This window comes from Mytilus californianus, unplaced genomic scaffold (genome assembly GCF_021869535.1).
Source record: "Mytilus californianus isolate M0D057914Y unplaced genomic scaffold, xbMytCali1.0.p SCAF_7, whole genome shotgun sequence".
In the NCBI taxonomy this organism is placed as follows: Eukaryota; Metazoa; Mollusca; class Bivalvia; order Mytilida; family Mytilidae; genus Mytilus; species Mytilus californianus.
Window position 1 is genome coordinate 61,308,555 of NW_026262723.1, and position 72,089 is coordinate 61,380,643.

General features: G+C 32.3%; 3 protein-coding genes across 3 annotated transcripts; all 3 read left to right on the top strand.

Annotated features, from left to right (window-relative positions):
* Nucleotides 1-236: 236 nt before the first annotated feature.
* On the top strand, nt 237-17,401 carry LOC127707600 (chitotriosidase-1-like). Its single transcript, XM_052212194.1, has 12 exons — nt 237-264; nt 6,620-6,674; nt 9,271-9,454; nt 10,449-10,701; nt 11,435-11,559; nt 11,906-12,029; nt 13,302-13,487; nt 14,700-14,819; nt 15,363-15,511; nt 15,822-16,099; nt 16,354-16,692; nt 17,119-17,401. The coding sequence occupies exons 2-12, from the start codon at nt 6,620-6,622 to the stop codon at nt 17,313-17,315; spliced, it is 2,010 nt and encodes a 669-aa protein (XP_052068154.1). The 5' UTR covers nt 237-264; the 3' UTR covers nt 17,316-17,401.
* A 3,838-nt stretch (nt 17,402-21,239) lies between these two features.
* Nucleotides 21,240-31,394, top strand: LOC127708528 (acidic mammalian chitinase-like). The gene is made up of 11 exons (XM_052213425.1): nt 21,240-21,294; nt 22,619-22,802; nt 23,493-23,745; nt 24,403-24,527; nt 25,882-26,005; nt 27,542-27,727; nt 28,752-28,871; nt 29,425-29,576; nt 30,128-30,282; nt 30,546-30,926; nt 31,169-31,394. The coding sequence occupies exons 1-11, from the start codon at nt 21,240-21,242 to the stop codon at nt 31,363-31,365; spliced, it is 1,932 nt and encodes a 643-aa protein (XP_052069385.1). The 3' UTR covers nt 31,366-31,394.
* A 14,841-nt stretch (nt 31,395-46,235) lies between these two features.
* On the top strand, nt 46,236-71,278 carry LOC127707599 (chitotriosidase-1-like). Its single transcript, XM_052212193.1, has 12 exons — nt 46,236-46,405; nt 48,285-48,333; nt 54,971-55,166; nt 56,144-56,396; nt 56,705-56,829; nt 57,050-57,173; nt 62,372-62,557; nt 64,918-65,037; nt 67,125-67,264; nt 68,431-68,774; nt 69,376-69,861; nt 70,675-71,278. Exons 2-12 carry the CDS (start codon nt 48,285-48,287, stop codon nt 70,869-70,871), a joined length of 2,220 nt encoding a protein of 739 aa, XP_052068153.1. The 5' UTR covers nt 46,236-46,405; the 3' UTR covers nt 70,872-71,278.
* The last annotated feature ends 811 nt before the right edge of the window (nt 71,279-72,089 follow it).

Sequence of the window (72,089 nt, forward strand, 5' to 3'; positions counted from 1 at the left end):
ATACCTACCTCAGCAATAAAATTCCACAGCTATATTAGCGTTATTATAGATATTGATAATTTAAATCAAATATTCATAACACACAAATCCCTGCATTAACATTCTGACTGACAACATAAGTATTGAAAACGAGACAAAAATGAAATAATCCCTGACTTAGCTGAAGAGATAAGGCAGCGAATAAGTAGATAGATAAACTTTGAGGTCACCATCAGATCTCCATTCCCAAACCGACAAGTAAGGTCAACGCATGGGATAGCAAAGGTACTATACAGTAATTTTAGATGTTCTTCATTAGAGATATTTGTGCATAATGTAGCTTTTATAACATGGCATATTTTTTCTTCTGCAGAATGCTTTTATTTTAGAAAGCATGCATTTTGTTTCGTACTGCGCTCTTTTTCTCACTTTTACAGAGTCAAGCAAAATGTTTTATGTATCTTATTTATATAACACAATTCATATATTAAAAAAATGAGATGTGAAGTATATGTCAGTGAGCCAGCAACCAACCACATACATGTATGTAACTTCATGTCATCTAGAAGTTAGAATTTATATAAGCGCAACAAAAGACAGGTTTGTTTCTATGCACTATGCCAAGTTCTAAATTGCTCCGAGTCTAAAATTATTATGAACGAATAACTCAGCGAAACTATAAAATATCTGCCACCAGCCTCAAATTTTCCAAACTGCTATTAGTTTCCAAAAACTACATTAAATTCCATAAACCCAATTTAATTAACATATAATTCTCCGATTTCGTTATCCTCACGCGAGTTAATATTGCCTTTATTAGGTCTGAATGTTTATCAGATTGCAATACACCAGGATCGTGGTACCTTTGTTTATATATTATTAACATTTAATATGCAAAACGGCAAACTTTTTATATTTCAAAAAACTCGGAGGATTTATATAAAAAAAAAATTGTAAGGGTTCCGCGGAACCCAGTGTCTCGCCTACTTTTGCTGTTAATCGCAGGCTCAACAAAAATGACGAAAAAAATAATAACAATATTCCTTTCGATACTATCTTTTGATTGAAAGAAGCTTCTGTCCAAGTTTGGTAAAAATCCAGGATAGTTTATGAATCTAATAAATGTTTTAAATCTTTAACTGCAGACTGTATGTAATGTTAACTGGAAGAAAAACTAAGTCCATTTATAAGTAAAATACGGATAAACAGGTACAAAATTTTAACAAAATTTCCTTCTAGATACTAGCTTTTGATCATAAACAAGCTTCTGACCAAGTTTTTTAGAAATCCAGGATAGTTTAAGAAAATTATTAAAATTTTAAAAACTTTAACCACAGAGTGAATGTAATGTTTCCTGGCAGAAAAACTAAGTCCATTTATAAGTTAAATACGGAAAAAATGGAATTTTGTTTTTTACAAATTTACTTCTGGATACTATCTTATGATCATAAACAAGCTTCTGTCCAAGATTGGTAGAAATCCAGGATAGTTTAAGAAAGTTATTAAAATTTTAAAAACTTTAACCACAGAGTGAATATTTGTGGACGCCGCCGACGACGACAACGACGACGACGACGGAATGTAGGATCGCTATGTCTCGCTTTTTCGACAAAAGTCGAAGGCTCGACAATGATAAATGAAGGACATCACAAAGCTAACCCTAATTTTGTTGAAGGAAAGCAAATTGATAAAGTAACTCGTTTTCCTACTTCTTACATAGTCTGTAACTAGCGATGAATCATTCCACTGACCTTGCTCAGATCTTTAGTTATTTGCTGACTTGTTTCGGTTCCGATCCTGTGTCAGCTTTTGCTCTATAGTTATATTTCATCTCGGTGTTTATCCACTGTCTAGTCGGCTCTCGAATGTTTTGTAAAGTAGATGCCCTTCAGAGCAAAATTTTAGACACAAATTCACAATTTGAAATTTTCTATCAAAATTGTTTTCACAAAATGGATAAGCCTGAATAACATTAAAATGTTATGCTTAAAATTTGTAAAAAATGTTGAATTATCCCGACATCATTCCACTCTTAAAAATTGAGATATATTTCCGTACTTGATTGACATGTAACATGGAGTATGCTTTATCACCCAGACTGTTAAAATTGTTAATAGTTTTCCTTGTTAAATGTTAGTTCATTGGGGAAACATTTTGTATAAACTACATGTGCATCACTAATTGTTGGTAAACATCGCCCTCAAAAAATTTTGTATTACATAAGCTTGCGTGTATATGAATATTCTACGAGGTATATAATGATTATGCACCTTTCTTAAATTTTAACGGGATTTTTTTTTAACATGCAATTTCAAAATCATAAATACTTCCTTATGACCTCGTTGTTTTAAAAGTAGTACTTGTTGTGCATTACGCGCAGTTTGACAGTACGGGGACTAAAGGGAATATACACAAAATAAGCAAGTATACTTTTTGTGTGTTAAAGAACCGTATTTGTTTTGCTAATGTCAACCATTGATTCAGACATATGTCATGGGTTATTCGTTTTTCGAAAGTTTTCCTTGTCTTTGTTCTTGTATGAGGACGTGCCCTTTCTTGTACTTGAAAATAAGGTCAAATAATATGCCATATTTATACCTTGACATACATACTGGCATGAACGTTTAGACCTTTGGATGACTTTCCTTATCTCAAGTATGTACAAGTTCTCACCTGTTCTACTGTCATTCAACATTTTAAGTATTGGAAATAAAGTTATGCTGATTTGATGATGACATGAGTTGTTCGTTTTAACTAATGTAAATCAAGTAATAATGGAATGTTAAAACAATCGGAATCATGATCCGTTGCACTATCGAATATTTAATTTGGGATTGTTTATTCTATAAAAATATGGACAAAAACTGCGATAAAAACTCCTATTTCAAATTGTTGATATACCGTATAGAATTTTAAGGGGTATTCTACGCCCTCCTGTATAGTTTTATTATTCATTTCAAATATGAGAATCAAGGTGCTTACGTACTATGTCCGTTGGCAACACAGCGTTACTAAGTTCAGTAATAGCATGATCATTAATTTAAAAGGTCTTAAAACGCATCTTTACTTAGATTTCTAAAGAGCGTTGTTATCAATTATTATAATTCGTTAAATAATAAGTTCGAATTGTCCATCTAGTTAAGATTGCTTATTTCGATATCAAATCAGCGTACTGTATTTCCATACAGATACATTTCAAAAATTTCGCAAGAGAATTATTACTTGACATACTAGTATATGAGCAATGCAAAAAGTCTACTAACATATAGAAGTCATCATTGTGTCTATAGTATATGTTATGTTCTAATGACCCTTATATATTGAAAATTTATTTAAAAAAAGTATCAAATATAGTTATCAATACCAAATACTCAAAACAAAAAACAACCAAATTTTAGAGCTAATTTCCAAACGCATGTAGAGCAAGACATCCAAAGTTTTACTCTACAAGCATTAGGAAATTAGCTCTAAGACAAGAAATAAGGAAACTACTGACGAGATTCCTGATTTTTTTTTTTAAATGTTAACCCTTCTTTTTTTAGTTTTGATCAGTGAACAGTGGGTCAGCACGCCTCATAACATTCAATAAAAATCAATACAGGACAAGCTTCTACTTTATTGTTATAGCACAATTTCAACGCATTAATAAACCGGAACTAAAGCTTAGTGGTGTATATACCAAAATTATCAGACGTAACAGTACAATACAACCATTTTCAATAAGTCTTAAGAGCCAAAAAGATTTTAAAGGACAATTCCTAACCTTGTTAGCTTTATGAATTACATTGCCGATGCGAATCATAATTACTCCATAAATGTCTATATTTGTGATTAGCTGAAGTAAAGTATTAATAAATTTATGATATCTATATTCTTGTTGTAAAAACTATTTTAGCTTAGAAATATGACGTTCATTTAAATCGCAACTTGACGTCACTTTAAACTGAGTTAAGACACCCATAGTGGAAGGATTTTAAAAAAACGTCCGATCTTTTAGAGATAGCGCGAAAATACTAAACAAACAAACGGAATCTCTGGGCAATTGTATATTTCATATTTGAAGATAGATTATCATGTGTCAACAAGAGGAAATAGATGCTCGAAAAATATAATCCCTGGTTTATCCTGGATTTATTTACGAGGTGTTGCCTTTTACAAGCCAGAGACCACATACTTTGTAGAATATTTTTGAGGAATTATTAAAAAAAAGATTTAAAGAAAATATAATCTTGGGGAATCAGATCTTGTGTAGGCGAAGTGTGTTACTAGTAGGTCAAATCTATAAGTATGTCAATTGGTGTAAGAAAGTTTAAAGATCTCCGGAGAAAACCAATGGAAAATGTGTATCAATTGGTATTTTGAAAGAACTTAGGAAATTTTTGAGAATTTGACTACATCAATCGACAGCTAAAGAAGAGTATTGGTTCGGAAAACTCTTATCCCTAAGAAACTGAATAAAAACACAAATTGTTTCAAAACAAACAATTTCTATGTAGACAATAGCTGTTTGCCTATGTGTTGCAACAGGTCTTTCAGTGCAATATTTCAGTTTAGGAAACTTTGTTTAATTATTAGGACTTTCAACTAGTCTAAATCGGTTCTTTGTGTCTTTTTTTTTCTTTTGTAAGTTGTGTTTGTGCATTATGTCAATTTAATAAGACAACCCCTTTCCAACTACTTTTTACATTTTTGTTGAAACATTGTGCTGTCACAACACTGTCACTGGTTAGGGGAGCGTTGAGCGTCCACAAACATGTTATATTCTTTAAATGCCTGACCCTAATCAAAATGCCTGTATATGTCTATATCAAACACACTGCATTAGATATTTAAAAATAATATTATAGATTCTTTATCTACGTATTCTTTAAGAACTTAAATAGTTCTCATTAATCTTTTTTTTTTTATCTCATTGTTTGTATTGTATTATGAAAATTATTGATGTTGTAATGTTTATGCTCTTTGGGGCCCATAATTGGAAATAAAATATCTTCTTCTTCTTCTTCTTCTGTATGTCAGTGTTTGTTATTTTTTTAAATTCGGCTTTTATATTTCTCTGTCGTATATGTAAAAATGACCGATTTGTGCATTTTTTTTTACCGTATGCTTACTAATACTCAACGATTTTATTAAGGCGAATGACACGAAAGTGCAAAATGTCAATCTACTAAAATCAAAAATTGAAAATAATATCAGATCACTTTCATTCACAGATTACGAATTTCAGACCCGAGTGCTTAAATACTTTGATGCATTCGTGAGGATTAAACCAATGCACATGTTGCTGGCGAATTCACGCGATTCCATCAGTTTGTTTGTAACAATTGATTTGCCTCAGCTTAAACGATTTACGGGATTTAAAAATCGGTAAACTACAGTTGCCTTATTTACAAAGAGTGCTGAGCAGAAGACAATGAACGTTTTTTTTTTTGTATTCTATCCATTGTGAAATGTTGTTATAATGTACAGAAGTTTATGTCTTGAACAGTATAAGAATTTTCCTAACATCAACGAATAATTAAACGTAGTGGATTTTTTTTTTTACGAACCACAATGTAAGTAAATAACACACTCGACGAATATTCGCGAGTATTCGATTATTCTATATCGAACAGGAAAGACGAATAACCAATTGTTTGTTAAATAGATGACAAAGAAACGACAATTTTTTGTCATAAAAGATTCACATTTATTTTACCTTATAGCATGAACTCATACTTATAAATCATATGTAGTTCCTTTACAAATGTTTTTTTTCTTCAAATATTTATAAAACAATGGGTTTTTTTAAGTTTTACAAAACAATTTTAAAGTTGATGTAACTCAAAGGATTATGTAGACGTACCCTTTTGTTGTTTCAATGCTAAACATATAGAAATTTTAAGGAAAATGCATAACCTTTCCCTTGTACTCATATATTTAAGATTTGGGTACTTAATCAATAGGGATTTACTGAATGAAGTACTAGGAAAGATTTCCTTTTTTAAAAAGGTTTTTAAATAAAAATATAAGTGAAAACAAGAACAAATATAGACCTATTCAAGAACAAATTCTAGGTTGCGTTCGTCTTCATGGACTCAGCACGAGTTTTTTTTTCAAATTTGTTATTGTGAAGGTTGTTTGGAAATTTTTATGAATACAAAATGCTAACACAGCATGGACACACAAGTGCGTGATCTATGTTTAAAATGCTATGACGAAAATCTCTGTTATAAAGTCTGTGGATTTTCTGTAAAGATATTGGTTTGATTCGCCTTGAAATCCCCATTTTCTATTAAAAGCAACGAAACAATAGATATATTTGCTATCAGCGACGCTTTTCTTTGAATGAAATGTCACGTCTCTTGTTTTTATTATTTTTGCTGTTTTGATATTATTGCACCTTGAAAATTGCGTAATACACAGGCCTACAGAAGGGATCACAGAACTTAAGACTACTCCAATCGGCGATAATCTAATTTTGCACAAGGAAACTAAAGATTTTATTGACTTTAATCATATAACCCCCGAACTTTCTTATCACCTTTACTTCTATAAATGCCACCAACTTTGCATTTGTTATCAAACAATTTTATGTCATACGCATATAACTTAAATTAATGTGAACAATTGAACGAATTGAACGAATTATAAATTTCAGATGTTTTTCCTACGAGTAACTTTGGTGATTCTTGCAGCAGTTAGCGTAGCTTCGGGTAAGTTACAACAATGTTTATGTTTATTTTGGCGGGAAAGATAAATAGATAGTAAAAGAGATAATTGAATACCTTCCCCAAATTAGTAATATAACATACATCCACTCCTTCAAATTTTGCAGAGTTCTAACTCTGCAAAAGTCTCACTATAGGATATTGTGTGTGTTTTGTATAGTTTTGTAGTTTTGTTGTTGTTGTTGTTTTCTTATTACTACTTTTTTGTGGGGGCGGGTAGGTGGTAGTGCATACATTTTGTTTTTTCTTGTTATGGGTATAAGCAAGCATTTGACAAAAAGTAAGCATGACCCTGTAGTTTGTTTTTGTTTCGCCTGTGACGAAAGCCGCGGAAAGCGAGACATAGGGATTGCTTTTCCGGCGACCGCATGGCTCTGGCGACGACGGCGTCAGCAAAAGTTAAATTTTCTGACAAGTTAGTTTGATAGGAACTATTAGGGATAGAACATTGATATTTGATTAAAAGTTGCATTACTATCAGTACATATAAGATTGACGACTATTTCGAGGCCCTGTCTCCTAGGTCATGGTCCACGGACTTTGAATTAATTAGCAATTTTCAATGTCAATTTGTTTTGCTTAAGGTTTGTTTAAAAGGAACCACTTGTGATAGATCATTGATATTTAATATAAAGTTTCATTAATATCGATGCTTACCAGTTTGAGGTCTTTCTTCGAGGCCCTGCCCCGAGGTCATGGTCCAGTGGATTTGAATATGTATCAATTTTCAATGCAGTAAAGTTTTCTGCTTTAGTAAGTTCGATAGGAGCTACTTGTGATATATTAATGATATTTTGTATGAAGTCGCAAATACTATCTGTACATATCAGTTTAACGACTATTTTGATGCCCTACCTCTTAGAACATTGTCCAGCGACTTTGAATTTTAAATTAATTATCAATTTTCTTTGTTAAGTTTTCTGCTTAAGTCAGTTTGATAATTAAGAACTACTTGTGATAGATCAATGATATTGTGCATAAAGTTGCAAATACTAACTGTACATCTATCAGTCTGACGATTATTTTGAGGCCTTGGACAATAGATAATGGTACAGCATATGAATTAATTATAAATAAAATTGAGAATGGAAATGGGGAATATGTCAAAGAGACAACAACCCGACCAAAGAGCAGATAACATCCGAAGGCCACCAATGGGTCTTCAACGCCGCGAGAAAAACCAATTTTTGTCCAGCAGATTGTCTATTTCTGAATGTTATGCAGACATATCTCTGTGTCAACAGTTTAAGTTATATAGATTCTACCACTGCATCGAGTGTGATACGATATTTATCCACTCGAGACAGTTAAATTTTCAAATTTAAAACGCAAGGCTCGCCGAGCGTTTTGAATATTTAAAATTCAACTGTCGAGAGTGGATAAATATCGTATTACACGAGATTTGGTGGTGGAATCTGTTTCTCTAATGATTTTCAAACAATACGCAGGCAAATTTATTAATTCTTTTCGAATGATCTGCAAAAAGATGTGTTCTTTCTATGTGACGTCATCAGGCATGGTCGCCTTTTTTCATGCCGTCACAATAGGAAATTCAGAGGAAAGCAAGAAAATTCGACGTCATAATTGGATTTTAACCAATGAAGAACTGAGATCAAAGGAACCACACGTTGATTAAATTTTTTGTATACAATGGGTGCAGAAAGGGATAAATTGACGAAGAATTAGAGAAATACAGATTCTACCACTGCATCTAGTGTGATACGATATTTATCCACTCGAGACAGTTAAATTTTCAAATTTAAAACGCGAGGCTCGCCGTGCGTTTTAAATATTTAAAATGTAACTGTCGAGAGTGGATAAATATCGTATTACACGAGATTTGGTGGTCGAATCTGTTTCTCTAATGATTTTCAAACAATACGCAGGCAAATTTATTCCTTCTTTTCGAATGATCTGCAAAAAGATGTGTTTCTATGTGACGTCATCAGGCATGGTCGCCTTTTTTCATGCCGTCACAATAGGAAATTCAGAGGAAAGCAAGAAAATTCGAAGTCATAATCGGATTTTAACCAATGTAGAACTGAGATCAAAGGAACCACACGTTGATTAAATTTTTTTTATACAATGGGTGCAGAAAGGGATAAATTGACGAAGAATTAGAGAAATATATATACATGTTAGTGTTGCCTACTTTATCGGCGTATTTACAATGTTCAATACCAAATAGTGTTAAAGCTCTGAGATCAAGGGCAACTACAGTTACGTAGAAATTATACAATAGAAAGAAATGTTAAATTAAATGATTTATGACTCAGTTTGATTTAATTTTGTTAATTTCAAAATGGGTATTTGTAACAACTGCAATCTCATGATAAATTTTGAATATTTGGCGTGCCACATTTCTGCATATAACCATCAACACAGAAACCTCTTTTTCAATCGTAACCAAAAAACTGTTTCAACCATGTGGAATTATTTAGACATATTCGGATAATTTGTATTGTGGTGGAACATTTTGCATATACACCGAATATACAGAATATAGAACTTAATAATATTTATCTCGTAATAATATCAAATGATATTCATTCATATGACAGTCTCCGTTTGAACTTTATAGCTTACCGAAGAGTGTGCTACTACACTAACTGGGCACAATACAGAAACAGTGCAGGGAAGTTCTTTCCTGAGAATGTAGACCCTACACTTTGCACAAATATCATTTACTCATTCGCCAAAATGGTTGGAAATAAATTAACCGCTTATGAATGGAATGACGAAAGTACTCCTTGGATGAAGGGGATGTAAGTTTTGTTGAACATGTTTAATTGTTTAAAAATCAGTGGAAGATTCAGGGGACGTAGAGGGCGTTTACCCCCTAGAATTAGAAAATATATCCATTTTTTAGAATGGAATCGTCCAAAAATTGTGTTTGTCTCACTCTGCTCGGCTGAATATATTCCATTCATATGACAGTCTCCGTTTGAACTTTATAGCTTACCGAAGAGTGTGCTACTACACTAACTGGGCACAATACAGAAACAGTGCAGGGAAGTTCTTTCCTGAGAATGTAGACCCTATACTTTGCACAAATATCATTTACTCATTCGCCAAAATGGTTGGAAATAATTGTGTTTGTCTCACTCTGCTCGGCTGAATATATTCCAATGTAGGGATTATCTTTACTTTTAGGATTACGGGCCCCGCCCCTCCTTTCAAAATATCTGAATCCGCCCCAAAAAATAAAGCAGAAGCAGGTATATGTCAAAATACTACAATTGATATGACAATTTAATTATTATATTGATAAACACATAATTTGTCTATAATTGAGGACGATATCGTCGAATTTTCTTTTTAGTCTCATATATATATATGTTGATATATATACAGAATTAGTAGATTTTTTTCAAATTATAGTCACAAAGGATGAATAGGGCCTATATATATATATATATATATATATATTCAGCTGAACTTCTCTCGTCCGTCAACAACACACATGTCTGTTTGGCTGTGCTGGGTGTATAAATATGCAGCCACGGTACATGTGTTCAGAATGATGCACTTTTTTAAGGAGCCAATAGATGGCTTGTTGTCAGGCATTGTTTTTCCCTATACATAATATCCTCTTTTTCCAATGACACTGACCTTCATCCCATTTGACCTTATTTTGCAGACATTTTGATTTATTGTTCTTTTTATTTAAATTTGAATGCAGGAATACTTGTCACCGAGTATTTAGCCCTAACAACCCAATTTATGAATGACTGTCTGCATAATTATACTATTTGAAAGGTACGAAAGATTTACTGACTTAAAGAAAGTTAACCCAAGCTTGAAACTATCACTTGCTGTTGGTGGATGGAACATGGGATCCGCACCCTTCACCAAAATGGTTGCCACTGCTGCAAGTCGTCAAGAATTTGCCACATCTACTGTGAAATTCTTAAGGGATCACGGATTTGATGGCCTTGATCTCGATTGGGAGTACCCGGGAAACCGAGGAAGTCCTGCAGGAGATAAGCAAAAATTCGTCGAATTGTTAAAGGTTAGTCATATCCATTTTCACGTTTACAGTTAACTCAATGTGGCGAATGAGGTTAAATGTGTGTATATCTATAGAGAATTTTTTATAACACAGGAGGAATGTTTTTGAAAATTTGAAAATTCGTCCCTTCTGATCCCATTTCTTTGAAAACTTATTAAAATGTACATTCTATTTTGAATAATCAAACAGTGTCATAATGTATGATGTGCCAATGTATACTTTGTCTTGCGTGCAGCAATTTGTACCAACATCATAACTTAGTGGCATTCTTTAAAAAATGGACACTATGTACAAACATTTGTACTGTTTTTAAAGGATTCTACTGAAAAGGATTCTATAATGATGTGTAGGATCCCCAAATTAGTCGAAATCTTTGAAAAATTAAGGATATCAATTCACATTTTAGACTTTTTTTAGAAAGAGTCTTTTTTAAGAATCATATAACTGGGTATCTACTTTCCTGTGTTCTTGCATGATGAAAACAATGAATGAGAGAACCATTGTTAAATTCGATACATGCAGGTTGCAAAATTGTTCTTTTGTTTACCATTGTGGTAAATTAATATAAAATGGTCAAGAGTGACAAATACATAATATTCTATAATGTATGAAAATTAATTATTTATCTCTGTGAATATTATTGTCCATGTCATGGATATTTAATATCATCTTCCATTAAGAGTAGGTTTATTGTAACAAAGTCTTTCAGATAACCTTTCAACTACCTTTTCAGACTTTAAGAAGGGAATTTGACGCTGAATCCAAAACCAGTGGCAAACCAGCACTTCTTTTATCAGCTGCTACACCTGCAGGCAAGGAAAACATAGATTCCGGATACAACTTTCCAGAAATAGTCAAGTATGTCAGATTTGAAAAAAAGATTATCTTCTTTAACCGAAAGAGATCCATATATACTCGTATTTGTAATAAAATAAAAACTCATCAATTTTACCGCAATTTCTCTGTATTTGTACTTCTATTTCTTTGCATATGTACAAAAGGTTATATTCATATTATATGTCGGTCCTCTGTCTTATCTTCATTAACACGACATCTACAAATGTTTCTTATAACTGTAGATGAATACATCTTACAATGCAACTCCTAGAAATAGGTATATTTTTTTTCAGAATTTTAAATCTAGATTTCGCGTTTAAACAAATTTCCACTATCATATTACCGAAATACTTTAAAAAATTTACAGGTACTTGGATATGATTAATTTGATGACATATGACTTGCATGGAAGCTGGGAAGATAAAACTGGACATAACTCCCCACTTTACAGTCACCCATCTGAATCAGGAAATAAAACGTACCTTAATATTGTAAGTACATAGTACCTTAATATAGTTAATATATAGTACCTTAATATTGTAAGTACATAGTACCTAAATATAGTTAGTATATAGTACAATACTATAGTGAGTACAATGTATATAGTACATTTATATAGTTAGTATATAGTACAATACTATAGTGAGTATATAGTACATTTATATAGTTAGTATATAGTACAATACTAAAGTGAGTATATAGTACATTTATATAGTTAGCATAGTACCTTAATATAGTAAGTATACTTTTAGTACCTTAATATACTTGGTACATTTTTACCTTAATATATTCAATAGATTAAGAACCTTAAAACGTTAGAATATACTGCCATGATATAGTTAATTCCTATAGTGCCTTAATAAAGTGTGTGCATAGTACCTTAATAAAGTAAGTACTTACACTGCCTAAATATAGTTAGTGCATCGTACTCTTATATAGTTAGTACATAGTACAATAATATAGTTAGTATATAGTACATTTATATAGTTAGTAAACAGTACAATAATATATATAGTTAGTGCGCAGTACCTTAATATAGTTGATACATTGCTTTAAACCACTACAAGGCAAAACCTTTTTAATAACACAGCAAGTGTTTTGTTTACAAGGTCGAGTTATTTTATTTTACTATTTCGAACAGACATAACAGATAACAAACTTTGACACCTTGATCTGTTTCTTATGCGTTAAACCTCCTAAATCAATACGGTTTATGTTTGGATATAAGAAGGTCACTCTGCATGGTATTATTTTGTTCGTCATATAATCTTACCGGCATGTTTAAGCTATATGAGAAAAACAGACCAATGTTTGCCTGTATTAAAAAAATCTTTCTCCTCACACACACACACAACTTGTCTGTTTGAAATATAAAGGAAAAATACGAAGGCACGTATATATCTGATCATTGTTATTTCAAAATATGATATTATGATAATACTGAAAATTTGACAAATCATTTCTTCTCCAAATCTAAAATCAAAATTATTAATGGGATTTCATAATTCAAATAAACTCATTATAGAAATCCTTTAAATTTGTTCACGCATACGTCTACAAAAGACTCATCAGTGACTGGAATCAATAAATTAAAAACGAAAAATAAAAAGTTGAAGAGCAATTTAGTTGACTTCAAATACACACATAAGTTTATTGAATTAGTATTGTTTAAGTTTGATTCGTCATATTTGTAAAAGAAATAGAAGAGTCCTGTTTTTTACCAATTGATGATTTAAACGTTAATGTCAAGTATTTCTTTGTAGGACTGGGTCACTAAGTATTATGTAAGTAAAGGAGTACCTCCTTCAATGATGAATGTCGGACTAGGATTGTATGGTAGGAGTTTTACACTGGCAAGTTCTAGCAATACAGGTCTTGGCGCCCCTGCTAGAGGAGCCGGACCTGCTGGTCTGTTAACTCGGGAGAAAGGGTTCAAATCTTATTATGAGGTACATATAAACCGTTTAGCTTGATATATTGTATATAGACAAATATTTGCCAAAAATGTTTAAAATAATTTTTTATATACATTTATGACATCACTGTGATGGCATACGCTTATTTAAATTAACTCGATTCAACAAAAACTTGCCATATTACACCTTTTTTTTTATAAAATTAAAATTAAAATAAAAAAAAAATCTTCACATTTATGCGACAGTCCCAAGTCAGGAGCCGCTAGCCTTTGTTCGTCTTGTATGTTTTCTTTAGTTTTAGTTCAATTATATTTTTCGGAGTTTAGTGTGATGTGCATTTGTGTTTAGGGGCCAGCTGAAGCCCGCCTTCAGGTGCGGGAGTTTCTCGCTGTGTTGAAGACGGGTTGGTGGACTTAAGCTGTTTTCTGCTCTTTGGTCGGGTTGTTGTCTATTTGACACATTCCTCATTTCCATTCTCAATTTTCCAAAAAGTTTTTTTACTTGCATCAATTTCATTTTATGAAACATTTTTGGCTATATATTAAGTTTGACTTAAAACATATTTTACCCAAACACAACACCATTGTAGAAGACGTCTTATTGCAATTTTTTTTATGTTATTCAGTAACTTATATTCAAATATAAATTACAAAACCTCAAAACAGATCTATTTTGGTAGTTTTTTGCATGTGTTTCCTTAAATGCAAGAGGTTTGAGGAACAAAAAAATGTCGCCTATATTGGGACAGACTATTGTTTTGTGAAGTTAAAGCTATCCAATTTAAAACACTTATTGATCATTGAATTCACGTCACTTTGACCAAACCACAGTGGAAATATTATAGTGTTTTTTCTTTTACTGATTGATTGTAATTCTAAAAAATTTTGAATACCTATATGATAGAAACAGAAATAAGAAGACTATTTACATATTATCTTTTACATTTGTTTTATTTTCGAAAAGGTAAAATATTTGGTGTAAATTATAGAATGGTAATAAAAACAGAAAAGGCGTTGAATTTATTAAAATATCATGCACAAATCTAGATGAATAACAAACCTTTTTCTAATATATTTATTATGCAGCTTGGTCTCCTTACAGGCGTTATTAAATCATTTCAACCAACTTAATTTTGTTCTATTATCATATGAATAGCATGTGTTGTTTAGTGTTAGCATTTTATTTGTCGGTTGGGATAGCTGCATTTAAAATTATTTCTAATGCTGTTTTCATCCGCATTGTTAGGTTTGTACAATGTTAAAGTCTGGTGGTGTTAAGCATTACATTCCTGAGCAGAAAAGCCCATACGCAGTAAAAGGAACAGAATGGGTTGGATACGACGATGTTGATAGCTTAAAAGAAAAAGTAAGCATTGTTTTATAGCAAAAAAAGTTTCAAATACTTACGAAAGAGGCATCACAGTAATAGCTGATATCTCGGATTGAAAGGCATTTATAAACTTTTAAAATCACTGGTTGTATGGCGTCATAAGAATTTTGAGAAAATCCAAATTTAAACATTTTTCAACATTATTTTGTTCCAATATTATATTTGGACATGTGTGATTTGATAGACAAAATAAATGTTACAAAGTGGTAATAAGTACAATAATTAAAGTAACGGGTCTAAGGTAGTGGAAACCAATAAAATCTAAAAAGTAAAACACGACAAAAGCTATACAAAACAAAAAACGACGAATACAGAGGCAGAAAATGTGGAAAAAAAGAATTTTCCTAAAGTCTTATCAAGTTGTTGATCTTCTTCTGGCATCACACATCCTTAAACTGGCACCCAGTTTTTCACAAATCACGACATTCAATTGTAATGTTTAATAATTGTGGATAAATATCGTTACAATATATATTTAAAATCGACCTTTAGAAATTGTGACATATGTATATATTTTAGGTGAAGTACATCAAGGATCATCATTTTGGTGGTACTATGGTATGGGCATTAGATCTTGACGATTTCAGTGGTTCATGTGGACAGGGGAAGTATCCTTTACTTCATGCCATCAATGACGAATTAAATGCTGCAGGTGGAAATGTACAACCGTAAGTAATAATGAGAAATTGTAATATTTTAAGCTTATAAAAAATACTGACATTTTATTACATTACATTTCATTCGTTTTATTTTATTTTATTTTTGTAACGTTTATCAAAAGAAATTAAGTGATAAGAATAAAAATCAATTTTGTCGCGGACACTATATTACGACATAGATCGCTCATTATGTTCGTCCGGTTAGTCCATACATTCAACGGCATATGAACAAAATGGTCGGACTTATCGGACAACCGAAATTTATTTGAGGATCCAGTTATTTAAAATGTCGACTAGCTATGTTTTTCCTTTATTTCAGGATTACAAATGCTCCCCAATCGACAACTCAAGCTCCACAACCTACCGGGAACCCACCTCAACCAACAACACAACCACCACGACAAACAACAAAGGCACCACAGCCAACATGGACACCATGGCCAACATGGACACCAGGACCAACATGGACACCAGGGCCAACATGGACACCAGGGCCAACTTGGACACCAGGGCCAACATGGACACCACAGCCAACATGGACACCACAGCCAACATGGACACCAAAGCCAACACAAGCCCAACAAGTGACCACAAAAGGTATTCTAATTTGCATATCCATTATTTGTGAAATTTTGTAACTAATTTACTTTAGATATAGTCCTACATAAAAAAAATATCTAGATGACATTATACAAAGAAAATATGAAACAAACAACACAACAACGAATTGGATGTTGCCAAACAATGTATTTTTGCAAATAAACGCACAAATCTTTGATCTACAAGTGCGGTATTGTTCTTGTATTCAGAACATGATGCAAAAGTAAACAATTTACTTTCATAATTTTCAGATCCACGTCCAACGCACCAGGCACACCACATTGGCCTTACTACCAACTTTAACTGTAATGGCAGACCTAGTGGATTTTATGCAAGCCCTTCTTCTTGTGACGGTTACTTTATTTGTGCTGCCACACTAGCTTTCGAAGTTAAATGTGCCAGCGGATTACTCTTCAATTCTGCAACTAAGTACTGTGATTGGCCATATAATGTAAAATGTTCAACCAATCAAAACCAACAACCAACAACTAAAGCACCTCTCACTCAAGGCCCTGTCGTGACAACGAGGAAACCTTGGGCTACTCAGGCACCTGTTACACAAGCCCCTGTCACTCAGGCTCCTTCAAACGGTAAGTTTAAAATAATTCCATGCAGTTTCGTGGTAATAAGCACGATAAAAGAGGGGAAAAAATACCAGAGGGACAGTCAAACTCTTAGATCGAAAATAAACTGACAACGCCATGGCTAAAAAAAAAAAGACAAACAGACAAATAATAGTACTCAAGACACAATATAGAAAACTAAACACAAAGCAACACGAACCCCATAAAAACTGGGGGTGATCTCAGGTGCACCGGAAGGGTAAGTAGATAAATGATAACAAAATAAAGACAAAAAGCAAACTAAAAGAATGTTTTGTATTCAATAAATTTCTTTAAAAGTTATATTTACGGGAAAAAAATTCAAAGAGGAAAAATTCCAACGCCTATTTTAGTTCTTTTGTGAATAAAAGATGTTAATTTTCTAATAACTGACATGCATATACTTTTATACAGGAAATAATAAACAAGAGTTCTGTAAAAACAAGCCTGATGGTCACTACAGAGACCCAACTGACTGTGGAAATTTCTACCAATGTTCTTTTGGTCTCACTTTCCATGAATTCTGTGCTCCAGGTACCGTATTTAATGAACAACTGGTAGGCTGTGATTATCCAATACATGTTCCGGGCTGTACGAACTACGGTGGATAAAGAAAATGGAGAAACTAAGACCGAACAGTTTATTTTGTGTTTTAATTAAATGTTATTTTATAAATAAAATTAATTTCACAATCGAATCTGAAATATTTAACTATATAAATAGCCGCCATATCTTACACGTAAGGGTTATAAGTTTTGCTGGTTTTCTACCAATAGCATTATAAAAAAAAACATATCCTGATTTGATCTTAGTTGAAAAGTCACAACCACTGACACGTCAAACATATTGATTGTCTGAAATAGCGTACGTTCATTTAGTAATTATGAAAAAGGAAAACATATGAATGTTTATTCGAAAGTTCAAAAGCTGAAGAATATATACGATACCATGGTCAAAAGACAAACGTAACTCGAATTGAGCTCCAGAGTTCCAGTGGAAAATTCGGAAAATCACGAGGCACATCAGTATCGTATGATATTCCGTATAAAATACAGCAGCTGTGACTGCACGTGCTATCCGTGACAATTTAAACAATGCATAGAAAAGCAAACGAAAAGTTTGATATGACTACTAGTATTCATTTTATGGATGGTGCATAAAAATGTAATTATAAAGAGTTGAATACCTCTTTTTATAATTTCATAGTGTAGTTAAAGCCTTTGATCGTTGGCATGAGGCGCATGCAAAATGTGCTTTGGATAACGCATTAACACCACAAAAGAATTGTAAAAAGAAGTCTTATAATTATGTTTTATGCTTAATTCAGAAGGACGTATTTTTAAATATCCGTCTACATTCCAGAACAATTAAATTAGCTTCTTTCCGTTCCTCTTGATATATGCTACTTTATGAAAATTGCCTGACTCCAATAAAGGATAATATAACGTAATATAACAGCTTGTACCATTGAAATGTCGAAGATCTGTCGAAAAACAAATCCACCAAGAATGCTAATGTGTTGTAGAAAAAAATAAGCATCTTGATGGTGTCACTGTCATAAACTTTTGTTAGAATCGAACTGTTTTTACGATCTTAAAAGTAAAATAACAAAAATACCGACCTCCAAGGAAAATTCAAAAACGGACAGTCCCTCGTCAAATGGCAAAATTACAAGATCAAACCCATCAAACGAATTGAAAACAACTGTCAAATTCCTCTCTTTGTACAGGCATTTCTTATATAGAAAATGGTTAATTAAACCTGGTTTTAACTTGTATGTCAGACGAAAACATTCCATTATATTACCAACAACACCGTGTGAACATAACAAACAGACATTATGTTAACTAAGAAAAATAAAATGACATGAAGATGAGCAAATAAGCAAAAACGAAAGACAATAATACAAAAAATGATCACATCACAACAACACATTAACGGAATGAAATAATGTTCCTCCTCTTTTGTAGACGAAACGTGTGTCTGGCGCAAAAACAAAATTTCAAACAGGTATCTATGATGAGTTTATTCATTGCAGATTATTAAAAAATCTGAATGAGTATGAATAAACACAAAGCCAAGTCGAGCTCTTAAACGCACAGAATCTAGAAAGAAGTCAATACATTTAACAGGTACTCCGTCGTAGAAGAACTGTTGATAAAGGAAATTGGCTTTTAAAAATATTTCAATTTTATAGCAAGTTTGAAATATTACGATTGGGATGTTTTTCTGCCAGTGTATGCCATCACACAATTATGTTGAAAATCTCAGACACAACTCTAAATATTAATGAATTCAAAGTACTAGTATACGTTGTTATGATAAGGTCTGCTTTATTAGTGGGTTTGATCAGATTCCCAAAGCATCAATTGATTCAATTGAATGTTTAAGTATCAAAACCATCAATATCGCAGCCTTCAAAACTTCTACACTTTACAAAATATCGTCCCAAATTTTCATTAAGTTATTGTTTTTGTTTGTTTGTTTTATATTTTATTGTCCATTGCTATCTGTTTAATTCATTATAAAGGTTTTAAATCAAAGAAGTATTTACTTTTAAATTTGAAGAAGTCAGGATCACTAGATTTCCTGACGTCTGTATATATTTGCACAGTATTTTCACAAATAGAAAGTGAAAATGGCTTTAAAAAACTTACCAATCGATTCAATGAACTACTTAAAACATGTGGAATTAGTGGGGAAAGTGTCAACTAATATAGTGTCTGGGACTCTCATAATAAATTTTTTTGTTCAGCCAGTGTATTAATTTGTGTATTCTTGTCTTTAATTTTTGCTGATATACTTGGGCTATATGCCATTTTGTGCTTCCTTGTTACATATTTGTTTGTTTTTTTGTGATTAAGATTATAACACAATGTTGACTGCTGCACCCCTATTTTTTAACATGTTTACCTAATATGTCTGTTTGTTTTGTTCACGCATCGTTGTCAATATAATGGAATTTGATGCGACTGTCATACAATTGAGAGGTTTAGCTAGCTATAAAACCAAGGTTCAATCCACCATTTTTCATAAAAAACTGCCTGTACCAAGTCAGGAATATAACAGTTGTTATCCATTCGTTTGATGTGTTTTATCTTTTGATTTTGCCATTTGATTAAGGACTTTCCGTTTTGAATTTCTCGAACAGTATTAGAATTTTCCTCATATCACTGAATAATTAAAAGTAGTGGAATTTTTTTTTTTTAACAATCACAAGTCTAGAATGTAAGTAAATAACACATTCGATGAGGATTTGCGAGTATTTGGTTATATTATTTTTTATCGAACAGAAAAGATGAATAACCAATTGTTTGCTATAGATGACATAGATACGATCATTTTTGACATAGAAGATTCACGTTTATTTTACCTCAGCATGAACTCATAATTAAAAATCATCTGTAGTTCCTTTACAAATGGATTTTTAAAATATTTATAATAAGACTTATCCCCGGGTTTGTACTTGCATGAGCAACACGATGGGTGCCACATTTGGAGCAGGATCTGCTCACCCTTCCGGAGCACCTGATATCATCCCCAGATTTTGGTAGGGTTCGTGTTGCTCAGTCTTTTATTTTTCTATGTTGTGTTTTGTATACTGTTGTTTGTCTGATTGTCTGTTGGTCTTTTTCTTTTTTAGCCATGGCGTTTTCATTTTATTTTCGACTTATGAGTTTGAATGTCCCTTTGGTCCCTTTGGTATCTTTCGCCTCTCTTTTATAAAACAATATTTTTAAAAATTTGTAAAACAATTTTAAAGTTTAGTTAAGGAGTATGTGCCCTTTTGTTGTTTCAATGCTAATGGAAATTTTAAAGAAAATTCACAACTTTTCCCTTGTACTCATGCATATATTTAATATTCGGGTACTTGATATATAGGTAATCACTGCATGGAGTGTTAGCAATGATTTCCCTTCAAATAAAATATTAGTTAAAACAAGTACAAATATCGACCTATTCAAGAACACATTTGAGGGTGCGCTCGTCCTTAGGGACTCAGCACGAGGTTTTTTGGATTGCAAATAAATATAAAAATACAAAATGCTAGCACAGAATGGACAAACAAATGAGTAGTCTATGTTTAAAAAGCTATAACGAAAATCTCTGTAATAAAGTCTATGAATTTTCTGTAAAAATCTTGGCTTGACTTGACACAAAATCCCCATCTTCTATTAAATGCAATGAAAAAATAAACATTTTTTCTGTCAATGACGTTTCCATTTAGTAAATGAAAGAAATGGCACGTCTCTTGTATTTATTATTTTGCTATTACTGCACCTTGAACATTTCGTAATACACATGCCTACAGAAGGGGTCACAAACCTTAAGACTACTCCAATCGATAGTCTCACTTTGCTTAAGGAAATTAAAGATTATAGAGACTATAATCAAATAACCCCCGAACTATCTTATCACCTTTACTTCTATAAATGCCACCATCTTTGCACTTATTATCATACAATTTTATGGCATACGCATATAACTTAGTTAAATGTGAACAATTGAACGATTGAACGAATTATAAATTTCAGATGTTTTTCCTCCGGGTAACTCTGGTGCTTCTTGCAGCAGTTAGCGTAGCTTCGGGTAAGTTACAATGTTTATGTTAGCCAGGTTTATTTTGGCGGAAAAGATAGTTGCAAACCTTCCTCAAATTGTTATTCTAATTAAAGTTCTTCTTTCGCTTTGGAAACAAAGCCATGCTCTAATTACAATAAAATATGGGCTGCACGTGATTGACGTCACAATTGAAATTGCAACGTCAGTTGTATATTGAACAACGCCGGAGATCGAAATGGCCTTTTTTGTTGGTGTTGCTCGCTAGGAAATTAAATAAAATCATTCTAAAAGTAAGTTTACATATATATGTTAATTTTTTATCGTGGAACTGTTGATTTTCTATAACTTTTTCGGTTCATCAAATCAAAATGGCTGCCTTTCGGACGTGTATTATAGGTCCGCTTCGAAGTACAAAAGTTATAATTTTTCCTATCAGAATCGAAATAATTCTATCATACCATGCTTAATGCTAATTTTAACATGGGTAGGCATTATATTTGTCAATATTTTACACCTCGCTAACGCTCGGTATAAAGATATTGACAAATATAATGCCTACCTATGTTAAAATGAGCATACATGGTTTACTTTTATAAATTGTTACTTGGATGAGTTGTCTCATTGGCACTTATACCACATCTTCCTATATCTATATAAAGTATGGCATGACAGAATTATTTCTTAAATATAACATACATCCACTCCTTCAAATTCTGCAGAGTTCTTACTCCGCAAAATTCTCACTGGGATATTGTGTGTGTTTTGTTGTTGTTTTTGTTTGTTTTTGTTGTTGTTTTTGTTGTTATTTTGTTATCTGTTGTTTTTTTTTTTTTTTGGGGGGGGGGGGGTTCTAGTGCATCAGTTTTATTTTTTCCTGTCATGGATATTAGTAAGCATTTGACAAAATTAAAGCATTACCCTGTAATTTCTGTAATATTTATTTTACTGTTGTCCTGCTAGTCGGCGTATTCAGAATCTTCAATACCCAATAGTGTAAAAGCTCTGAGACAATGGGAAACTACAATTACGTAGAAATTACACAACAGAAAAAATTGTGAAATTAAATGATTTTTGATTCAGTTTAATTTTATTGTCGAAGTAGGGATATTTGTAATGATTACAGTTTTATGGTGAATTTTAGATATTTGGCGTGCCTCATTTCTGCATAAGCATGGACACAGAAACCTCTTTTTCAGCCGTAACCTAAAAGCTGTTTGATCGTATGTGAAATTATTTAGATAAATTCGACAAATTTGTATTGTGGTGGAACTTTTTGCGTATATAACAATATTAATCTCCCAAAAGTATCCAATGACATTCATGCATATGAGTCTCCTTTTGAACTTTATAGCTTACCGAAGAGTATGCTACTACACTAACTGGGCACAATACAGAAACAGTGCAGGAAAGTTCTTTCCTGAGAATGTAGACCCTACACTTTGCACACATATCATCTACTCATTCGCCAAAATGGTTGGAAATAAATTACATCCATATGAATGGAATGACGAAAGTACTCCTTGGATGAAGGGGATGTAAGTTTAGCTGTTAGTGTTTAATTGTTAAAAAATGGAGCATAACATTCTGTGACAGTTCACTCTATACTAAACACCAAATTCGTTAACACTGATCCCTAAAACATTCGCATCACACTATAACTTGAACTGTTCCCCTGCAGTGATATGTCAAAACTACTACAATTCATATTACAATTTATTGTATTGATAAACATATAGTTTGTACGATATCGTCGAATTTCTGTTTAGTCTCTGTAATATTCGTGATTATTCAGAATAAGTAGAGTTTAATTCCACATTCCAGTAACAAATGATGACTGGGGCATATATACTGGACTCCTCTCGTCAATCAACAATACAAATGCTTGAAGGAAGTTCTCGTTTGGCTGTGCTGGATGTATCAATATGCACCACGGCCTGTCGGAATGAGGATTTAAAACCCGGTACATATATTCAAAATGATGCACTCTCTTTATATTAAAGAACCCTTGCAATAACTGTTTAAGGAACCCATAGTTGGCTTGCTGTAAGGCAAAACTTCTTTTCCTATCTAAATTTTCTGCCCTTCATCCCAGTTGAATTATTTTGCAGAGCCTTCTATTTTGATTTTTATTCATTTTTCAAATGTGTATGGTGGAATACTTAACACTGAGTGTAGCAAAAACCAATCCAATTTATAAATGATCATCTGAATATAATATTTGAAAGGTACGCGAGATTTACAGACTTAAAGAAAAGTAATCCAAGCTTGAAACTAGAACTTGCTGTTGGTGGATGGAACATGGCATCCGCACCTTTTACCAGAATGGTTGCCTCTGCTTCAAGTCGTCAAGAATTTGCCACATCTACTGTCAAATTCTTAAGGGACCACGGCTTTGATGGCCTTGATCTTGATTGGGAATACCCAGCAAACCGAGGCAGTCCTCCAGGAGATAAGCAAAAATTCATCGAATTGTTGAAGGTTTGTCATATTCATTTTCACTTTTACAGTTATGAAAATTTTAAGATAAATCCCTTCTGACCCTATCATTTTGAATACCTACTTTCGTATGATAAAAAAAGTGCATTTTATTTTTAAATAATCAAACAATGTCATAATGTGCGATGTGCATTTGTATATTTTATCCTACCTGCAGCAGATATAAAGGCGTAGACTACAACCTTCATTTTGTGAATGGGATGGTTTAGAACATAGAAACAATGTACAAACACTGTGTTCTGTTTCTAAAGGCCTTCTATAATGATGTTGAGATTCTGAAAATAGGGGAGATTTTGAAAAATTTAGAAAATGAAATTAACATTTGAGGCAAACTTCGAACGCTTACGAATGATATAAATGGGTTCCTGCTTTTCTGTTTTCCTGCAAGATGAATATAATTAATGCAAGAACCATTGTCAAAATCGATACATGCAGGCTGTTCTCTTGTTACCTCTTGTTAACTCTTGTTGTAAATGAACATAATATGGTCGAGTGACAAATATATATTATATATATTAATGCATGATTAATCTCTGTGAATATTGTTATGCATGTCATAGATATCTAATATTATTATCCATTAAGAGCAGATTTCTTGTAACAAAGACTTTCAGATAACATCTCAACTACCTTTTTCAGACTTTACGAAGGGAATTTGACGCTGAAGCCCAAACAAGTGGCAAACCAGCTCTGCTTTTATCAGCTGCTACACCTGCAGGCAAGGAAAACATAGATTCCGGTTACAACTTCCCAGAAATGGTCAAGTATGTCAGATATTGAAAAAAAAACCTATGTCTTTTTTATGTAAGATAACATAATTTGAAATTTTGTTCTACTTATAGAACCGTAGATAATAGCATGATTACCTTCTATAACCGAAAGATATGATAGACAACGTATTCGTATTTGTAGTATAAAAATCAATTGTATTGCAATTGCAATGTCCTTGTACTTCTTTTTCTGTGCATACGGACTAAAATTAAACAATGAGGCTATCTATCACATGTCACTGTTCGGTTTTATCTGTAACAATTTCAAATTTTAACCTAAAAATTCTCATTGATAAGAGACCATTCATGTAGTAAAAACTACTATATTTCTTTTCTCAAGAATTCAGTCATAAACATGAATATAGTATAGTAAAAACGCTATATATTTGTTTTTCCAAGACTTCGATCAAATACATGATAAGCAGAAACAGCGATTTACATTGGGTTTTCCAAGAGTTCGATTAGATACATTATAAGTATAGTAATAGCGCTATATATATATTGTTTTTTCTTCAATAATTCGACCATGTGTACATGAAACTTAGTAATAGCGCTACATAATGTTTTTTCGAAGATTTCTATCAAATACAAGATAAATAGTAAAAGCGATATGAATTTTTTTTTATTCAAAACATCCGACCAAATACAGGAATGCCCTTCATAAGTGTTTCTCGTTTCTCGTTTATTTATATAGATTAGACCGTTGGTTTTCCTGTTTGAATTGTTTTACACTAGTCATTTTGGGGCCCTTTATAGCTTGCTATTCGGGGTGAGCCAAGGCTCCGTGTTGAAGGCCGTACTTTGACCTATAATTGTTGACTTTTTACACATTGTGACTTGGATGGAGAGTTGTCTCATTGGCACTCATACCACACCTTCTTATTTATATTGATCTTCTATTGATGTGAGCTATAATGAAAATGCATTAATGGAAGGACTAAAACATCCAGTGGTTTATCTTTTAGATATACTCAAAATAAGATCCGACAATGAACTCAGTTTTGTACTATACATATATGCTGAGATAGATTTCAAACATATTAGCTCACCAGTTCCTTGTCTTTCTCACATCAAAAGGAGGAATCACAGATCTTTTAATTTTGTGTAATCATCGCTACTACTACCGTTCACTGCTAATGAATGGAAAGTTTATATTCATATTGTAATTTCTGTCTTATGTCTATCTTCATTAAAAGTACAATACAGGTTTTCTTATCAAAATATCATTACAGATAAATCAACCTTATAATGCAACTCCTAGGAAATATTTTGTTCATATTTTTTAAACTTAATTGTGTGTTTAAAAATTTCTACCATCTTAGTACTAAAATAAATAAAATTTTAACAGGTACTTGGATATGTTTAATTTGATGACCTATGACTTACATGGAAGCTGGGAAGATAAAACTGGACACCACTCACCACTCTACAGTCATCCATCAGAATCAGGAAATAAAACGTACCTTAATATAGTAAGTACATAGTACATTTATATAGTTAGCATAGTACCTTAATATAGTAAGTACGCTTAGTACCTTAATATAATAAGAACATAGAACACTTATATAGTTTGTATATAAATAACACATAGCTGAGAGGGTGATAGAGCAGATTTTTACCCCGAAAAACATTGTCAACTGAGGCGAAGCCAAGGTTGACAATGTTTTTTCTAGGGGTGCCAATCTGCTCTATCAGCCTCTCTGATATGTGTTATTTAATTTATTATACTGAATGTCCTATCATTATTGTCTTTTACTGTTGAATTTTAAATTTAAAGTATTTTACTATGACGTCACGTACATTACAACGTTACAGATATTAGAAAAATCAACAGAAGTGAAGCAAGATGGTTTTTATTTTTATTTTGACAGTCTATGAAAAAGTTCTGAGCCAAAACGTAGAACTTGAGCATTGTCTTTTATTATTTGATGTAAATTCAATTTATTGTCCTTTAAATTATCTATTTTTGATTGGTCTGCACGAGAGGGTGACATTCAAACAAATTTCTCCCGCTCAGCCATGGGCTAGAGTAAATTGTCTCCCTCGTATTAGCCAATCAAAATCTGGCATTTTAACGTGAAGTATAATAATACATATTACCTTAATATAGTTAGTACATTTAGTACCTTAATATAGTTAGTACATTTAGTACCTTAATACAGTTAGAACATATACTACCTTAAAAACGTTTGTACATAGTACCTTAATATAGTTAGTACATAGTACCTTAATAAAGTTAGTACATCGTACCAAATATAGTTAGTACATAGTACATATATATAGTTCGTACATAGTACCTTAATATAGTTGGTAACTCACTTTAAACCAGTACGAGGCACAGCCTTTTTCATACCAAATCAAGTGTTTTGTTTACAAGTTATTTTATTTTACTATTTCGAACACAGATAAGAGATAACAAACTTTTGTAAGCTTTTTGTCTTAAAGACCTTGATCTGTTTCTTTTGCATTAGATCTAAATCAATACGGTTTATGTTTGGATATAAGAGGGTCACTCTGCATGATATCAGGTATAATAGTTTTGATGTCAATTGCACTGGGTTTTTTTTTGGTATTTAATTTTGTTGGTTTTATAATTCTAACGGTATGCTCAAGCTGTATTTGAAGATAGACCAATGGTTTGGTCTTTATTGAAAACAACTAACTTACTTAACACACACACACACACACACACACACACATGGTGGTCTGTTTTGTGATATAAAAGAAGAACGAACGCACGGCTTTATTTGATTATCGTTATTTCAGAACACGATATTACTATAATACTGAAAATTTGCCAAATCATTTTTTTTTATCCATATTAAAATAATAAATGGGTTTTCATAATTCAATTTAGTGTACTGAATTCAATAACTTCAAATACACATATAATTTTATTCATTTAGCATTTTTTTTAAGTTTGACTCGTCGTATATGAAAAAGAAATAGAAGAGTCCTGCTCTTCCCAATTGATGATATAAACATTAATGTCAAGTATTTTTTTGTAGGACTGGGTTACCAAATATTATGTAAAGAATGGAGTACCCCCTTCAATGATTAATGTCGGATTAGGATTGTATGGAAGGAGTTTTACACTGGCAAGCGCTAGCAATACAGGTCTTGGCGCCCCTGCTAGAGGAGCCGGGCCCGCTGGTCAGTTCACTCGGGAGAAAGGATTCCTCGCCTATTATGAGGTACATTTGAACCGTAAAGCTTGATATATTGTATAGACACATATTTACAAAATTAGTTTGAATTAATTTTGAAGATAAATGAAAGGAAAGATAACATCTAATCACTTTAGTACATACTGATGTCATTTATGACAACACTGTGATGTTATACGCATATTAAAATTGACATGATTCAATAAAACTGGCCATTTTACACATATTTTTTTTATAAATTCAAAATTGAGTAACATTCTTACTAAAAAAATTATTTCACTTACATCAACTTCATTTAATGAAACATTTTTAGTAATATATCTTTTTGTGTACAACATGTTTTACTGACCACAACATCATTATTGAAGACATCTTATTGCAAATAATCTTTTTTATGTGATGCTGATGCTAATATTCAAATATAAATAACAACATTTCAAAACAGGTCTATTTTGGTAGTTTTTTGCATGTGTTTCCTTAAATGGAAGAGGTTTGAAGAACAAAATCAAAATAATGGTACTGATACTGGACAGACTAATGTTTTGTGAACGGCTGAAGAATGTTAAATCTATCAGATTTATAAAACTTTTTGATTATTGAATTCACGCCACTTTGACCAAACCACAGTGGAAATATTGTAGTGTTTTTCTTATACTAATTAAATTTATTTCTACATTTTTTTTAATACCTTTGATAGAAAAAAAATAGAATTACTATTTACATATTATCTTATGCGTTTGTTTTATTTTCTAAAAGGTAAAATTTTTGGTGTAAATTGTAGAATGTTAATGAGTTTAACGGAAAACGCTGAACGTATTAAAATATCATGCAAAAATCTATATGAATAACAAACCTTTTCTTAGATACTTATTATACAGCTTGGTCCCCTACAGACGTAATAAAATCATCTCAACAAATCAACTGGATTTTGTTCTATAGTCATAACAGAAATGACATGCAATGTTAAGGTTAGCATTTTATTTTTGTTTTTGTCGAAAGGGGTAGCTGCATTGAAAAATATTTATAATGCTGTTTTCATTCGCATTACCAGGTTTGTGCAATGTTAAAGTCTGGTGGTTCTAAACATTACATTCCTGAGCAGAAAAGCCCATACGCAGTAAAAGGAACAGAATGGGTTGGATACGACGATGTTGATAGCTTAAAAGAAAAAGTAAGCATTGGTTTTAGCAAAATAATTTTCAAATATTTACGAAAGAGACATCACAGCAATAGCACACTCGGACTGAACTTTTCAAATTACTTGCTGTTATAACATATTTGAGAAAATCCAAAAAATACTCTTCATCATAATCCTTTTTCAGGTATTTTGTTTCATAATTATATTTTAGACAGATATAATGTATGTGACAAAATAAATGTTACAAAGTGGTAAAAATCATAATTCAATTTAAAAAATGTGGTTTAAGGTAGAACCATCAAAATCTAAAAGGTAAAAACACCAAAAATTATACAAATCATAAAACGATGAATAAAGAGGCAGAAAATTGGGACAAACAAGTATTTGTCTGAAGTCTTATTAAGTTTTTGATCTTCCCATATGGCATCACACACTCTTAAATTGGCATCACACACCCTTAAACTGGCACACAGTCTTTCACAAAGCACGACATTCAATATTAATGTTTAATAATTGTGTATAAATAACATTACAATATTTATTTAAAATCGACCTGAAGAAATTGACATATATGCATGTTATTTAGGTGAAGTACATTAAGGATCATCATTTTGGTGGAACTATGGTATGGGCGTTAGATCTTGATGATTTCAGTGGTTCATGTGGACAGGGGAAGTATCCTTTACTTCATGCCATCAATGACGAATTAAATGCTGCAGGTGGAACAAATGTAAAACCGTAAGTAAAATGAGAAATAGTTATATTTTAAAATATTTTATTTTATTTTATTTTATTTTATTTTATTTTTTTTAAATAGTTCTTAATTTATTTTTTAGTCTATTTGATTTGATTTTATTTGAATTAATTTGATTTGATTTGATTTGATTTGATTTGTTTTATTTTAGTGAAATTTTTCTTACGTCTATCAAAAGAAATTTTAAGTGATAAAAATGAAAATTAAATTTGTCCCTGACACAATACATACGACACTGGTTGTTAATTCCGATCGTCCGGTTAGTCCATTCATTAACCGTCATTAGAACAAAAAGTAAAATAGCAAAAATACCGAACTGCAAAACGGAAAGTCCTTTATCAATTGGCAAAATCAAAAGCTCAAACACATCAAACGAATGGAAAACAACTGTCATATTCCTGACTTCGTACAAACATTTCCTTATGTAGAAAATAGTGGATTGAACCTAAATGGGCGGACTTATCGGACAACCGAAATATATTTGAGGGTTCAGTTAGTAAGAATGTCGAACAGCCGCAGTGTTCCTTCATTTCAGTGTTACAAATGCTCCCCAACCGACAACTCAAGCTCCACAACCTACAACTCAAGCTCCACAACATACCAACAACCCAACTCAGCCAACAACACAACCACCACGATCAACAACACGGGTACCACAGCCAACACAAGCCCAACAAGTGACCACCAAAGGTATTTTAATCTATATTTCCATTATTTGTGAAATTTTGTAACGAATTTTACTTAAGATATACTCGTACATGTAAAAAAAACTAGAGGACATTTTATGGAGTAAAAATATGAAACAAGCAACACAACAACACATTGAAAATTAAATTGGACATTGCCAAACAATATATTTTTGCAAACACACACACACAAATTATGATCTAAAAGTGTGGTATTGTTCTTATATTAAGAACATGATGCAAAAGTAAACAATTCATAATTTTCAGGACCACGTCCAACGCACCAGGCACACCACGTTGGCCCTACTACAAACTTTAACTGTAATGGCAGAAAAAGTGGATTTTATCCAAGCCCTTCTGCTTGCGACAGTTATTACATTTGTGCTGCCTCACTAGCTTTCGAAGTTAAATGTGCCAGCGGATTACTCTTCAATTCTGTGTCTAAGTACTGTGATTCGCAATATAATGTCAAATGTTCAACCAGTCAGAACCCTCAACCAACAACCAAAGCACCTTTCACTCAAGCTCCTGTCGTGACAACGAGGAAAGCTGTTGCTACTCAGGCACCTGGAACACAAGCTCCTATTGTAATCACTCAGGCTCCTGTAACTCAAGCCCCTGTCGTGATAACTCAGGCTCCTTCAAACGGTAAGTTCAAATTAGTTCCATGCAGTTTCATAGTAAAAACACGATAAAAGGATAACTAACATAAAGACAAAAAGCAAACTAAAAAGAATGCCTTATCTTCAATAAATTTCCTAAAAACTTATATTTCCCCAAAAAAAGAGGAAAAGTTTCAGCATTTATTTCAAATCTTTTGTGATTAAAAATTTTTGAAAGAAAGATTAAAGCATTGTTCTTAAAACTGACAAATATATACTATTGTACAGGAAACAATAAACAGGAATTCTGTAAAAACAAGCCTGATGGTCACTACAGAGACCCAACTGACTGTGGAGAATTCTACCAATGTTCTTTTGGTCTAACTTTCCATGAATACTGTGCTCCAGGTACCGTATTCAATGAACAACTTGTCAGTTGTGATTATCCAATCCATGTCCCGGGCTGTCTTAACTACGGTGGATAGAGATGGAGAAACTAACACGGAACAGTATATTTTGTGTTTTAATTAATTGTTATTTTGTAAATAAAAATAATTACACAATCAAATTTGAAATTATTAACTTGCCATATCTTACACTTAATTGTTATAAGTTTTGCTGGTTTCCTATTTATAGTATTATTAAAAAATCATACCCTGGTTTCATCATAATTTGATAGTCACATCCACTGACACGTAAAGTATAGTGATTGTCTGAAATAGTGTACGTTGATTAGGTAATATTAAAAAAGGAAAACATATGAAGGGTCAATCGAAAGTTCAAAAGCCGAAGAAAAAAACACAATACCATGGCCAAACGACACAAATTAGCTCGAACTCGACTGCAGACATCCGGCGGGTAAGCAATTCTAGCTTGGTTATTGACACAAGTCATGTTGCTCATGACAATTAAAAATCCGTTTCGGTGATTGGTCTACAATGATGAAAGGAGGACGGAATTGTGGTTATTACAAAGGAAAAAGTAAAATAACAAAAATACCGAATTCCGAGGAAAATTCTAAACGGAAAATCCTTGATCAAATGGCAAAATCAAAAGCTCCAACACATTAAACGAATGGAAAAAAACTGGAAATGTATCCAGGGTTATAATTGACAATTTTTTCAGTAACGGCAAATCAAGTCATGATAGCGTCCGAAAAAACTTTCAAAGTCATAACTTTTAACCTAAAAACGAAGAACACTTGCTTCCTCGGTAGAGACAACCCTCTATCAATATAATCAGGATAGAAAACATAAACATCTGAATATCGTAACAATTCGAGATGTAAACTTCTCATGCAATTGCGTCTTGAATGTTTCAACAAAAAATGGAATGCTCACAGTGAAAAAATGAATTCACCTTTTTTCGCGTAAAAATAGGTCTATACCAACCCTCAATGCTGTTTTCTATGTGGATCATTGTAACTGCACTTTCCTTTATTTCCATTTCCATGGAATAGATGCAATTACGGAACTCTGAATTATTACTCATTAGAATTCGTAATTTTTATTATTTGCCGAAAACAATCGCGAGGCACATTAATATCATTTTATATCCGTATAAAATACAACAGCTTTGAATGCACTTGCTATAGGTGACAAAATAAAACAGTGCATATACAGGCAAACGAAAAGCTTGATATAACTCTTAATTTTATGGTTGTAGTCGAATGCTTCTTTTTATAGTTTTATAAGGACATTAAAGCGTTGATCGTGTGCACATTTTTAGTATAAAACGCATACAAAATGTACTTCGGTCAACGCTTTTACACCTCCATAAAATTATAAAAAGAAGTCTTAAAATTAAGTTTTTATGCAATGATTCAGTAGAACGTATTTGTGAATGTCCGCCTATATTCCAGAACGGTTATATTAGCTTCTTTTCGTTCCTCTTAATAAGCTACTGTATGAAATCTGCCTCACTTCAAGAAAGGAACACATCGACGTAATAGTCGACGATCTGTTGAAAAACAAATCCACCAAATACCGGTACAGTAAATGTGTTGTAAAAAAGATTATATCATCTTGACGGTGTCACTTTTAGAAACTTTTTGTTAGAATCGAATTGTTTTTACGAACTAACAGTTTTTCCTTCAGGTACTGTTATATACGTTGGTCATACTTTTTATATGAACAAGCTGAATTAATTCTTTCAATCCATCCTTATGCTTTGAATAAACAACAATTACATTTCATAAAGAGAAGTAATCAGATTGTGTAAACTATAACTTGTGTAAATCCACATCTGATTCACACTACCTCTAAAGTAGATAGATTCATTCTAACTCTAAAGTTCGCTGATACAACAGATATCAGTAATTAGCATTTGAGTTCGTGGATATTGTTGTAGATCTGATGATATCTATAGCGTTGTTTGTTAGGAAACTGATGTAATTTGCACTGCCAATTCATTGAAGATAAATCAGAAGTCCGAATGAGTATGAATAAAAGGACTCGTGGGTCATGTGTCAACGACAAACACTAAAACGCTATGCGTCTAGAGAGAAGTGAATAAATTTAACAGACACTACGCTGGAGAAGGACAGACAATAAAATAAACTGGTTTTTTTTCCTTCATAATTCAAGTTTATAGCGAGTTTGAAATATTACGATTAGGTATGTCTTCCGGTGTATGCAGTTCCACAATTAAAGTCATTTTGAAAATCTCAGATACTACACTAAATATTAATGAATTCGAATTAGATGATATTGAGATAAGGTCTGCCTCACTAGTTGGTTTAATCAGATTCGTAAGGCATTAACTGACTTAATTGAATGTTTAAATATCAAAACCTTCAATTTTGCAGATTTAACAAAATATCGTCCAACATCTTTATTAAATAATTGTTTATTTGTTTTTTGTTTAATGTTGATTGTTATCTCTTTAATTCAGTACAAAGGTTTTAAATCAAAGTAGAATTTACTTTTAAATTTGAAAGTATATTGTGAATATATATATATATTGATATATGACCAATTGTTACAATCTCCACTTTATTGAAGTTCAAGTACAACGCTTTAAATTTTCACTTCCGTTCTCACACTAAACAAAGCTTGGGAAATATTTGTTTTATAGTTGAACTCCCTGCCACAAAAATGGAGAGAAATATGGGAGCATATGACTATGATATTCATGGGGTCGTTTTTGGAGTTGTTATTGCATCTTGCTCAAGTTGTGTTATGTTTGTAACATCATCGAAATTCAAAGAAACATCAGACTATGCTATATCAGGTTTCTACTTATTGATAATTCTATGCATGTTATCAATTGTATCATGTGTTTCAGTCGTTGGTATAACTCTAAACGGGCGCCATGTTGTTGCAAATGACCATACAGATAACACTGTTGGACTTAAGTTGAAATTTCTTTACGTGTTTGGATTCGGGAGTGCGCTAAATCAAATATGTGAATGTGTTTACGATCACGTCTGTCGGGATTTGACAGAAACACATACTAGTACGGTTTTTGTAACAAGAATAGTTCTTTTATTGTTCTTCCTTACTCAAACCTGTTTCATAAAATTAACATCTCGGCAACAATTTTCTCAATTCGTTTGGGTTTATTTGGCGTTAGCCGTATTATCTGTTACAAACATATCAATCTGGACTCATTTTACTGTAATTGTAAGCCATACTCATAACTGGTTGTTTAATCCTTCAACGAATAGAACTTGTACTAAGAATAGTTCTGCTAAAACTCTATATGATAGATCTCGACCAATTTTGGAACCTATGACCATTGAATACGTTTTGCTTTGTTGTATTTTCATATTTGAACTCTGGCCGAAAAAACAGAATAGAGGCGTTTGTGACGTACATAAAAGTAATACATCCTCTGATTCGACACCGTTATTACTCCAAAATAGATATATCATTAACAGAAGGGCAGTACACACTGGATTGTTATCGGCTACATTTGGCTTTCTGATTATATTGCCAATTATGATATTTAAACTACTTGACGTTTTTGCCTATAACCGATATACCTTAGAAATTCTTGTTTGTTATTGTTTTTCAAACACACTACTTATTTGCTTATTGATAAGGTGCTTTTATTTGATACCGTTTGAATGTCATAGACTGGACAAAATAAGTTCATACTCATTTGTGCATTGTATTTTATTATTTGGAGCCAGTGGGTTCATGTTTTTCATTACTTTATCTCTGTTTAATAACATCTACAGAACAGACAACGTCAATCCAATTATTCGAATACTAGCCATTTATATGGAAATTACCTTTATCATTTTATGTTTTTTGCAAACAACTTTCATTCTGCAAATTAACAATTACCAACAGAAAATTAGAGAAAGAATACAGTATTTGTCGATAGGAAACATATGTCTTACCATAGGAGTAATTCAATTAGGATATTGGAGTATAGGTTCCTTTCTTTCTGCGTCGTATGGTATGTCAGCAAGCCACGAACTCGAATTTTATGGAAAACACATGTATAGAATTTTATTTTATATATTCTTTCCGTTTGGAGTGTTTTATCATTTTAAAAGTTTCATTTTCTTCTACGATATTTATCAGAGATTTAAGATAAGAAACTACACACTGTTATGAGAATCAGCGAGTGATTCCTGGAAATCAGCCATGGTTTATATCTGAGGTACTCGGAAGTAATGTGTGCATTAAGATTTAAAAGGCACCACATTCGGTATGTTTTGAGTCTTGACTGTCATATAAGGAACACAGTTTTTAATGTCAGAATATTAGATGCAAAACATATGACATATACACATGTGAATAAAGGTTATGGTTTCTTTGTTCCTAAGTTATCACTTAAGATTTCATTACATTAAACGTGTTCCTTGTGTACAAAAACTCGTCAAAGATATCAGGTTATTATTCGGTACGCCAGACGGGTGTATCTCCTACGAAAGACTCACCAGTGGCGATCAAATAAAAAAATTTGGAATTCAAGTACGAATTAAAGAGCATTAAACCCGAAAATATCGAAACGTTGTGTTAAATCCGGTTAAGACATTTTATGTTTTGGGTTAAAAATCTAAGTGGTCCCAATAATTAAACATTATATAATCAGTAAAATTACAGTAAATGATATTTCATGTCAACACAAAAAGTGCTGACTACTGGGCTGGTAACCCTTGGGGACGAACATCCATCATCATTTATCGACCAAGTAGTTGTAAAAACTCAAAGATACCAAGCTTATAATTTGGAACGCCAGACGCGCGTTTCATCAAAATGAATTAAGGCGTCACTAGTTTACAGATGTTCAAATCTCGTAAATCGACAAGGAAGAGACAAATCAAGGTAGCAAACAAAAACTGAGACAATCGCATAAACTCCAAAAGGTGCGAGACTGTGTGCGTCGACAGGGTAAGCGTACCTGATTACCCTATTGAGCACATGTTTCGTTCTTTTTTTAATGTACACTTTTTGATTACCGGTACTGCTTGTAACATTCAACTTACTCTGATAAGTTTGTGTCGAATGCAAACAAAAACTACTTTGTAATTTCTTTTACCAACTTACTTTAACCATCACCTACGAAGCAATCAACAATCAGCATATACTTTGTTTTGGGGTCATATCATTATGGTAATGTATCGTAAATTCAAATAAAAAAAATAATCTATATGCAATTGTTAATATACAACTTTAGGACAACGCAATTGATTATCTTGAATGTTACAAAACGTTAAACATTTCGAATTTTTTCTTTACATTGAATTTAAGAGCACCTAATACTTACAACAACTTAAAGACGGAGGCCTCTATAAAGAGTTATAATTCGAATTGTATGCATATTCGAAAGAATTTGTCCTTTCACAATACCAATTTCTAAATTTGTTTTAATCATTTTCAGTTTGAATTTACCCGACAAACTGATCAACTGGTATTAAGTTTTTACGCTCATGACTTCAGAAGAAACACCGACATAGCTAGATAATACAATTAATTATCTAATTACTACCACAATTTGATATTAATAAGTATTGTAATTTTCATTGTTATTAATAAATGTAATGTCAGTATTACAAATCTAATCTTGAATCCTAATCCTATCTTATTTTTGGAAAATATTTTTACAAATTCAAATGTGACATCACTTTGTGTGTTTTTTTAGAATTTCAAATGTGACGTCACTTTGTGCGTTGAGGCTTTGGCTAACTCGGCTGTGTATTTTTATGTGTTGGATTAAGTTGTTTTATGTAATGTATCCGTTTTTATTCTGTAGTTAGTCCCCACTTCGGTTGTATCATGTATATCTGTTATATAGTCATTTTATAAAACTTACTGTTTGCAAAATTATAAATTATTCTAAATAATAAGGATGTTCTTGTCCCAGGCAGAAAACCCTGGCCATGTTAGGCGCAACTTTTTGGAAGTTTTGGTCCTCGGTGCTCTTCAGCTTTGTACTTGTTTTGGCTTTCAAACTTTTTTTCATCTGAGCGTCACTGGTTGGTCTTGTGTGGACGAGACGCACGTCTGGCGTATTGAATTTTAAGCCTAGTACCTTTTGTTAGCTATTATTCGTGTGTTTCTTTGTCCTATATGTTCTCCCATTTATTTGTATTGTGGTCCTGTCATGTGATGTTGTCGTTTTGGTGTTGTGTTTGACGTTGCCATAAAAGCGGGAGGTTTGGCATGCCACAAAACCAGGTTCAACCCACCATTTTCTTTCTTAAAATGTCCTGTACCAAGTCAGGAAAATGGCCATTGTTATATTATAGTTCGTTTCTGTGTGTGTTACATTTTAATGTTATGTTTTTGTTGTGTCGTTGTTCTCCTCCTATATTTGATGCGTTTCCCTCAGTTTTAGTTTGTAACCCGGATTTGTTTTTATCTCTATCGATTTATGAGTTTCGAACAGCGGTATACTACTGTTGCCTTTATTTAAAATGACACACTTAACATAGAATGTAGTTGTATTACTGTATCAATACATCATCCCAAGTGCCTTTTTCGTTCATTAATGATTTAATTTTAAGAATGAACGTCGTAGTATATATATCTTTATTACTCAAATGATTATGTAAAAATTAAAATGAAATATATCAAAATATGCAGAAATAGAAGACGCTTTATAAGAATTCTAAATTCGTCTGCTTTTGAACCTGGACCTGATTAGTTGAAACCAATATTACTCGAAGAATGATCATCAATACCAATAGGTCCTTAAGGTAAATGTTTAAAGTGAAATTACATTACGTATAGTTGAATATCTGAACCAAAGGAAGAAAGTTACTGTTACAACATGCTCTAAAGAACGATTCACTATATGGAAACAACTTCACCAAAGCGATTCATCGTATGAGGTAAGAACTCACCAAAACGATTCATCATGTGAGGTAAAAATTCATCAAAACGATTCATCATATGAGGTAAAAACTCACCAAAACGATTAATCATATGAGGTAAAAACTCACCAAAACAATTCATCATATAAGATAAAAACTCACCAAAACGATTAATCATATGAGGTATAAACTCAGCAAAAAAGATTTTTTGTGAGAAGAGCCCAAGAGTAATAATTTGGTAAGCCGAACGCGTGTTTCTTTCACACAACACCAGTCATTGACGCTCGAATGAAAATAGTTATAAGATCAAATCAAATGCAAAGTTGTGCGTTTGTTTACCTAAATGTATATTGCCTTTGTCCAAATGTAACTCTTTCATGAATCAATATCATTTAATTGTGACATCTTTTACCAGTTTTTGTAAATATAATAATCACTCAGTATTTCATGTTACTTTAACTTGCAGTGTATTGTAATAACATTAACGGTACCATCTGGACTGCACCATATGCACATTTCGACAATAAATGTCTCTTCAGTTTTTCGTTTTTTGCCATGGCATTGTCAGTTTGTTTTCTACTTTGAATGTTCCTTTGGTATCTTTCGCCTCTCTTATTCAGTATATAATGAAACTCGAATGCAGTGTTAGGAAACTATAGGGAACTCTTATTAAGAATTTATAGGAAAGTCTTGAAAATTTTTATTCAGTGTTAGGAAACTCACAACTATTATTTGCGTAAGAAGCGAATAATAAGATACTAATATCGGTATTTAGTATGTAACTACATAAATGTAATACACCAATTTCGGATAATTGTTCGATTTATTTTTTTTCAAAGTTTTTCTAAAACATTGTAATTTGTGATTGACTAAGATACACTTTAGTAAATACAGTACACTGTTATAAATAATTTCTCTACTTCATGTATTATTGGAATTAGTCGTCATTGTTTTATTGTAATCGAATTTGACCTTTATACAATGTTATAATTCCTAGGGAAAACCAACAATTATATTTTGAGTCATACAAACAACCTTTGTTATATTGTGCTTTAAGGAAATTTTCTCCTCCAAATCAAACTATGGAAATAATAAATCTTGCCAAAAATAGCATTAGTCTACACCAAATCAGGTGTCAGAGGGACAACCCGCATACTAAAAACGATCGACCAAAAAAGTATGTTTTCCTGAAAACCGTATTGTAGATGAAGACATTCGTATTTTATTTGTCTATTGCTTGATACTTAACGTTAACAAGCAACTTTATCATATGATGATAGTCTATGGGGACGACATTTAAGGGAGGGGCAGATGATTTTGTAAATGAGTACCTTGCCTGGTAAGATTTGTCATGGTCCACACAACGGGTGCCACTAGTGGAACAGGATCTACTTATCCTTATTAACTGAGATGATGAGTGTTTATGTAATAAACTGAAACATTATATCAGTGTTAACATTTCACGTCAAACAATTGTATGCATTGATATGTTTTGTGAGTTACAAGTATTGAATGTGTTTAAAAGCCAATCAGCTTGTAGGTGTCAGGGGTAAAAAGAAATAACATCACAGGTTCGTATTCATAAATTTCTTGAAATAATGTTTACCTCTCATTTTATCCAGCAGAAGTAACGACCCAAAAAGACATAAAGTATTGCCAAATCCGGGCAAGGAATCAAAGCTTTGCATGAGGGAGATATATTCCTTAATTTCAGATAATTTCCAAAATATTATAACAGCAAATTTTAATAACACACTTACATCGAATTTTCATCCAGTTTAAACAAGCACAGGAATCACTGACAGCCGTTGAATTTGATATAATTACTATACCATGGATCAATCCAAAGTAACATTATTTTTAAAATAGAATAGTGACAATGTTAAATGTACGTTTCCTTTCAGCCGGAAATGTTCATATATATAATGGCGTACGTGCAATCATGAGAATACATTATATCAGGAATATTTCATATATATGTCATTTTTACAAATGGAAATGAACCACGGCTGTCATTCGGTATATCGAGTGAATTTAACAGGAACAAATTACAAATTATAAATGTATGATCATGTATCTGCCAAAAATGATTTTTATAATCCCTCAATAATATCGCACACTGAGGTCGCGAAAAAATGGAACACTTTTGAAGGAAACAGAAAAGGCGACAAGTCATGTTTGCTAATTATAAATTATTTTTGTCGTTAAATTTTTTTGTGAATTGTCCTTGGCCACTAATTTTATATAGAACGTTCTTCATACGTACAACGATATATGTCAAAGTAGCCAACAAGGAACAGTAATTACTGACGAACGTGCCTACACCGGGTCTGTAAATTTACTGGTTATTAGATATAAGAAGATGTGGTATGAGTGCCAATGAGACAACTCTCCATCCAAGTCAAAATTTATAAAAGTAAACCATTATAGGTCAAAGTACGGTCTTCAACACGGAGCTTTGGCTCACACCGAACAGCAAGCTATAAAGGGCCCCAAAAATTACTAGTGTAAAACCATTCAAACGGGAAAACCAACGGTCTAATCTATATAAAAAACGAGAAACGAGAAACACTTATGAACCACATCAACAAACGACAACTACTGAATATCAGATTCCTGACTTAGGACAGGTGCAAACAATTGCAGCGGGTGCATAGCAGCAGACACTTACCTGTCGACACGCTTAGTCTCGCTCCGTTGGGAGATAATGCGATTCCATCAGGTTTTGTCTCTTGGTTTGTGTCTTAAAATAGATTTACTAGAATCCTCTACGGTGAGCTAAGGAATATAATCAAACATTACTAACTCTAATTCCGGATACAATGAGTCAATGCGAACTGTTTATACATTCGAGCTCGAACGTGGGCGTTTGAAACAATTAAGATAGGAATCCAATCGTATCGAATCATTCATTGTTTCTACTGCCGCTAAACAAACATTGCATGACATTGTAATGTTTTAAAACCACGAAATGTAAAAGCGGCATCTTTTATTAACAAACTTTCAAGTGGAATTACCAACCTTTTGTGTTAAAATATTTGTTGTAAATACTGTTACTTTCATAATGAAGAACAGGAAATAACCTTGCGTTTATGTTTAAGATTTTTTTCGCAAGCATTCCAAATATCGTTGTTCAGTTGAATTTTCCGATATCTATAGAAAGTAGGAAACACAAACATGCATGAACATTCTAGTAATTTAACCCAAATGCAGAATTTTCCTAGATACGGATATCATCGCTCCAGTTATCGTAACCACAATCCCGTCCTCTTTTTTTGAATGTGACATTCCCAAAATGTGACTTATCAGTGGATTTGTACCTGTTTGAGCTACTCGACGGGTGTCACTTTCGGAGCATGAAGTGCTTACCATATCTGAGCACCTGACTTTATCCCCGTTTTTGACGTGGTACGTGTTGCTCCATCTTTAGTTTTGAATGTTCCCTTTGTATATTTCGCAAAGTAACCAAATGCTCATTAAAATAAAACCAAAAGTCTCTTATATGGATTGGACCTTTAAAAATATACTGGGCTTTACTTTCTACCGTTAAAGGATAATAATTATATCATGATTGGAATAAGTATACAAAGTTCATTGGCGAGTCACATAGTTTGATTTTGTTGTTTGATGGGGTTGTATGTAGGACTTCCCGAATGAAATATAGAACCAGATCCAATGACATTGGACCATTGTAGCCGTATTCCAAAAAAAGGAGAGAGAATTAAGTCATGTAAGTTAAGTATTCAAATATACTGATATACTGATAAATAACCATATAATTTCAAAACGAATGCAACACTTTCAATGATTTTTGCAAAAGCAAATAAATAGTTCCTGATCATCACGATCATTCACAACATCATCTAACAACCAGTACCTGATCTTTCACCTTCAGAAATATAAAATTCAAATAAATATTCCGTTTTTGCAAGTATAAGAAATACGCTACTGCAAAACAATTTTATTAGCCTTTGCTAATAGTTATATAGAACATAGGTGTTTAAGTATTTCCGAAAAAAATAATTATGTTATTCGTGAGTGTCTTTATGGAAGTCCCTCATTTCTTTATTCTTTAATTTTTTAGATCATTTTTTTTCTATTCTCTATTATTTTTCCCATTATTCTCTTTTCTGTATATTTTATCACCCAATAATTCTCTATTCTTTATTTCTTAGCCCTTTATTCTACACTTTTAACGTGACGTATTATGATAAAATTGAGAAAGGAAACGAGGAATGTGTCAAAGAGACAACAACCCGACCAAAGATCTAGAGCAAAAAACAGTCCAAGGCCACCAATGGGTCTTCAACACAGCGAGAAAATCCCGCACCCGGAGGCGGGCTTCAGCTGGAACACTAAACAAAAATGTGTACTAGTTCTGCGAAAATGGACGTCACACTAAACTCCGAAACATATAAATTAGCCAAAATTAAAAAATATACAAGACTAACAAATGCCAGAGGCTCCCGACTTGGGACAGGCGCATAGATGCGGCGGGGTTAAACATGTTTTGTGAGATCTCAACCCTCCCCTTTACCTATAACCAATGTAGAATAAACAAACACACAGCAATACGCACAGTAAAACTCAGTTAAAAAGAATATCGAGTCCGATGTTAGAATAGGTAACAGAAAAAACTAAGCAAAATGACAATGATACACAAATTAACAAAGGACTACTAGTAGTTACTGACATGCCAGCTCCAGACCTCAACTAAACTGATTGAAAGATTATGTCTCCATCATATGAAAATCAAGCATAATCCCTCCCGTTAGGGGTTTAGTATCATACCATCATAAAATATATCAGAACAACATAACCCGTATCATGCCAACAACTGTTTTTAGAATAAATGTGTTTATTTCCGATGCAAAGACCATATGAACGAATCAATATTAATTTTAAAAATGTCATCTTTAATGACCTGACAACAGTATCGTAACTATGTCCCTTCTGAATAAGTCTGTTTAAAGGTTTGGTTAGCTTTTGAGGCGAATGACGACATTTTTGTGCTTTGTATAGACTATTACCATAAAAGATTCGATGTGAAATACTTGAACGTATTAGATGTCTGCACGTTGATTTATATTTTCGAATGATGTCCTTGTACCGATGATAAAATTTAGTAAATGTTTTGACAAGTTTGTGATATCGTAAACCCTGGTGTAATAATTTTTCAGTAATAAAGAGATTTTTTTCCTTGAAATCAAATACGTTGTTACATACACGAGCGAATCGAACAAGTTGAGATATATAAACACCATAAGATGGTGACAAGGGAACGTCACCATCCAAAAATGGATAATTAACAATAGGAAATGAAAAATCATCTCTTTTATCGTAAAGGAGTAGGTCCGGTAAGGGCCGATTTTGGCCTCAAATTTCAGGTTCAATTGATGAAAGATTTTGGTCACTTTTTAAACACTTAAGTGTCTACTTCAGTCGATTCAATTAGTTTATGTGACAGATTTGGACTAATTTTATCATTAAAGACGCTCAGATTTAAGCTTAAATATGAAAAATCTATCAAATATGCCATAATGTGTCACTTTTCAGATGGTTTTTTTGTCAAAAATGAAAGTGGCCGCATCCGTGTTCACTCTCAACCTTTATATATGTTATGTATTATCATCAAATACAACTTGCGTTTAAATATTAAGAATGAACACAAATGCGGCCACTTCCATTTAAGACGGAAACCGTCTAAAATTTAACTCAAATGCTAAAATGTGAAGATTTCAGTAATTTAGCATGACTTAATGATGCTAGTACCCGATATATATGCATTGTATTGTCAAAAACTGCCCATATTTATGTAGCAGAAATATTCTACTTTCTAATAAATAGCTAAAAGTTTACATTTTAACAATTTTGTAAAACTGCTATATTTTGGGACCAAAAAGGGGTCTTACTGGACCTACTCCTTTTGGTATTAAGCTTCCCGTTTAAGATATATATATATATATATATATCAAGATCCAGGAAAGGGCAGTGTACATTGTTAGTATTAGCTTCATTTAAGGTCAGTTCAACAGGATAAATCTCTTTAGTGTACATACTGAAGTCGTCATTATTGAGAGCCAATATATCATCCAAATATCTAAAAGTGTTATTAATTTTTTGTATCAGATGTTGTTTCGATGGGTCTTTGCTGATTTTAGTCATAAATTATAAATCGGAACACTACAGAAACAGGTCCGCAATAAGTGGTGCACAGTTAGTCCCCATTGGAATTCCGATAACTTGACGATATACGGAATCTCCATAGCGAACACAAATGTTATCTAGTAAAAATTCAAGTGCAGTTATCGTATCAAAGCAGGTCCAATTGGCATAGTTATTTTGTTTGTTGTTACTAAAAATGACCTAAAAGAGTTTGAACATTTATATTGGCATTCTGAATTTTTAAATGCCCATTTAATTAGGTGTGGGAATTGGTATACCGTTGTCCGTCTGTCCGTCCGCCGTCAACATGTCTGACAATAACTGAAAAACGATGTTACCAATTTTCATGTAACTTTGGTTAATTGTTTATATCTATTGACTTAAGCTCCCTTTCGATTTTTATAAATTTTAGATTTAACGTTTCTGAGTAATGGGATTTTATTCATAAAAAGGGTGATTTTCTAGTTTTTGGACAATTATTCTACAATGCTTTGAGCAGTTTTCATGAAAATTTGGTGACTGGTTATATCTATTAAAATAAGCTCCCTTTAGTTTTTTTATTATATTTCTGATATGACATTGAGGAGTTATGGAACTTTATTCATTGAAAAAAGCGACGGGCGTATCATGTGCTCATGGCGCAGCTCTTTATTCCCATTATTCTCTATTCTATAAACCACATCCATACCCTCATTCATATTTTCAGGATTTTGAAAAATGTTTGTTATTTACACTTCAATGAAATATTAATGAGAAATGTTTTGTAAAAAAACGGTTAATGATCAAACTTTGGTTTCTCTCATATAGTGATCATAATGTTGAATCATTTTGACAGACATCTTTATCTCTTTCTAATATTTGTATCTGTAATTCATCCAATTGGTAGAATTTTGGCCTTGCGCAGGATCTTTCGATAAAATTTCTTGACCGATCCGATCGCAATACTGGACCACCGTTACTATTCTTTCACGACCCTTATACCGAGCAGAGGCTTTGTTATCAGTTTGTTTTTGGTTATTGCAGGATTTAGGTTAAGAAAAGTTATCTAAAACATATTCTTGAAAACATTGCAAAAATTGCTAGTGTTGCCATTGTATTGTCGGTTTTCTTTTAAACTTAAGATTTTTGACGGATTGCTCATTTGGTATCTTCTGTTTCTTTGCTTTTAAATATCAATCAATATCCTGACAATGTAGTATATTGTGCATCTTGTCTTTCATTCATATTTTATCATACAGTCAGTAAATGTTCGATTCACCTAATTAACAAAATTAGCACGTTATATCCTCAGTATCGTTTAATTCTGTTTGTTTACCGACCGGTGAGGTTTTTTCTCCATTAAATAGTTTGAATAGAAAATTCTGAACAGGTAATAGCTGATGAAAACTAAATATGTTCATTAAATTATTCTAAAGGGGACAATGAAAATTGCAAAATTAAAAGCATTCCGTTTTAGTTACATATGTATATGAAGGATTATGATTCATTGCAATGAATGCCCCGCCTCCCAAAAATGATAGTGATAATAAATTTAAAAGATTTAAATTAACAAACCTTCACTTGTACAGAAAAATGTCATCTCCTTCAAACACGCAATATTCTCAACAACAAAAATAAGCAAAGAGCATTATCCTTAGGTCATTCATTTTTCAGAGACAAATGTCCAAAGAACAATTCATTAATTTTATTGTGGCCTTATAGTCATGCATTGTCTTTTTTATCAAGTAAAATGTCGACTTAACTACGTACATGCATAATTTTCAAAAGATATAAGCAAAGCTTTTATTTTCAAAACTGATATTTTTAGTCTGTCTTACGTCAGTATCCAATACGATTAAATCATGTCAGAGAGACAATTGTACAAAATTACAAGAAACAAATGAGTGATGATTGTCCAACCACGTGGTTATAAATTGACAAAGGTATGACAGCTAAATAATGTGACTTGTTTGTTGATGTCTATAGCTTTATGGAGGACACATATCCCCAATTTAAGTCATAGGAATGGTTTAAATAGGATTAATACATACCATTCGAACTATAAAAAATTAAAAAGATTATAATTGGATTACTTCTATATCTTCAAAGTAAGTATTAATTTTTAATAAATACAGTGTGTATATTATTATATAAAGTAACATATACAACTGAATGATAATTTATAATACAGTGAAAACGTAAAAAACGTAAATTGCAAAACGGAAAATTCTTTGTTCCACAAACAGAATCATTAACTGTAAGAATTTCATGCTAGGCATAAACAATGTAATTAAGTATTGACATGACAAAATAAACTATATCTATTTCCTTCTATGGGCATTTACGTTAAGAAAAAATGTTTTCGGACATATACATTAAAATGTCAGTGAAAGTAGGACAACCCTGTCGTACAGCTTTTTCTTTTTCTAATTTTAAAACTTTTACTAGCGATCTAAACCTTATCATTCTAAACGAATATTTTACATTATTGCACAAACAATGTCATTAAATACTATTTATTATAGAAAGATATAATATGAACAAGATAGTAGGTATACCATGGTTCAGTATGGTTACATATTATGAATATTATTAATTTGAAAGTGACAAAAGAGAACGTTTGACATGTACAAATTTGTCATATTAACATGTAACATAATAAAGTAATTAGTTTTTATAGCTATTTATAATGCATGTTTTTTTCCTACCTAGTAGTATTGGCATATAATACCGTGTAAGCGTGATTTACTTACAATAGTTCGAAGTGTATCACGATACCCCCAAGAAGTGTTTTATTTATTTACCAACTTAACCTAGGAAGTAATTTTATTTTTTTCTCATAGTAATTAATTGCATTGTTTTCCTTATTACATCTTGTTTTCCCATCAAAGTTCAAAGAAGTCTTTTAGTCGTCGTTCTTGCTGTCTATACTATTGCGGTCAGTAATCCATCAACTAAATACATCAAATGAATCAGTTGAACAAATATCAAATGAACAGGAAAGCGAGTTTACAATTGAACAATGGATGTAACAACCAGCTGTCAAACGAACAACTGCTATATAAACATAGAAAAGTCTTTTACTGTTTCATATCTAGAATGATTTTGTTTTTTAATTTTGAGATTTTTCTGTGTTTTATTCACCATTTGGTTGAAATTTTTGTATTTTCATTCCATCAAAGAATATATTTTATTTATGTTAAATAAAAGACTAAAAACTATTTGAAGAAAACATATTATGTTTATATAGTATACAGTATATTTCCAGTTTATCATTTCGGTTTTTCAATGGTTATGGCTGTGCTTGCACTTAATTTTTGATATCTACACGAATAAGTGTTATTGTTAGGTGTTTCGTATTCTGTCCGTATGTAATGTATTAAAATTTGTCGTTCTGGTAAAACATGCAAACATCTGACCTTTTGATCTTCTATGTTTCTTTGTACTGTAACAATCCACGAAGATTTAAATTTATGTAGACAATTTGTTTGTATATTTACCTGCTGTAGATCACAGTTTAACTACAAGATTTCTTAACATGCAACACCAGTAAAAAGTAATGTATGTCAGATAAGTACATCAATTGAATACTGACAACATCACAGTGACTTATTAATCTAAGATTATTAAAATATATCACATGCTAAATGATTTTATGAACAAGACATTCTTGTCCAAAGTAAGGAGCCTGTAATTCAGTGGTTGTCGTTGACTGCTGCCTGTCTTATTTGTCTTTTGTTTACTGGTTTAGCATATGTCAGTACAGTATATTACAGATGTTTCCATCCTCGTCCTCTGCTTGGTCTCCGTTGGGTATTTGCCTCATGGCAATCCTTCCACATTTCCTTATACTTATATTCGAATGTAAAGCAAAAAAAGTTCGACATATGTAACCGGGTGTAACTTTTCTTGCCATTTTACAATTTTTTATGCATTTTCGTCATTAAAACATAATTAAAGTATATGTCTTCTTTATTTTTATTTCAGATGAATCTTCAAGGGATACACGTTATAATTTTCCTGGCAGTCGTCCATGGTAAGAAATTTGTTTCTTAAGACTGTACTGTATATTCAAATTAATTATATGACATTGAATTACAATGCCTTAACCTCGTCCTATCTAATGAATAAATATATTGCATACACAAATGCTATAAATTTAACTACAAAATGGGAAATACGACTGTCGCTAACAATACTGAAAACTTGAATAATAAACGAACAGATGAAACGTCATTTAGAAATTATACATGTAATTGGAAAAGCAACTTGCATGTGTCAATGCCCTCTTTTATATATTTGTTTATTTCTTTTCCTATTTACCCTAGATTGTATAAATAACACATGACATAGGCAAAAGATCTTTGTTCTTACTGTGCTATAATCTGAATAATGCAGCTAAGGTGTGCATTAACTACGTTTGATATACTGCACAGTCCAATTGTACTCTTGCTTTACAATCATGACATCGTTGAACAAATAACAACTTTGTAATAATTTCATTGTTTCAAAATATGAAATATAATAAAGGCTGTGAAAGTACGAGTGACAGGAGAAAGGCTTCTTCCTAAAATTGGGAACTTTTTGGATATTTTTTTCAATTTTTAAATCGGTGTCCCAAACTCAAACTAGATAATTATTTGTCTGTAATTTCTTGGGGGAAAACACGCAAGTCTTTGGTTTGTACTTACATGAGCAACTGGACGGGTTCCACATGTGGAGCAGGATCTGCTTACCCTTCCGGAGCACCTAAGATCACCCCCAGCTCAGTCAAGTACGACTTTTTAAAATATGAACTCCTGTTTTTGATAGTGACTATTTTTTGGGACCAGATTTATTGAGGATCAAACTTAAGATTGTGTCTAAACAAGAAAAATGAAGTAGATGCAGATCAATAGACTTCGTTTAGATGGGAAATGTCTTCAACACAGTAGATTAATGAGGTTCAAGGAATGGGACGTAAAATAACGAAAAATATCACGTTTTTTTCCGTTTAACTTTGTCCAATTAATTTTGGTACACCTCTATTCAATTAATCTTCCTCTGGACATATTTTTGAAAGGAGAAAACACATTCAATCTAAACTCAATAACCCTTTAAGTAATGATGTGTCATGAACCGATTTTGAAGTTCAGCACACAAAACTAAATCAGTATGAAAAAAACAAGATGTAGATTATACGTCAATGAGTCGTCATCCATACGAAAAAAATACAAAAGGACAAATAGAGGGAAACAAAAATTACGGATGGGTGCCCTCGCAAAATTCCAACCTTTGAAACCCCAAAAATCTTTATGAAAATTGTAAATATAGTCAACAAAAACTATCAAAGGTTTGCCACTAAAACTGATTTTAAAAAAAGTAGTCTAAAAATAGCAAACCTTTCACTATTTCTTATACACGAATCGGATTGTAAGTTATACCTATGTTTCAATACATACGAAAAAGCATTGTGCCCCACTGAGATAGATATACTAATACATCAAAAAGATGCCCATCAAGGAGACAACCAAGATGCATCCTCATCCCTAGATACGCCCCTGATTCTGAGATAATGTTAAAGAACTACATACTATAAATTCTATAAATTTATAATTCAATTCTGTTATTAATACATATGCATAATCTGAATGGCATTTCTCGTATTAGAGATCGTGTTGCTAAAGAGTAAAGATGTTAGTCGAAACCTATCCTTTCTTGTCGTGTAAAATATATGCAAATCTCAATTTTGGCCTCAAGATCCTAGTATGGAAAGGATAAAGACCTTCTGATTAATGGTTGAACTTTTTAAAATGAATACTCTAGTCCCGACGACAATCGATTAAAATTATTTTCTTAAAAGTCCTGTATTTACTACTTACGAGCACCCCGGCCCCCTCCCCAATCAAAAATTGAAGAAAAAAAAATTGTAATAAAAATCAAAACCACCATATGATTACATACAATAGATTAAAGGAATTCTTAATTACATATAACATATTTTTAAAATTCAAACCAAACCGTATAACAGCCAGAACTTTTAAATTGCAGTAGTAAAATAAGAAGGCCCGGGAACTCAGTTATCGTTTGTTTGATCTTCAAATATATGACGTATTACTGGCAGTTTTTTTCATGCACCTTTTTTATTCATTTCATCATGTTTTAAGCATCAAAAAGTAAGTATGGTGATGAAATAATTACACTGTAAGAACATTGGGTAATGAATTTTAAAGTAAAGTAGTGATTTGGTCCTGTTGAAAAAGGTCAAACATTAGTGTACCTGAAGATTTCAAACTGAGTTCAAGAGTGCCTTAATATAAAATTGTTCAAATTTTGAGATAGAGCAGGTGAAGTTTTCTATATAATTTTGATATGATTTGTCCCATAAGTAGTACACCACACTGAAAAATATTATTAAGATAGCACTGGTGCGGGTGTTTTTTTACCTGCATTTATTGTGTTATAAGGTGGCACTGTTGTATTTCCCGGCCCATAGGGATAATGATAGCCTTTTAAGAATTTTCACCACTTTCTAACACTGCCCAAGAACCTACATACATAGTTAACTGAAGTTCAATCATTCTAATATTCAGAAATAAATTTGAATATGTATGATCATGTATGATGACCGTTTACTTTTTCTGCTATATTCATAAACCTAAGGCCACTAGTGCTTTTAAGGTCTTTTATCATGTAGTGAATACAAAATTCTCAAAAAATCATTTTCACATGTATGTAAAATTATTACATAGTTTTCTACACCTAATTCATCTCTCAGCTTTGGAAGGTATGTTCAGTAGATACTGTATTTTTGTCCAAAAAGGGATCAGATACTTTGACTTGTACTACCGTGTCACCATAAAAAAAATAGCACTACAACATAACAGTATTTTCGTGCCAGAATAGAGAGGCGTCATAAACTACTGTTATTGTAAAATTGTATGGATAAGTACAATAACACAAATCCGTTGAAATATTAAGGAATATTTTCTAAAAAAAAACACACACAAAAACACAATGCAAATAATATATCATGAGCATATATATAGAAAAGGGAGGGTCTATTTCCCAAGCGCCTGTCATAGATTCTTTCATGTTTTAGAGGATCCCTATGAATGGAGATGAATTAAAACTTAATATTTTGAAAATCTAGGATATTTTTATTTTAACTTTGATTATAAGAAGCAAATCAAATTCAACAACCCAAAGTGGTTTGTTTAAGAAAATAATCTCTTTCAAAATGTCATTTTGATCATTTGTCGCTCCGCTGAAGGTCATGGGATCCCCATTATTTTTACACTGATAAATGTCTGTCTTTACCTTGTCTTATCTGATAACAGGTGACTTCGGTATACTACTTGTTCTATATATCTATGTATAGTGAAGAACAGATAAATTAAACTTGACAAAGATACAAAGTAATTTTACATTTGATTGTAGTTTAGTAAAACCGTCACCAGCTAAGTTAACACAAATAATTTATAGAGAGGGAATAAAAAAAATAAATAATTGCTACACATATAATTATGAACGCGTATGGTCCTACAATCTGTCCATACTTATATTTGGCTTTGCATAAGGTCATACTTATCTTGGACTGTACTGTTACGACGTCTTTACACTAAATCCATTGGATGTATACTGATTGATATTTTAGCCTGGGAAAGCATGACTTACTAGCGTTCAATTATGGCAAATACTCTTCGATCGGTACTTTTGTGGTTGCCTCGTGCCGATTTGATGAGTTATGTTCCTTTCTAATGACATTTACAGTGTGTTCTAATATTTTGCTGTCCCAGGTTAGGGGTGAAGGGTTGAGCACTCACAAACATGTTAAAACTCCGCCACATTCTTTATGTTCCTTTCACAATTCAGGGGCCTGTATTTCAATGGTTATCTTAGGTTTCTGTTTTTCATCTAAAACAAAAACATGAAAAGACAACAACACTAATCTGACTCCTGACATGGCAACATATAAGTTAAACCATGTTGCGGGGTCAATATAAACATACTTTTCCCAGTTTTTAGCTTTCAGTATACTATTTCCAGCATTCAGCTTTCAGTATACTATTCATAGCTTCAGCTTTCAGTATATCATTCCCAGCATTCAGTATACTATTTCCAGCTTTCAGCTTTCAATAAATTATTTGCAGCTTTTAGCTAAAATTAAAAAGATCATGACAAAAATAGCTTCTTAAAAAAAGAGTTGATCATTTTATTGTTATATTCACCAGACTGTCTCCTTAAAGGAGTGTACACAATTTGAAGATTGTTCTTAAAATTACGTTAGCAAATTAGTATGTATTATCATCAGCAGAACAAATTATGTAAATGTTAACGTTATATTTATAGGTGAATATTCAAATAAAATGTCAAAAGTTTGTACTCTATTTCCTGTTATGAAAAAGAGAAACAAACAAGATATTGTCATCAGTTTGTTTGTTTGATTTCTTGGTTTAGGTAAAAGTACTGCGACATTTTATATCCTTCCTGGGTCAAAACTTCCATAAAAATTTGCTGTAATGATGATATATAGTGTAAAAGCACGGTAACATACCTTTTTATTTTATTGTTAACCTTATTAGGTTCAGAATGCTATTTTAGAAGCGATTTTGTAGTCGCTTTCGTCCCCTTATAAACGATATCCATAAACAACTTTTATATAACAGTAATATTGTATTTTAAAATGTTATTTCTGCAAAGGTTCTTGTATGCCCGCCTACAGTAGTGGGGGCCTTATGTTTTCTGGTCGGTGTGTCCGTCCGTTCGGTGTGATCACATAAACTTAAAAGTAGGTACACCCGTTCATCATGATGTGAACTTTCAAAATCGAATTAAAAAATCTTGATTTCAAACACTGAACATAGAAAGGTGATAGTGTGAAAATAAGACAGTTTAATGTCAATGTCTTTCCATGGTTAAGATAATTTATAGTGAAGTTGTGGTCACATCAATTTGAAAATAAATACAAGAGCTCTTAAAATAGCATGCCTATTTACGATTTTGACTACATTCCACGGTTCACTGAACAAGTCCGATATGTGCCGAAATAATTTCAAAACATCAAAGATAATTATAACTATATTTAGCCTAGGTTGAGTTAACTGTGTGTTCAAAAACATATAAAAGTTATAGTGTGTTATTAGTTTGCATAATTTAGTGAAGAAATGAAAGTGCAAACAAAAGTTAGATTTTCGAGTATAGGAGGTACAAGTCATACAAATAAACAAATATACAAATATGCAAATATACAAATATAAGATCACCTCGATTGAATATTCATGGATTTTTTTTTTTATTAAAGCCAAGATCTTCATACTTAAAACTTAAATATAAAAATAAAGAGATATGGTATATTTGAAAATGAAATAAATGAATAATGTTTCCATGGAACACAGATAATGCCCCCGCTTGTATATAACGTTATAAAGGGACATAAATAGAGAAATGTAAAAGTAACGCCACCCAAATTCGAACTCGATCCGTGTTTTATGGTAAAAAGCATTGTGTATAAGTTTTATAACATTTTGGTAGAGGCAAACTAAAGTTATAGAAAACGGAAACTAATTTTGGGACGTACGTACGAACGTACAGACGGACAAGGGTAACACTTAATGCCCCCTCCGCCGCGGCGGGGCCATAGAAAACCTATAATATATCCACCAGAGATAAAAAAAAAAAAATTTCGGCTTCATATACTGTGATATTGGCGGCTGTATTTCCAACTGAATTGTATGAACAGTGCAGAAAAATACGATCTTGTACATTGACCAAAGTAAATTTTCTATAGGAAGAGAGACAACTTTCATTCGCTTACTTAAAAAATCACTTCCATACGAATAATGTCGATTATTGTCGGCATTGTGTTTTTCTTATAAGAGAATACATTTTAGTTCATAAATTTATACACGACAACATTATTTGAACACAACAGTATACTTACAACTATTTATCAATAAGTGTATTATGGTCGAACAGATAGATTTGAAGGACACTTAATTTTTTTTAAAAGTCTTCGCGTTTGTCATAAATTTTGGTATGACGATTATTATTAGAAATTCCATCGGCTTGTGTTATTAATTAAGGGTAAGTTCAGATGAAAAATTGACATTATTTATGTAGAAAACTTCTGTACTATTTAGAGACAATAATTCAGCTAAATATCTGCAGGTATTGTTCAGATCACGCTTGACAACGTGAGGTTGGTGTGCGTTGAATACAAAAGAGTCCGTTGATTTGTCTCATTGTCATTCATACCACAAGTTTAAGTTCTGTACCTTATTTATTTGTCTATGATCACGACGTTGGTCTATGACTAAACTAAAATATCAGTTGAAATGAATGACAATCTTGAAGACTAGATCAAAAATTACAATCTGATTAAAATTCAGATCTATAACAACTCGCGTGCTCGTATATCTAAGGGGATGACGACATCAGAGATCTATACTTTAATTAGATTGACCAAAAATAGTACTTAAAAGCTGGGACTATATTACATTAATATATTAGTCCAAGTTCACTGTTCAAATGAATGACCAAAATAAAAGCTGATATTATTGTTTCCAATTACAATTTTAGAGTTGTTGATAGTTTCATAACCTCGATCAATGAGAAGGAAAACTAACATATTAGCAAGAGTACAAAATGGATAATATTGTAGTTTGACTTGACGGAAATCTGTTTATTTTTAGGTGCATTGTCAAGTTTACGTAGGGTATGTTATTACACAAACTGGGCACAGTACAGACCAGGCACAGGGAAGTATGTCCCCGAGGACATGAATGCACATCTATGTACACATATCATATATTCATTTGCCAAATTAAATGGTAACCGACTGGCTCCTTTTGAATGGAATGATGATTCCACTGAATGGATGAAAGGAATGTAAGTAATATACAAAATAACAATAGAAAAACAAAACCATGTAAAAAAAACCAGAATATAAATGTGTATATAGAAAAAGCAAATTTAGTTTTTAAAGTACTTCACAAAATAACTCCGAAATATCTCAGTGTATTTAAAGATATGCATCAGGTTAGTTCTAGAAAACAACCAAACAAAGTACTGGTAATATGCGTTTTGTTCTAAAAACTAGAATATCTGGAAGTAATTTATTGAACAACTTGTCTACAAATTTTAAAAAATGTAACACAATTGAATCTTTTAAAAGAACAAATATTGAAGAATATTTTGTTCAATCATAACAACATTTGTATTAGTATTTCATTATTGAATTTTATAATTTATGTTGTAATATATACATTTACATTATGTAGGACTTTCTTGTAAACTATAGTCCAGGGACTAAATATGTTATGTTGAAATAAAGGAAATTATTATTATTAACATACCACCGTAAGGTGACATCTAGGCAAAATAGATGGTACTAATAATCAGGGTTTTTCTTTGAATCACCATTTAAGTTTCCAATGGGAAACTACTTTCATTTACAAAATATGTACATCCTAGAATCTCATACTCTTACTTCCTTTAATTTGTGGCTTATTGACATTATTTTACTGACTTTTTCGAGAGAGAAAAAAAATCAAGTTCCAGAAAAGATCTAAGAGACCACAAAACTGAAATAAAATAATGTTATATATATATATATTAACGAAAGATCTATTGTTCTTCGTCTTTTTTCAAATTCTTTCAAACAATTCAATGCACGCCATTTATTTCTAATTCATGTATGAAAAAAATATATGCACACCACAAGAACATTACATACATCAACGTGTTTCCATTTATTCATATCCATCATAAACACAACAAACTTAGATTAATTATGTGGGAATGTGGTACAAATTTGCTGCAGGCCTCAAGATGTTTAAAATACATAAAAATATACTTTTTTGTAGGTATGCAAAATTTAATGCAATAAAAGCACAAAATCCTAGAATAAAGTCACTCCTTGCTATTGGAGGATGGAATATGGGTTCAGAACCATTTACACAAATGGTGAAAACATCAAAATCCAGGCAGGAATTTGCCCAAAGTGCTATTGATTTCCTAAGAAAGAGAAACTTTGATGGTCTCGATTTAGATTGGGAATATCCTGCGAATAGAGGAAGTCCTCCTGTAGATAAAAATAGATTTACCTTATTGGTTCAAGTGAGTACATATGTACTTTGTACATAAAAAAAGAAAAACAAAATGTATTTTGATCGACTGCAGTAAATTAATGTTTCAAAATATAGTTAAGAACAAACAAAATATCAAGATACATCTGACGTATTGCAATACAGTAAGCTTATATGTATCTTCCGACTCCTTTTTGTTAACCAATAGCTTTGGATATGTTGATTTTGATTTGCATATGGAAATTAGTTTGAATTTTGTAGTAACGCTCACATCGTAATGTTTTGGAACAAATTCAATGATTATTAAAAACTATATATCTGAAAAAAATGTATTTACAGCAACTACGAGATGCATTTGATAGAGATGCACGTACAACTGGACGATCACGTCTTTTGATAACCGCTGCAGTCGCTGCTGGGAAGAAAAATATTGACAGTGGTTATGATGTCGCTGCTATTGGAAGGTAAAGTACAGGAACGATAATATAGTATATTGAAAATTCTGTTAATCTGAAATCTGATGTCTCTAGCACATGTTTAAATTATTTAAATTATATCCATTGAAATTCTAGAAACAAATATGCCCTATACACTTTAAATAATACGAACTTGTTCTTATGTACATTTCCATCAAGTTATACAAGAAGTTACAGCTCAAGTTTTTTTTTGTTTTGTTTATCTTAGATTAATGGACTTTATAAGTATAATGACTTATGATCTTCATGGAAGCTGGGAGTCTGTAACTGGCCATAACAGTCCATTATTTGCCAGGAGTGGCGAGACAGGAAAAGAAAGATATCTTAATCTGGTAAATTTTATAAGTCATATGGATAGCTGGAAAATTATAGACTAGACACGACAAAACAAGACACAGTTTATTAGCCTTAACATTGTACAAGAGGTTATATCAACATAAAATACAATATTGCATTGGTTACAAAAGAAATATATCTATATATAAAATAGAAAAAAAGAAAAAGATAATTAAACGATAACATTATGAGAATGCATCGAAAAACACATTTATGTGTTAGACTACTACAAAAAAATATGATTTTCTTGAGAATATAGCAATATTTTTATACAGCTGTATTAATAATATGGCCTCTAGTTTATGAGGCGCCGTTTTACTATTTATTTCTTATTTTCTGATATCAAAAAATATTTCTTGATATCAAAAAATGTAATTCCTGATATCAAAAAATGATTTTTTGATATCAGGAAATATTTCTTGATATCAAAAAATATTTCTTGATATCAGGAATTCAATTTTTTGATATCAAAAATTGCCTTTTTTGATATCAAGAATTCGATTTCTTGATATCAGAAAATAATCTTTATTTCTTGATATCAGAAATTCGATTTTTTGATATCAAAAAATCATTTTTTGATATCAAGAAATCCATTTTCTGATATCAAAAAATAGATTTTTTGATATCAAATATTACTGACGATATTTTGATATCAAGAAATACATTTTCTGATATCAAAAAATGATTTTTTGATATCAAAAATTCGAATTCCTGATATCAAAAAATGATTTTTTGATATCAGAAAATAAGAAAAATATCAACGATTGCTCCCTGTGTGTCAATGAAAGCATCAACGTTCAGCAATGAGCCCTTACATTAAGTCTGGTGTTTCGGTCGTGTAATATACACGAAAGCATATATCAGAGTTCGGCTTCATCAGTCTCAATATAAGAAGTTTTGTGTTTTTTGTGTTTCACATATTTATTATTTTAAGGTTTATAGTCAACAATTGTAAGTTCTCACTTCTTTTATAAGCAATTATTGGTTTCCTCTGAAACAGATTTGTGCAGTCAGGTTTTTGCAAATATCAAGCCCCAGTGTTTTGTTCATCTTGTTTTTATATTTTTTTCCCGTTGTTTATGTTGAGGATTTAGTAAGTAAGTTAGTTCTGTTAAGTTTAAAAATAAGGAGATGTGGTATGATAGCCCATGAGACAACTAGCCACCAAAGTTCAAATGAAGTTGATGTAAGCAATTATAAGCAACCGTACGGCCTTCAACAATGAGAAAACCCCATACCATATAGTCTCCTATAAAAGGCCCCAATATGAAAAAGAAATAAACAACTCAATTTAGAAAGCTAAAGGCCTATATGATTTATAACAAAACAATTTACGTAAAACAAATACGGCAGACATCATTCGTAAATATAAATCAACATTCAGACTTCTTATACGTTCAGGTATTTCACATCCAATATTTTATGGAAATATTCTTTACAAAGAACAAAAATGTCGGCATTCACCTCAAAGTTTAACCAAACCTTTAAAAAGACTTATTCGGAAAGGATATACCGGTAGTTACGATACTGTTGTCAATTAGTCATTAATGATTGAATATTTTGGTATTAATATTGATTCACTCATAGGGTCTTTGCATCGGAAATAAACACATTTATTCTAAAACCATTTGTTGGCATGATACGGTTTATGTTCTTCTCATGTATTCTATGATGGTATGATACTAAACTCCTAACGGGAGGGATTGTACTTGATTTTCTTATGATGAAGACATAATCTTTCAATCAGTTTAATTGAGGTCTGGAGCTGGCATGTCAGTAACTGCTAGTAGTCCTTTGTTCATTTATGCTTAGTTTATTTTATTACCTATTCTGACATCGGACTCGTACTTCTTTTAAACTGAGTTTTACTGTGCGTATTGCTATGTTTTTCTTTATTCTACATTGGGTAGAGGTATAGGGGGAGGGTTGAGATCTCACAAAAAATGTCTAACCCCGCCGCATTTTTCCGCCTGTCCCAAGTCAGGAGCCTCTGGCCTTTGTTGGTCTTGTATGTTTTTTAATTTTACTTCATTGATATGTTTTGGAGTTTAGTGTGACGTCCATTTTCACTGAACTAGTACACAATTTTATTTAGGGTCCAGCTGAGGACCACCTCCGGGTGCGGGATTTTCTCGCTGCGTTGAAGACCCATTGGTGGCCTTCGGCTGTTGTCTGCTCTTTGATCGGGTTGTTTTCTCTTTGACATATCCCCCCCACCATTTCCATTCTCAATTCTATGAACCAAGACAATGCACTAAACTGCAGGCTCCGGACTTGGAACAGACACATAAAGAATGTGGCGGGATGAAACATGTTTGAGCGCTCAACTCTCCCCCTAACCTGGGACACTGGTGTTACATTACAACATAGTGTAAGAACAAACGTGGCAGGGTAACAACAACAAAAAGACACAAATTACAGATGCGATAGTGACAACTAGTTCAAAGCCAACAACAACATAAAAAAAATGCATGTCTTGTATTTTCGAAAGATTTGTCTATTTCGTCTTTTTACGAGACTGCTAGTATTTCTTATGAACCGCGTCGTCCATAAACATTTTAGATACATATGAGCTTTTTCTGTGAAGTAATGAAACGTTTCAGTAGGTTGGATGTTCGTTTTCATCTCTAAAATACCTTCATTTTGGAAAAGTTTGTCTTTATATTGAAAGGATTGTCAAGAAATTTTCACTTCATTTTGAGAAAAGTGGTATAAGTACAATTTAGTAGGGTATATATTTCGACTCTTCAAAATTCAAGAGTCTATCCTAAACTGAGGTAAACTATATGGTCTTCCAAATACCGTTTCGATTCCTAACATCACTGAAGAGATATTAATTGTCGAAATCCGGATATGGTGTACAAATTTTTGCACCTCATGTTTGCGGTATACCATCTTTTCCGCAAGTTTATTGTTTTCTGTTTGGTATTAAATTAATAATATAGATCAATTTTGTTACATCTTGTGATCCGTTTATTTGGCAATCGCCAATGGCAGTCAGCAGGGTTTAAGAACATCAGTTGTTCGACCTGTTAGCCAAATGCGTTTTGTTAAAATATTCTTTTTCATTTTTTTGATCTTTTGGAAAATATTGTTTGTGCTGTATTTAGACCCCTCTCTACCAAGAAATTTGTTTTGCTTGCACACGTATAAAAATTTTATCCAACGCAATCATAGGTTAGAACGTTGTTTTCAATTTAGACTTGTTTATGCATTGTATTAGATATATAAGGCGAAAAGATCGTGTATATCGCCAGTTGAACCTGAATATATTATCGAGCCATCGTATCTAAATCTTGAAAACATTTTCCAGTATGTAATAAATTCTTAGGTCGACATATCCCGCCCATTCGGATTGTATGACACAAGAGTAAATATGTTTTATTTAGGAATAATTTTAAAAAAATCTTCCATATATTGTCTTGTAGTGCATGGGTCTTAAATTTCGTAATAAGTTTGATCAAACTGAAGATTAGTGTAAATATTTTTTTTACTTCAAATATTGTTATTAAATAGCAGTTTTCCGGAGACTTTGAAGTCTTATTCATGTTTATAAAACTTGAAGTGTATAAGCATTTTGTTTTTGTAACAAGGGACACAATGTCATCAATATAATGACCAATACTGTGTATAGTGGTACTCCACACTATAAAACAATTGGTCTACCGGGAACATTATTTCAGATAATTCCTGATGTTTGGCCTCATTGGTGAGCCTGAATGTTTTAAATGACACACAGGGAGCCATCATTCATTTATTTCTTATTTTCTGATATCAAAAAATCATTTTTTGATATCAGGAATTCGAATTCTTGATATCACAAAATCATTTTTTGATATCACAAAATCTATTTCTTGATATCAAAAAATCAAAAATATTTTCTGATATCAAAAATTCGAATTTCTGATATCAAAAAATCTATTTCCTGATATCAAAAAATGAATTTTTGATATCAGGAATTCGAATTTTTGATATCAGAAAATATTCTTTATTTCTTGATATCAAGAAATCGATTTTCTGATATCAAAAAATAGAATTTTTGATATCAGAAAATCATTTTTTGATATCAGAAAATAGGTAATAAATAGTAAAACGGCGCCTCATACTAGTTTACATTCGCTTTGATTTCTGTTGTAAAATAAGGGAATTAACTTATTTCTAAGCTCGACTATTGCTGAATTGTTACGTATGAACAAATACTGAAATGAAATTGAAACTTCCTATTGGAACATCTGAGCTTCGCTATTTTGAAGTGATCATTATGGTTCAGTTTGATAAATAGGGTTCAGGACATAACTCATTTTAGAAAATGGAATAATTAGTTATTGAAACAGAACATTTAAGAAAATGGAATAAATAGTTATTGAAACAGAACATTTTAGAAAATGGAATAAATAGTTATTGAAACAGAACATTTTAGAAAATGAAATAAATAGTTATTGAAACAGAACATTTTAGAAAATGAAATAAATAGTTATTGAAACAGAACATTTTAGAAAATGAAATAAATAGTTATTGAAACAGAACATTTTAGAAAATAAAATAAATAGTTATTGAAACAGAACATTTTAGTAAAACCAACTACAAGCTTTTTTACCTGTTGTGAGTTATTGCAATATTATTGTCTCAGTGACATTTGCAAAACACTTTTACGTCGATACGCTTTTCAAATAAAATAGAAATAAGAAGATGTGGTATGAGTGCCAATGAGACAACTCTCCATCCCAGTCACATTGTGTAAAAAGTAAACAATTATAGGTCAAAGTACGGCCTTCAACACGGAGCCTTGGCTCACACCGAACATCAAGCTATAAAGGGCTCCAAAATGACTAGTGTAAAACAATTCAAACAGGAAAACCAACTGTTTAATCTATATAAAAAAACAAGAAACGAGAAACACGTATGAACCACATCAACAAACGTCAACCACTGAACAACAGGTTCCTGACTTAGGACAGATGCAAACAAATGCAGCGGGTTTAAACGTTTTAACAGGCGCCAACCTTCACCCTAACCTGAAATAGTAGTGTAACATTACAACATAGAAAGACACACTATAAAATATCAATTGAAATGGCTTTACTCAATCAAAAAGACATATTAACAAAAAACAAGTAAACATACACTTTGTATCATTTGTATCTGAAACATATTGCTAAAGTCTCAAAAGACTGAGCTTTTTTTTATTTTGTAGGCCTGGGCAGCTAATTATTGGAATAAAATGGGTGTACCAAAGTCTAAACTTAATATTGGAATGGGATTGTATGGAAGGTCTTTTACATTAAAAGATCGTAATGTACATAATGTTGGAGCGCAAACATCCGGAAAAGGGCTTGCTGGAAAATATACACGAGAAGCTGGTTTCTTATCATACTATGAGGTAATTTCAAAACTAAGCTTAATACAGATTTAAAAAAAAAGAAAATCAAGAAAATTGGAATGGATTTAGTAAATCTCTCTATTACACTCCAATCACAACAGCTTTAAGTTTGTTTTTATTAATAAAAAATCTAATAAAACATTGGTGAATGTCCCTTACTACACACGACACAAATGAAAGATGCAAGTCTTCCGCTGTGGCAATATAATGGTTTGTCAACCAAGGATAACAGGATGGAAGATTGAGAAAAAAAACATTACACAATGGTGTGTCTGTTTACGATTATCGCATTAATTATGCATTGCCTGTTGGGAGGGGGAGTTTCAATAAGCTCTGAACACTATTTCATTAATACATTATTATTTAGTGTTGTTTAACTTTGATGTGTTCTGTCGTCAGTTATATCTAAATTATTGTGCTAAATGCTTAAAGCTGTTTTTATTCAGCGTGCTGCTCTGTAGCTTTTTATAGAGCTGTAACCGAGATAAAGAGTGGGAGTGTAGAGTACTAAAACAGTGATTGTTAAACCCGGTTACATATCAATGTGCCTTTCCCAAAGTTAGGAACCTCCCAATTTGCTGTGTATTTGTAATGATTTTGTACTTTGATCGATTTTTTGGTAGGTATTGTGTAGTCCCTTTTGAATTTATTACATGGCTTGTGAAGACTGTGGTTAATTAAGAGCTAGACATTGACTGCTTTTGAAAACAGTATATTTACCTCTGCTGTTATTTTTTGTGTTGTTTTCTTTTTGTGTGTGTTTTTTTCCGTGTTTTTATTAGATGTGTTTTTTTTATTCATTTAGGGATATACCGGGTATATAACTACATAATGTATAGGTTACTGAAAGGTCTTCAAAATGAGCAAAACCCATATCGCATAAAAGGTCCCGTTATGACAAATTGTAAAATAATTCAAACGATAAAACAAGCGGCCTGATTTATGTACAATACAGTAAACGAAAAACAAATATGATAGACAGCTAACAACGACAACCAATTAATTAGTGACTCCTGACTTGGGATAGACAAATATAGGATGTGACGGTGTTTAACATGTTTTGCGAGCGCACAGCCATCACAACATAAGAAAAAACTTAAAATAACAGTTGAGAAAGGCTTGACTCATTTGATTGACGCAAAGCACAAAATATCTTACAAAAAGAATAAAGACACAAAGTACCGATCTGAGAGTACTTGCAGCTTCAAAGCCAATTACAACTAATAATATTTACCGACCGTGCGAGATCCTCGTGGGTAGTCACAGTCGTTAAACACCCCCGTAGCAGTACAACTAATAAATGAATCATGTTTACCAGACTTAAATATCAATCTGCACATACAATCAGTGCACATCCAATGGATTTAGTGTAAAGACGTAATAAACAGTCTGAGAAAAACATGATCTTGTGCAATGCCAAAATATAAGTATCGACAGAACGGAAAGTGTGCATAACTGTATTAATTTTTGAAGATCTTAATACAGCGTTAAATTGATAACCTTTCATTACTTTTTAATAATCAACGTGATGTTTTAATCAGAGAAAAGGGTATATTTTTCACTTGCAGACATATCTATCTTGGTAGATGTGACAACTTATTTCAAGGTTACAAAACACAATAATAATGGACTGTTTGTTTCTATCGTGTATTCATGCGATATTAATCATGCAACTTAAATCATTAAAAAATACAATTAAAGGACATTCATATGACCATTTAATATTCGAATCACATTGGTATTTATAAAATTAAATTAACAATTAAATTTGAATATTAAGGAAAACCTGAAACAATATACATGTAGATAAAAGGAGATGCTGTATATAATATTATGTCGACGTAAAAGCGATACAAAAAGGCATCTACATACAACATTTTCTCTTTCGTTGGTTTTTTTATATTTTTTGCTAACCATGGGCCATTTATGGGGTTCCAGCAGGATATCCCTTTATGTCACAATGTCACGTTTATAAATTGTCTCATTTAGAAAACTATACAGTTCTAAACTGATTTGATTTTGAACATTTTCAAAGGTCACAGGTCCTTTTTAATGAGATGTCAGGTCGCAAGGTCGCCCTCAAACCCCCCTCCCCCTCCCAAGGTCGTAGGTCGGGTTGGACCATGTTGGAGTCACTTTTATATCTTACGAAGTACTATACGGTAACGCCATGGGTTTTGATAATTGTTGAAAGCCTTACTGTGACCTGTTATAAGTTGTTTACATCCTGCTATACTTTGGTGGATAGTAGTCTCGTTGGTATTCATACCCTCTCTCCTTATTTTCAAACATAATAGTAGTATGAAAAATGTCTTCATGATCATTAACAGACTTTAACTAGTGTCTTTCCTTTGATATAGGTTTGTGATATGATGAAAAAAGGAGGAAAGAAATATTACATCAACGAACAAAAGGTACCGTACTTGGTGAAAGATGATCAATGGGTTGGATACGATGATGTCGATAGTCTGTCCATCAAGGTAAGTTATAGGTGTTAATACACCTTTAAATATCGCTATTTGTCCGCCATTACTGGACATCACAAAGGTTCCCGTAAAATGTTGACGTCACATTAGAAAATATGTGACGCCACAATGAAAAAGTGATTGTTGTATGACGTCAAAAGTTCAACCGGCGCAGATTCTCGGGTCAACCGGCGCAGATTTCCAAATGGCGATAAGGTGTATGGAATCTAATCAAATTTAACAAGTGCACTGCATGATGTATCTACTCATTATAGATACCAGGCTACATATTTGTACGCCAGACGCGCGTTTCGTCTACGAAAGTCGTATCAATGGCGCACGAACCAAAAAAGATAAAATGCCAGCAAAAATACGAAGCTGAGTGCTTTGATAAGTGTCTTAAGGATATAGTTGGGTCAGGTTTAGGAATTTTTGACAGATGTTCGGACTCCTTGTTTTTTTTTCTACGATACAGGGCAAAATATTTTGCCCCATAACACCCATTTTTATTTTAATATAAGATTTCAATAGCTCATAAAGGTTCATTTACCAAAATTTAAGCAGATTCTAGATTTCTTTTCATTCGATTTTAAACCTAAATAATACCGATGCAAATGTAAGGTAAAAGTCCGAGTTAGCCTTTTCCCGCCATTTAAAAAAAATTAATTATCTCGAAAAGGAGCCCTCATAACCTATCAATAATTTTTAGCTTATTGTGTTCCTTAACTAATGCTCTTCTGACTTATAGTATCAATTTTGAACTCTAGACTTCTTTAATTTCACCCAAGTACATCCTTGAGTATTTGACATTTTCTGTAAATATCAGACCATTTCAAGCTATTTTATTGTGTGATCTTATGCTGTTATTAAAGGGCACATGTATAAATATATGTAAGCTTTGGTTGCTCATTTGATAACGACATCATATACCTTTATGCAATTCTATCGTAAAATCATGTCATTTATCTCATTATACCGTTGTCTGTGATATTATTTAATATGTTATCAATCAAGCCATGTTATTTAGCATTCTGTGATGCATTGCTCATCTTTTAGTTTCGTGACAATCAGATTTTTTTCCTGTCAATTTTGATAATGTTAAAACTTAAATAGTCGAAAAAACGAATTTGAATAAATGATGATGATGATGATGGATGTTTAACGTCCAGCGGCAAATTAAATGCATATTCAGGACAAGAACATGGTAATGTGTTATGAATATTACTAGACCGATACGCCGAGTCGGATTTTTAACGTTTTAGTTCACAAGGCAACAGTCTGCTGCAAGACATATCACCCTACCCGGGCACAATATACTGATCCGATCCGAAATCTTACTCCTAAACGCGGAGTGCTTAGCGGAAAAGCAACAAATCAATTTTTAAGTCTTTATTTTGACTCGGCTGGGGTTCGAACCCACGACCAACACTCGAGGCAAACACACTACCACGAGACCATCAAGGCGGTTTGAAAAAATGACTGTTTTAGTTTATTTGAAATTGCTGGGCTAATTCTTCGCCATTTTATATTATTTAAAATGTTTGAATTTTGTTAACATTCTTATAAACATTTCTTGATAACAAAACCTTTTACCAACAAATCGGTAAATTAAATGTGCATATTATATGGTTTAAAATTGATATAAAAGGTCCCATACAAGGTTTGAAATTTTGTAAATTACATGATCTTCTGATCTTATTGTGAAACGTGTTTTCTCAATTTGTCAATTTTAACTGCATTTAAATCTGCCATTAACACAACCCTGTCGTTAGGAGTCCTTATATTCAATATTTTTTTAAACACAAACCAAAAGGTTATTGATCATATATTGTAGTGTAATTCTGTGACATAAACCACAAGCTGTCAAACTAGTGACAAGATGTTGTTTTTTCTTGTATTTAAAGGTTCAGTATTTCAAACAACAGAGATTAAGGGTATCACATGGTATGGCCTTGTGACCTCAATTCTTCTATATTATATCGTTTTCAAACACAAACCATTAGATCATTGAACTTCTATAATATATCATAACAGTGTCAATCTGAGACACAAACCACAGCTTATGAATAAATGACAAGATTTTGTTTTTCTTGAACTTATAGGTTCAGTATGTCAAACAGCAAAGATTTGGTGGTATCATGGTATGGGCTTTAGACCTTGACGATTTTAAAGGAACATGTGGTCAAGGCACATATCCTTTACTTAAGAGAATAAATCAAGAAATAGAAGGATCAAGGTTCCAGTAAGTATCAAATGAAAACAGCAATAAATATAATCCATGCTTATTCAAACACTTATTGGCATGATACGGGTTATGTTCTTCTCATATATTTTATGATGGTTTGATACTTAAAACCCTTACGGGAGGGATTGTACTTGATTTTCATATGATGAAGACATAATCTTTCAATCAGTTTAATTGAGGTTTGGATCTGGCATGTCAGTAACTGCTAGTAGTCCTTTGTTCATTTATGTATCATCGTCATTTTGCTTAGTTTCTTTTGTTACCTATTCTGACATCGGACTCGGACTTCTTTTGAACGGAGTTTTACTATGCGTATTGCTGTGTGTTCCGTTATTCTACATTGGCTAGAGGTATAGGGGAGGGTTGAGATCTCACAAAACATGTTTAATCCCGCCGCATTTTTGCGCCTGTCTTAAGTCAGGAGCCTCTGGCCTTTGTTAGTCTTGTATGTTTTTTTAATTTTAGTTCATTTATATGTTTTGGAGTTTAGTGTGACGTCCATTTTCACTGAACTAGTACACAATTTTATTTAGGGGCCAGCTGAGGACCACCTCCGGGTGCGGGATTTTCTCGCTGCGTTGAAGACCCATTGGTGGCCTTCGGCTGTTGTCTGCTCTTTGGTCGGGTTGTTGTCTCTTTCACATATTCCCCATTTCCATTCACAGTTTTACGGTTTAATTGTTTAGTATTCAATAAGGACAAAGAATACAATTGAAAATACACTGTGAAGAAAAATGTTCTCGGATGCCCTTACTACATTGGTGTGTTAAACAATTATTACTAGTCTAAGTTAAATCTATTGACAACTTTTCAAACTCGGGGTTATTTAGAGCATGTCATATTGTACGGACACTTGTCTATGATTGAAGACCTCATGTTGACCTTTAGATGTCTTTTGTTTTTTTTTCGTCGTTGGGATGATGTCTCACTGGTAAAAAGTTAGATATTTTTTTTCATTTAGAATCAAAGTCATTACAATAATAGCTTATGTCTTTGCCAAATATTTTTTCTGCATTATTGTTTTAAACTATGAATTCAACATTATTATTTTATAAATAGAACACCGAATATCAATTAGATAAGAAATATATATAAATGACAATATGGTTGGTTGCTCTGTATATAGAATCGAATCAAATTTATATAAAAAAAAATATTTACAGACCCGAGTATCCAATGAACGATATACCTAACGTACCAGAAATATACAATCCCATTCCACCAAGACAGACACCTAAACTAGATATACCTAACGTACCAGAAATATACAATCCCATTCCACCAAGACAGACACCTAAACTGGATATACCTAACGTACCAGAAATATACAATCCCATTCCACCAAGACGGACACCTAAACTGGATATACCTAACGTACCAGAACTATACATTGCACCAAGACAGACACATAAACGAAGAAGGAAACAAAAGACAATACAACCACAGGTCGACGCCAGGAAAGTGGTCAATCCTAGACCTCCAAGACAACAACACATTAAAAGCGTCGGTAAGGTTTAGAAGTGGATTTTGTCTATAATGTAAACGAGTTATCATATTTTTCAAATTAAATCTCACTTATCAGTAAAACAAACAAAAAAACAGGAAAAAACACATGTAGAAACACGAAAGGATAAACATTATATTGTATCTGAGCATTGCTGTCAAGGATCTGTGCTACTGACAATTGCATTTTAAAGAAAAGCAAATTCAAACTTGTTATTTTGTTACTTTTAAATTAAGTTATTTGGTTTGCTAGAAATACAACTTCAGTGACGCATGAACGTAAAATAACTAACAGTTAATCAGTTGATATTCTTCAATATAAGAATAAGGAGATGTGGTATGATTGCCAATGAGACTACTATCCACCAGAATTCTAATGAAGTGGGTGTAAGTAATTATAGGCAACCGTACGACCTTCAACAATGAGAAAAACACATACCGTATCGGCTATAAAAGGCTCTGACATGAAAAATATAAGACAATTTTATTCAATTCAACTGAATCCATCAAAAAGTCCATTCTTTAATTTGAAAGTAAAATACAGACACTCTTTATTGCCATGATAAAAAGATTAATATATATTCTAAATACCATGTATTCAACAGATCAGCTACGATCAAGAAGTAAGGATTTTTCTTGCATAAAAGGAAATGATGGATATTTTGCAAGTCCAACATCATGCTCTGAATACTATATGTGTACAGATGGAACTGCCTTTAAGTTCAATTGTGCTTCAGGTCTTAAATTTAATGCAGAGCATAACTTTTGTGATTGGCCAAAGAAAGTAAAATGTACCGATAAAAAAGGAAGATCTTCTAAAAAAGCTGTAAGACCAGGGCAAAAATCTTCTACACAACATACAATAAATGAACCAGCTCCACCGCCACGACCTCCTGTGCATAGACCGGAACCTCCAACATGGCATCCATCACAACCGCAGCAGTCAACTTCAACCAGTGGTTGGAACTTCGATGCTCCAGCCAAAGGACCTCCACCACCGGCTCCGACCACTCCAACCACAGCTCAGCAGCATCGTAGTGCTTGGGATTGGGTATCTATGATTGATAACCAAATGCCGTTCTTCATGAGTCGTGAGTAATTTCTAGATCAGAACTTAGTTAATTTTTCTCAAAGGACAATAATCAAAACCGAAAAACAACCCAATTATTTGTTGCAATTTGAATTAAACAATGTAGAATTAAGATATTTATTCAAGTTAAAATGCAGAATTGTAAATTTAAAAAGAAAAATTTACCATGAACTAAATAATTTTCTAAAAATAAAGCCTGAACATAAGCATATTTTTAGTATAAATGTTTTGAGTAAGGAATTTCAAAGTGAAAGATTGGTAGTCTTGTCACATAAATGTAAAAATCAATTATGCAACTTAACACATATTTAATATATGCCCTTACTATGTTGATTGATACGTCCATTCGTTTATATATCATGGACATTCAGGATTATTCAATATTTGAAAAAAAGTTACTCATAAACATTTACAGCGCGCGTACCGGTTTGGAAAGAAATGTGTGTGGTCGTAAGTTCATCTTAAGTATCGCTTCACTTTGCTGATTATACATGTAACCCTACCTTGTTTTTGAATTTCAAAAATTGTTGAGTTAAGTTTGTAATTTAATTATTTAAACACCGATATTCCTGGTTTTTATACAGAATCTAAAAATAATAATTTTCATTTTTATTGCTAAATAAAATCAAAACAACACAGGACAAATATTTTAATTTGCTCAGTTAAAAAACAACATTGCTATATTTTTGATACGTCAGGGACAGATTATGCTCGTTGATAAAACCTTACCCCAAAGATGAAAACTGTATTCGAAAAGATTGATTCATGCTTTTTTTCATTATGAATGCACTGACTTTTTATCTATTTATTTCAGTGTTTGGAAACAATGATATGTTTGCAGATTTCTGTGCAAGTCGTACAAATGGAATATATCCAGAAAGTGCGAATTGTAGAGGATTTATAGAATGTTCTGATGGTGTGTCTTTCAAAGGAGCATGTGGTCCTAGTCTAGCCTTTAATCCACGCCAAAAAACATGTGACTACACATATAATGTACCCGGATGTTCATAAAACAACTCAATCATGATCCTGGTTATTTATTATCTTAGTGCATATAGCGCTTACTGTGTGAAGTACTTATTATCGTTTGTACGTTGTACATACAAATAATCCAGCAAGGTATTTTGCAACTCGGCACATGCTATGGGAATCGTTGTGTGTTTCTTATAGTGATCAGGAAGTGCTTCTGCTTTATGATTTTGATTTTACCTGTTAACTTGTTAATCAAATATAAAAAAAAATAGTCATATCTGATTCTATGGTATTTTATTTTTTAAAATCAGAAGTACTTGTATAATGCATATATTTTTTACGTGTGTAAGAACTACATTTTTTGCGCTTTCAAATTTCTATATTTCTCTCAGTAGAATTATAACTAGAGCTGTTGTCATATTAACAATGAAATTATCTACACCATGCCCAGAATGCTAGACCACTCGACCTGCTATGCTTTGTAAAATATTGGAAATTCTTTCCTCGTCGGCAGAATGTAGGATTGTACCACAGTACATGATGAATAGTGGCCTACGTATTAAAAGTGATGAAATATCTATGCAGTTCACATAATATGGAAAGTTTCCAATGTTACCAATGTCAGTATTAAGGGTAAGAATACTCTACAGGCCTTATTGTTTGACAATCGGGTACAACTAAAAAGTTGTTCAGCATGAGAACGTAGTATATTTTGATTAAATGCGTCTTTAAACAGACATATATTACTCTCTCAGCCATCCTTATATGGCCAAAAGTTTGTGATTTTTTATTCATTACATTAGTACGCATTGTTTTATATCTCAATCGACATAAAAACCCTCCCGTTATTGATACCAACTCTTCAAAGTACAGGCTGGTTTCAGAAAGTGTTGATATTGCTAATCACAGACTATTGAAGCCCGTAATTAATGCTTCCAAAAGTGACGAAAACGTAGTTTCTTTAAATTGAATTCGCTAATAAGTGTCTTGGTAGTAACTTGAGATGTTATTTGAATGCCCGAAAAAATCCTTTTCCCTAGTCTTTCAACAGGAAAAAGGGACCTTCATGTTACTAACGGATGCAGTTAAAGACTGTGCTAGAAAATTGGTAAAGAGGGAGTCAGATATAAACCAGACACTTTATCTGAATAGATCAAAGTTGTTCGGTCATGCATTAAGAAATGCACTAAAAATTACGATGTACTATTGAGCGCACTAGTTTCTAAATCGCTAAAAAAGCCTGGGATTGTGAATGCA

Coding starts and splice junctions, on each gene's coding strand:
- LOC127708528 (XM_052213425.1), top strand. CDS start 21,240: ATGTTTTTCCTCCGGGTAACTCTGGTGCTTCTTGCAGCAGTTAGCGTA. Junction 29,577..30,127: donor GGTGGAACAAATGTAAAACC/GTAAGTAAAATG, acceptor CCTTCATTTCAG/TGTTACAAATGCTCCCCAAC. Junction 30,927..31,168: donor AACTCAGGCTCCTTCAAACG/GTAAGTTCAAAT, acceptor ACTATTGTACAG/GAAACAATAAACAGGAATTC.
- LOC127707600 (XM_052212194.1), top strand. CDS start 6,620: ATGTTTTTCCTACGAGTAACTTTGGTGATTCTTGCAGCAGTTAGCGTA. Junction 14,820..15,362: donor TTGATAGCTTAAAAGAAAAA/GTAAGCATTGTT, acceptor TATATATTTTAG/GTGAAGTACATCAAGGATCA. Junction 15,512..15,821: donor GCAGGTGGAAATGTACAACC/GTAAGTAATAAT, acceptor CCTTTATTTCAG/GATTACAAATGCTCCCCAAT.
- LOC127707599 (XM_052212193.1), top strand. CDS start 48,285: ATGAATCTTCAAGGGATACACGTTATAATTTTCCTGGCAGTCGTCCAT. Junction 48,334..54,970: donor TTTCCTGGCAGTCGTCCATG/GTAAGAAATTTG, acceptor GTTTATTTTTAG/GTGCATTGTCAAGTTTACGT. Junction 57,174..62,371: donor AAGAAAGATATCTTAATCTG/GTAAATTTTATA, acceptor TTTATTTTGTAG/GCCTGGGCAGCTAATTATTG.